General features: G+C 40.3%; 1 long non-coding RNA gene across 1 annotated transcript; it reads right to left on the bottom strand.

Annotated features, from left to right (window-relative positions):
* Window positions 1–34,383: 34,383 nt before the first annotated feature.
* LOC117524879 lies at window positions 34,384–47,996 on the bottom strand. Its single transcript, XR_004564890.1, has 3 exons — window positions 47,777–47,996; window positions 46,861–46,862; window positions 34,384–34,395 (listed from the first exon to the last, which is right to left on the bottom strand). It is a non-coding gene; the product is annotated as an uncharacterized LOC117524879 (long non-coding RNA).
* Window positions 47,997–72,089: the final 24,093 nt, after the last annotated feature.

Genomic DNA, 72,089 nt, shown 5'->3' with positions numbered 1-72,089 from the left:
CACTTGGTGAGAAACCTTAAACTGTCACCGCCAAAGAATACTTTTGATGGATTTTGTAGACTCAACACTCAGGTGACTATTAAGGCTTGTGGGCCTTGGTTGTTTATAGCAGTGTTGGCTCCAGAAGCACAGATTGAGAACTATAGGACTTTGAGAGTGTCGAATATAAAACATCAAAGCTAAAGGTGGACTGCAAAAGGAAAAACAGTCTTGCACAATATGACCCTATAAAGAGCACAGTGTCAACACTGGTCAATTGCGTAGCACAAAACCAAAGGTAGCGATCACAATGGTGTGCATTTCGATCCAGGTGACAAAGAGAAAATACTCAGAAGCATCCCTTTGAACCCAGAACCAATGTTACTCCACTTACATGTACATTGTAAATGGTTTTCCATGTAGTTTCCACCATTTTAATTTACTCCTGAAGGGTTCAGGAAGACTTTTGTGATGATGAAAGACATTTTCACATTTTCACAGCTTGGCCACACTTTGACTCATCATTATCCCATCGACTTAATACATGGCTTCCCCTTTTCCTCATCCTACCGTCCTCATCCATCAGCAACCCCATTTCTTTCTTTCTCTCTCTCTCTCTCCCATTCCTCTTCCCATGTCTGCTTGTAGACCTTACTAAAATTTTACCTCCCACATTTGTCCCCAAAATTTTCCATTTCATATACCTCTCACCACTTTGCCCATGTACCTTCTCTAAAATGTTTTCCTATTCTCCTACCCTCTTGGCTGTCACTCCATTCCATCTCCACCTGGAGGACACTTTTTCTCCCGCCCCTTTGATTTCTGTACCATACTTTCTCTCACTGCTGGCAGTGAATTGTGTTGCCCTCACACAGAAAAATGAAATTCTCAACTAACAATATACAAGAGAAGTGAGTATACCCTTGTGGAATATCAATTCAGTATCAATTGATTCAAACTAACATCACCTCTTAATAAATGCATTATGTATAAATTAAATGGAGTATTCTGAGCAATCAAAAACAAATACCTCCAGAAATACTATATCAAATACAGGCTCTAAGAATGAAATCCATCAAAAGTCAATAGGTCCACATTTCCATAACTAATAAAACTGGACATATCTAGATACATAGGCTATGACATGCTCCAGAAGTAATCCATTTTTATTATGTAATGGAATATAAAGATTAGGGGTGGTGGCCAAGTGGTTAATGTGCTTGGTTTCAGTTCGGAAGGTTCTGGGTTCAAATCCCACCCCTGCCACATTTCTCCATGTAATGTGGAGTTGCGTCAGGAAGGGCATCCAGCGTAAAAAAAACCTGTGCCAAATCAACATGCAGATCCACCTTGGATTTGCTGTGGCGACCCCGAGTACAAACAAGGGAGCAGCCGAAGGGACTTACTTACTAATGGAATATAAAGATTGATTAAGAATCAATTCTATCAACTGGTTCATAGTACTGATTCTGGGGTCCGTGTATGGGAGGATCCATAGCTCTCTCACTCACTCATCTTCAAGTCAATTTATTTCACTTATACAGCACCAAATCACAACCCTGCTGCCTCAAGGCACTTCATACAAGTAAGTTTTAACTTTACCCACCCCTAGAGCATGTACACAGGTGTCAGTGGTAAGGAAAAAAAAACTACCTCTGATATTGAGGAAAAAACTTCAAGCAGAACAGACTCAAAGGGGTGAGCCACTGCTTAGGCCAGTCTCACAATTACAAGGTTTTACAAAGCTGAAGAAACAAAAAACAGGAAATCAAACATAATAATATAAAGAGAAGTCCATGCAGGTGTTAGCACCACAGGCAGCAGTCATCCAGCATTCCTCACACAGTCAGTGGGCCTGTTTCTGTGACAGGGTCACTTTCATATGCAGACTGCAGCATGCAGCACCTGTTTCAGGCCTTGTATCACTCAATCAGTCTAGCCCTCTGCAATCTTATGTGACGTTGTCTGTACCTGGGACAGAGAGAAAAAGAGTAGAATCAATCAGCCAGAAAAAAAATACACCTAAGGTATAATTAATCAGCAGTAAGTTGACAGGAAAACAGAGAAATTACGAAGGTGATCATCTTCAACTGCTTACTCCAAATAAGGGTCACAGGGTGCTGGACCCAACTGCAGCAGTCATAGGGCATGAAGGAGGATACATCAAGGACAGAATGCCAGTCTGTCGCAGAGCCCCATATAGACAGACACACATCTACACCCGCACACACACCTACGGACAAATTAAAGTTTTCAACCCGGAGGGAACCCACACAAACACAGGGAGACCATGCAAACTCCACACAGAAAGACCGCAGTTGGGAACCGATGCCATGACTTTTTTGTTGTGAGACAACGGTGCTAACCACTAGGCCACGGTGCTGGCTGGATCCGTATCTATTACTTTTAAATCAATTGAATACACACAAGGGCCTCTGACGTATGTCCAATTTAAAATAAATAGGAGCCAGCCCCACACAAATGCTCCAACCATCTACTCTCCTTTTAGTCCAAAACAGATAAAGAACCAGCACCTCGCTGGTAGTGGAGTCGAGCACAACCAGCCGCAACACAGCGTTACTGTTGGTAAAAATTAAAGTTTGCCAAAGAGGAAAATAAAAATTCATGGAGCATTGTTACATAAGGCAAATGTGTGTCATTTTATTGGGGAACCAGTTAATTACTGGCCACTCCCAGCTTTACACTTATGAATGTCATGCTCACGTTGACTTCAAGAAAAAGAAAGTTCCTTCAGCTTCACACTTTTTTCACACAGGGTTGCCAGAGCAGATCCAAGATGAATCTGCGTGTTGATTTAGGTATATTGTGTTTTTTTGTTTTGCAGTATGTCACACAACCTAAAAATTGTTACTGATGTGATTATTTGTATTGTTCTGACCTTTTATTTAAAAATATGCCTCAATTAGCCAAATCGCCATTATCTATACACATGCACAGTGACCACGTGAAATCTTACAGATGATTTGAGAAAGAAACCTCAAGCAGACCAGACTCAAAGGGGTGACCCTCTGCTTGGGCCAAGTGATCGACACAATAGACAATACAGGAAATTATACAGGGAATTTTAGGAGTCCATGCTGGTGCACAAGATGGGAGGTCTTCAGAAGAAAAACACCCACTCCCATCTCCGGATGGAGCTGCACTTTAAATAGGGAGAGAAAAAACAGAATCAGGCGGAAGAAAGACAACAAACACGGTATAACTTATCAGCATTTAGCAACAAGAAAAGCAGAAGAAATACTAAGGTGATCGCTGGCCACTAGCCTTAAACTCCCGTCATTCTGAAAATCTGATGAACACTAGTGATGTTAAATTTTGGAACCTTGCAGGCAGTGGGTGTAAATTGTTGTCATTCTTGGACTCAGCACTATTTAATAGTGATTGTGCAAGTAGGTATTTAAGTTATATCAGGTAAGTGTTACACCGCTAATACGTACTGTTTAAAATGACTAAATATACACAGAATTTCAAAGTTTATTTAGATCAATAAGTAATACTGGGGAATAGGATGGTCATATAGAAATTTTGTTTAAAACAGGCTCACTTCATTAAAAGAACTGCACAGCTGTAGACCAAGATTTTTAACAGTACAACCCAAATTCCAATGAAGTTGGGACATTATGTAACATGTAAATAAAAACAGAATACAATGATTTGCAAATCCTCTTCAACCTATATTCAATTGAATACACCACAAAAACAAGATATTTAATGTTAAAACTGATAAAATTTATTGTTTTTGTGCAAATATTTGCTCATTTTGAAATGGATGCCAGCAACACGTTTCAAAAAAGCTGGGACAGTGGTATGTTTACCACTGTGTTACATCTTCTTTCCTTCTAACAGCACTCAGTAAGCTTATCAGTAAGATATGTTCCATTCTTAATACTTACCTTTGTGGTACTGAATGACCATTTGGAGCCTTTCAGTTGCTTGTTCGAATATTGTTGCACAATATTATTATACCTTCATTAGAGATTAGTATTATTTCTACTGCAGTGTCATTCATTCTGGTTTGGTACCATTAACTTTGTATTTTTTCTGTATAAACAGTTACTAGCAGATTAAACTTAACCCTTAACCAGATTAAACTTTTCTTTTTGAAACTGCATTAAAACAAAAAGAAAATGATCAAACTATGCTGCATTGTATTATAATCAGGAGGTGGCTTTTGACAAAGCCTTGCTTTGGTCGGGAAGCAAAAAAAAAAAAAAAAAAAAAAAAAACACGATACATTTTACACATCTAGATTTGAAACAGCTCAAATTTGACCCAAACACAATAGGAGGGTTAAATATGCTGACTGGGACTAACCAGGCAGAAAATAAATGTGTATACATTAAAGGTAAAGTCATGTTACAGATAGGTGAGGTCTATAATGTGCATCACCGTTTCAGTTTGAGAGCATGAATCAGAGACGTCACATATGCAGGTGGGAGGTGTTTTTTGCACTGATGACTCCACCAGGAATAGACCTTTGAATACTCCCACATCCTTTAAATTCTTGCCTTTTGCACACATGCAGAACACCCCTGTCCATTACCTAACATTATAGTTAGGATTGCAGTGTCTTTAGGACAGAATGTGGGGAAATCTGTGAGAATAAACAAACATCTAAATGATGGCAAATGTGCTCTGATAGCACACCCCCACATTCCAAAGTGACAGGCATCTGGAGAAATACATTTTCTTACAAAGGACTTTGTCATATGAAGTCCTACAAATTTCCACACAAAACATGTCTTTAGCATTCAGAAATGTACATTAGGGTGAGGTCACAACTTCTGCCATTTTTTCATGGTAAGTCATCACAGCCTCTCAGCTGACATGGGATATACGAGTATATGAATTATTGAGCATTATTTTGATCTTTTTTACTACAAAATGTTTGAGGATATCCTGAGTGGAAAAAAAAAAAGTTTTTAAACACTCAAGGTCACTGTACATAAAATAATTACACTAATTTCCATGATGTTAATAATTTCCCTATGTCTAAGCATGGGGCAGGAAATTTGACCTTCACATCCAGTCTTTATTGTTGGCTACTCCTAACCAAATTCAAATCACAACTTTCAAACCACATGCCCAATTTACCCTCAAATTTGGATTATTGGTTTTGGGGTTCCTAATGTAACATTAATGCAAACAAATACATAGACTGTACGCCTCCAGTGGCATTGCTAACAGCAGAGACATGACACAAAAACAGCATAAAAAAGTATAAAAAATGTATTTGATCAGTGTTGAATAATTAACAGGATTGTGCATTATTGAAGCATTTGTTAAAAACAGAAGCAGCACAGCTTTGCGTGGCAGACAGTGCTTCAGATTGAGTGAAACTAACATTAAAAATGCCAGTTCCCTAAAGTTTGCCACGTGCATCACAATAATACTTGACAAGATAATTGTATTGTAACACATAAATGAATGGCAGGAGAACACTGCAGAAGAAGTGAGTACACTTTGTGATATTTGCCAATATTATTCTGTTCTTTGCAGCAAACAGTGAAAGTCCAAGAGTTTGTGGTCCCATCCTTGCTTGATGTGGAGACCAACACAGGGTGTTGTGGGAATTACCAGAGGATGATATCCCTGGATATCTGTTTCTTCGAGGCAGTGCACATATAACATTATTGTTCTCAGTTGGCAATAGGTAGGTGTCATGTAACACATGTTGTGTAGGTCTGTGCCACCAAATGTGTTGATGTGCATGCATGGATGCATGAGAACTATCCCTGGTTCTCAAGACCAGGCAACTAAGTGGCTCTACTCTTCTTTTTTTTTTTAAGATATTGAGATATACCTTAGTATACACTTCTAGAGTTCTATCTTAGATTTGGAATGTATAGTAGAAGATATACCTTACTGAATTTTCATGCATACTTGTCCTTGGGATGTCACATTGCAGAAGTATTAAGTACGCTCAACGTCAGCAATATTACTACAGGTCAGATCAGGAGTATGTGCTGTGACTGCACATCACCAAATCCAGCACAGTATTAGAAGCCCAACAATATGACCACAAGTGACCACATTTACAGTATAAACACTGCTATACAACATGGCATGTATTGATTGATGTACAATCCTGCTGTAATGCACAATCATCCTGATGAGGATGAGTGAGATAAAAGGAAATCCAGTGGCCTTTACATGTTGTCCTGAAGTCAAAAGGAAGCCAAAAAGCTGTTTCAGCACCATAGACAGCTACCGTCCACCACTGTGGAAACTCTAAAGGCAGAGACTGCAGGAAAGTGACACCTACCAAATGGAACAGTATAAGGGCACTGTAACCTCTAACCCTATGAATCTAGGATCTGTGTGTCTTTATTTCCACAGTTTTTGTAAGCACCATGCATATAAATTTTAATACAACCACAAATCAGGAAAAAAAATAGGAGGTATTGGGAAAAAAAAGATGAGGGTCTCTTTGAGTATCACTGGAATGACTTTATCAAACAAGTGGCTACTTAGGGATATTAAGGTGGTCTTGAATTTGGGAAAAAAAAGATAAAAATACAGCTGCCTCATCCACATCGGGAAACAAATCCAGCAACCTCAGGTAATTTTCAAATAACACAGTATTTAGAAAATGATAGAAAATACACAAATTTTCCTAAGTAGGCAGGGCTCTTGGTTGAAAAAGGGTCACGTTGCTGAAATATCTGTGCGATTACCCTATTAGATTATATTGTTCCAGTTTAAACATTAAGTTAACCCAATATGAAAGCAATGAGAATAAGATTAAAAAGTGCATTAAAGAGAATGAAATTTGAAACCTAATATTACTCATTACCCCCCCCCACTTCACTTTTAATTTTGTGCAGCCATCACGGAATGAATGAGAATGAATTTGTGCTGCCATGACAGAAATGAGGTACTTTTCATCACAATATCACAAACCGACAGATTAATGTATATTTTGTGCTGTTGAATCATGACTTGCCGTGAGACCACGTTGCAATTACATCCACCAGGGAAATAATAAAATCACTGGCATTCATTTATTTATTTGACTGTCTGTCTTACTGTTAGAAGGATTACATCAAAATTACTGCATGGATTTTGACGAAATCTTAGAGGTGACCTAGATTCTGGATCAAGATTTCACTTATATATGTATGTATGTATATGTCTCTGTGTGTGTATATATATATATATATATATATATATATATATATATATATATATATATATATATATATATATATATATATATATATATATATATATATATACATATAATCATATACCTTATAGGTCTCATTTGCTTAAAATATGACGATTTGGTGACTCTTTATGTCATGCAGAATATATATATATATATATATATATATATCATTATCAGACATGTTCATTTGGCTAGGGTAGGTCAATAAAAGTGTTCATATGTCATAGTGAAGACCAGTATTTTTACTGTCACCAGTTATTTTTGAAATCTATGCATCTTAAGCTTTCTAATAATACCAAATTTATAGGGTTGTGGGGGTGGGGGGTGCATGTGGGACCATGCTGGCCCATGGCCTAGGTATACCTTCTCCACCACTTGAGATGCTCTACCAGGTACCCATTTTCTTATAGTTTCCATTTTTTTTCTTTGATAGACCCTTCTATTGGGATCTGCTTCAAAATCCATCTTTATATATCTCTGTAAATATTATTATTATTATTATCATTATTTATATTTTGCAGAACTCCTCAATTAACAAAATCTTCAGTGTTATCAATCAATCAATCAATCAATCAACTTTTTTCTTATATAGCGCCAAATCAGATTGTTATGCAGATCTATAGCTGTTCTCACCTGTTCTAAGGCACGTGTAAAATGGCAATATGTGCTTTTTTTTCCCCAGAAAGAATATGCACATTATCTCTTGAGAAATTAACCAAAAATTTGAAAAATGCCCAAATTCACAATGTTAAAGAAAGTGTGTGTGTGTAAGGGGGGGCACAACTTCCTGGTTTCAGAGTCTTAATTAGATCCACTGCAAAGGTTGCTGCATTTCTCGGCTCATACCCCAGCCTTCCACTATGGTTAACAAAAACATTTTGTTTGATTGTGAGCAGGGTTACTCAAGAACTACTTAAACAAACAGCACTGAATTATTATGTCCTTCGCAGAAGTATAAAATAAAGTTGACCGGCACACATGCAGGATGGTAACAACAGAAACTGAGTTTAACAGGAAGCATACAACCTTGGGAAAACCTTCACTTTACATGTTGTAGGTAGATTCCTCGGTCAACTCAGCATTTCATTGTGTCTTGAACTGTCCTTTATATCTCATTCAGATTTTAATGGGGGAAGTGATGTGGGGGCGTTGGGTTAGGGAGGGCCACTGCGGAAGCTCTCTGTTCCGAGGATAATTAAATCAAGCTTTAAAATGTAAATATACCATAAAACAATATCAGGCTTCACTAGTTTTAACTGATGCCCTTCCTGAATGCTCGATGGGGCCATTAATCTGGAGTGATGGCTCAGTAAAACCACGTGATCTGTGACAACGAAGATGGGCACCTTCATACTCACAGCTCACATCACTCTCGCGCAGACGGCTGAGACATTGCCAGGTTTGTTTTCAAAATAAAATGATGGCTGAATTTGTCGGTGACAGTCATGTCACAGTTACGCACACACGACCACACACGGCCACCTGTGTGTGTCAGCATTGTCTCCTGTGATCATTTACCTAATTCCAGCACTGCAGAGAGGCTCCAGGCAGACCATGCCAGGACTTATATGTGTTTCGAGTCTCGACCAAAGCCCCCCACCCAGAGCGAATGCCACCTCCACCACTTTCATCTATATCTGTGCTCTGCACAGCTGCACTAAATGTGGATTGACCAGGCTCAATGTTTCACAGATGGTCTGGATGAAAAAGACTGATTTTGTATTGGTAACAATTAACAGTCCAGTTTGCACCACCTCCAAAGAACTGTAAACAAACCAATTTACTTGTGCTCTCGCCTACAGTAGGTTGCTGTATTTTGTAGTTTCATAAAAACTCACATTTTCAAAATTTGTGTTCTTCTGAATTTAAAGGATAAGTTTACTTTTTTTTTAAACCAGCAAACTGCAACCTAGGCTATGTTTTTATATGGTGTGTGTGTGTGTGTGTGTGTGTGTGTGTGTGTGTGTGTGTGGAGGTCATCTTTTCACTCATTCATTCAAATGAATTTTATTGGTGCATTGTTGATTTATAACACCACATTAGCAGACAGAAGCTGAATGGCTCATTAATGTTATTTGCACATTGTCTATGGGGATCCATGAGCTCTTGATTGGGTAGTGTTTATAAAATAGGTAGCTGATTTTTTTCAAAGGATGTAATAAATTATGCAAAAGTTTCTATAATAATTTGGAATTGTGTGAATCCAGAATGTAATTATCAATGATCATTAATCTCTGTTGTTACATAATATCCATCATTTCTCCAAAAATATTAATCCCACCACCATTCCGTTTTAACAACATTCATCCTTAACCCAAAATACATCAGCATACCAAATCACAAATGTCAGCTCTCCCCAGTTTCTCCATGATCGAAGTTACACATGCACGCACACAGAGGCCACTTGACTTTTAATAATAAAGATAATTTACTGCCTCCTGCTGGAAAGGCGTGTGAGTCCAGAATGTGATTATCAATGTCCACTGCTCCCTGTTGTTAGGACTAATATTTTTGAAGAAAAAAATGTCTTGCAAGAACAAATTGCATATATCTGTATTTATGTATATAAATGGTTCTGCAAGTGTGGCATTTACCATTATTATATATGCAGACAGGGAAAAAAAGACATATATCAATCAATCAATCAATCAATTTTTTTATATAGCGCCAAATCACAACAAACAGTTGCCCCAAGGCGCTTTATATATATATATATATATATATATATATATATATATATAAAAAAATCTGGAGAAACTACAGATATTAGTTATTAACTTTCTGTTTTCATGGCATTCATCCTTGATGCAAAATCCATAAGCACACCAAAAGGCAAATGTGTGTTCTCTCCAGTTTCTCCATGACTGAAGCCATAGACGTGCATGCATACACATACAGAGGTCACATGGCTTTTAATATATAGAATGTGTTGGGCAAACAGAGTAAACTGGTTTATGTCCCCACTGAAAATATGACAAAAATCCTTAGAAGTGCCTGGCTGCATGGACAGCTTCAATGTGGAGCCAAGCATGCACATTTCCTCATGAAATGAAAATAAAACAACCAATTACACTGTTAGCCTTACTTAAGCCTTTTAGCCTCTGACCAGCGATGGTTTCCACTGAGCGAATAAAAGTCTATTATACGGATGGGGATCTCACAGGACGAGCTCGTATTTTTGCATCAAACTACTCACACTCTCACACTCATCTTCAACCGATTAGTCCAATTAAGGGTCGCGGGGAGCTGGAGCCGATCCCAGCAGTCACCCATGACAGGACGCCGGTCTGTCACAGGGCCACAAACAGACAAACAAACACAGTCACACCCACACGCACACCTATGGACAATTTAAAAATTTCAATCCAACTAACCCGCAAGTCTTTGGATGTGGGAGGAAACCAGAGCACCCGGAGAAAACCCACGCAAACACAGGGAGAACACACAAACTCCACACAGAAGGGCCACAGGCAGGAACCCATGACCTTCTCGCTGTGAGGCAGCAGTGCTAACCACTAAGCCACTGTGCTGCCTGTATCAAACTACTGATCTTTATTTTTTTTTTCATTATCTGTTCATGTAAATCTAATATCCCTGTCTATTTATTTGTAATTTTTGTTAACACTGTTGTATATTTTACTGTTGTTTTTTACTGATGTACGTCTATTGTGTATAGCGTTTCTGTGGGGTTTACATGGGACGCTTTGAAAAGTCACTTTTGTTAACAGTTTAAACAGAATTAATGTACATCACAAAGAAATATTACAGGATTGAGAAGGCCATTTGCAGTCATGTCTCTGAGAGGCGCTGTAAGTCAAAAGACTGATTAGACAGTATGATTATTACACAGGTATGCCTCTGAAATGTGCAGTTTTGTTTTATTGGGGGTCTGGGGGAGGCAGAAAACCAGTCAGTATGTGGTGTGACTACTATTTGCCTCACACAGTGCAACGCATCTCCGTCGCATAGTTGATCAGTAGCCAGGCACCATCGAATGTGAGAATTTGCACACTCGAGTCAGTCATGATGACAAACTGCAGTCAGGTCGAGACCCTGAAGAGGATGACTAGCATGCAGATGAGCTTCCCTGAGACAGTTTGTGCAGAAATGATTTGGTTCTGATTGCTGCAGCAGCTGTCCGAGTGGCTGGTCTCAGACGATCTTGGTGAACATGCTGGATGTGGTGGTCTTGGGCTTGTGTGGTTACATGTGGTCTGTGGTTGTGAGGCCAGTAGGCTGTACTGTCAAAATCTCTGAAATGCCTTTGAAGACGGCTTACAACAGAGAAATGAACATTCAATTCATGGGCAACAGCTCTGGTGGACATTCCTGCAGTCAGCATGTCAACTGCATGCTTCCTTAAAAGTTGTGACATCTGTGGCATTGTGCTGTGTGATAAAACTGAACATTTTAGAGTGGTCTTTTATTGTGGCCAGCCTAAGACACACCTGTGCAATAATCATTCTGTCTAATCAGCATCTTGATATGTCACATGTGAGGTGGGATGGATTATCTCAGCAAAGGACAAGTGCTCACTAACAGATTTAGACAGATTTGTGAACAATATTTGAGAGAAATAGGCATTTTGTGTTTATTGAAAATGTTTTTGGGATTTTTGAGTTCAGCTCATGAAAAATGGGACACAAAAACAAAAGTGTTTATATATTTTGTACAGTGAGTGTTATTTATGTATGTATGCGTGTGTGTGTGTATATATATATATATATATATATATATATATATAAATTGCATTTCAGGCTTCTCAGGTGATATGTGCTCTGAGAGATGACGTGGCCTAATGTGATCAATACACTATAACAAGGAGTGCACATCGTGCATATCTGAAGCAGTTTTTTTTTTTATCAGGCAAAATTAGTCAAAAAAGAAATTTAACAGTCACTGAAAAGTAAAAAAAAAAAAAAAAAGCTTGCTGCTTTTCAGAGAGATGTGGTGCTCTTAAAATAGCTAAGATGTTGAGGCACAATCAGTCAAATCAAATGTTTTGTTGCTAATAGCCAAAAGGATCACAAGAAACATGCGGAGAAGAAACAACACAAAGTAACTGCAAAAAGACTTGAAGTAAATGTGACACTACCACGAACAATTAGTCTCCAGTGTGACAAAAGTCCAGATCTGCAGCGTATGTAAACTATCCACAAGTATGGTGTTCAGTATGAAGAAACTTGACCAGGAAAGCTGAAACATGACCAGTTAGTTTGGGCCAAAAAATTCTGAAGACCTATTTCTGAAAGGTGATAATTAACAGATGAAAGGAATTGTCTTGATGGACCAGATGGATGGGCCCATGGCAAGTTAACAAATGGACACACAGCACCACTTCAACTCAAACATCAGCAAGGTGGAGGAGTGGTACTGGTACAGTGCATCCGGAAAGTATTCAGTGCTTCACTTTTTCCCACATTGTGTTATGTTACAGCCTTATTTGAGAATGGAGTAAATTCATTTTCAACGCCCATAATGACAAATTGAAAATATTGTTTTGTTTTGCCACTTTATTAAAAATAAAAAGTAAGGAATCACATATACACAAGTATTCACACCCTTTGCTAAATACATTGTTGATGCAACTTTGGCAGCAATTACAGCCTCAAGCCGTCTTGAGTATGTATGTCACAAAATTGTCACACCTATCTTTTGGCCGTTTTGCCCATTTCTCTTTGCAGCACCTCTCAAGCTCCATCAGGTTGTATGGGGAGCGTTGGTACACAGCCTTTTTCAGATCTCTCCAGAGATGTTCAATCAGATTCAGATCTGGGCTCTGGCTGGACCACTCAAGGACATTCACAGAGCTGTCCTGAAGCCACTCCTTTGATATTGGCAGCATGGTGGATTAGTGGTTAGCACTGTTGCCTCACAGCAAGAAGGTCCTGGGTTCATTTCCCACCTGTGTGGAAATGAATTCTCCGTGTAGGCATAAAGTCTGGAGTGGACTTGATGACTGCAGACTGTAGGGAAGGGCAAATGAAGAGGGAGCCAAATGCTTCACCAAGGCCTTTGAAATCCTTCTGGAGGAACACAAATGGGACATTTTACCCTTTGGTAGCTGATAAGGCTGCCATGTTTGAGTTAGGCAGAGAGGCACAGAGTTCCAATCCGGCCTCTCTAACTGTCCAGATCCAATTGTGAATATTCACTGGTCTCCAACATCAATTCCTTTGCAGGGAAGACATTTGCTCTGATGATTTCCAATTTGCATTTAACTTCAAGAGTTAACATAGTCTGAGATTGTATCGCCTTGCCTACCTCATTAATCATGAGACAGGTGTGGGGTTGTGGTTTTGGGAGCAGCTGTCTTGCCAATTTTCTGGTAGGTCAGGGCAGTGCCTAATCCAAGCAGCAAAAGCCTTCCTGCCATAAAAGCAAATAACAAATCCTCAATGTCTTACATGAAGAGTGGTGCCAAGCACGTGACGCGCAACTTCTCTCAGGCATCAAGAACATACTCCACAGGATAGGTTCCATCTGGGCACACACAGTCCCCCAGCCCCGATTTCATTGTTGAAAAGATGGTGTCAATAGCATTGAGAGACCAGCTGATCAATTCCATGGTTATTCCAAATATAGCTTGAAAAATTCTCAGACCGGTGAAGTTGGGACTTTTGAAGGTTTGGGCAGAGATAGAGAAACACAGCTCATTGGTACCTTCAAAGCAGAAGAAATGTTTCTGAAACTTTCCCCAGATTTGTTCCTTGAGACAATCCTGTCTCAGAGCTCTACAGACAATTCCGCTCATGCTTGGTTTGTGCTTTGACATGCACTGTCAATTGTAGGACCTTATATGTAGACAGGTGTGTGCTTCTTCATATTATCTCTATTCAACTGAATTTACCCTAGGTGGACTCCAATTAAGCTGTAGAATCATCTCAAGATTGATCAGTGGAAACAGGATGCACCTGAGCTCAATTTTGAGCTTAATGGCAAAGGCTGTGAATACTTGTGAATTTAGTGTTGGTTTTTTTTAATACATTTGCAAAAAAGTCAAGAGACATTTTTCATTTTATTATTATGGAGTGTTCGAGGCGAATTTTGAAGGAAAATGAATTTAGTCCATTTTGGAATAAGGTTCTAACATAACAAAATGTGGACAAAGTGAAGTGATAATATTTGTCTGATGCATCATATGTACTGCTATTGCTAAGGATGAGCTCACTGGAACTTTTGAGCTGAAGATCAACCTAAATCAAGTCCCAGACATACTGCCAGTTTTTAGAAGATACATCCTTCATGCAGTAGTCCAGGAAAAAGTCAGCATCTTTCAAGAAGATCATGATTTCTGTGGAAGGAAATGTGTGCCATCATGATGCATACAAACACACCACAGCTTGGGTGGCCAGGATATGCCACAAAGATGAAGGAATAATGATGTGGTCCCCTTCCTTGCCTGACCTACACCCTGTTGAGAACTTGTGGGCCCTTTTTTAAAAATGATACACCTCTTTCAACAACATCGGGAAGCTGTGTTTACTGCTGCATAAAAGTTGACCATCAACAGGTCAACCAAATGACAGACTCCACAGATTGAAAGTTCATCGCAATTATTAAAGTGAAGGGTGTCCACACTGGTCACTATTTACAGATATGTCAAATGTGTTTATTTGGTAATTTTGAGTTGTGCATTAGTTATACTTATTCTAATAAGTAAAAATAAGCATGCGAGGTGAGAAAATTTTAGTTTGATAATAATTCTGTACACAAATCATTCCCTTATCATATATACTCAACAAAAATATAAACGCAACACTTTTGGTTTTGCTCCCATTTTGTATGAGATGAACTCAAAGATCTAAAACTTTTTCCACATACACAATATCACCATTTCCCTCAAATATTGTTCACAAACCAGTCTAAATCTGTGATAGTGAGCACTTCTCCTTTGCTGAGATAATCCATCCCACCTCACAGGTGTGCCATATCAAGATGCTGATTAGACACCATGATTAGTGCACAGATGTGCCTTAGACTGCCCACAATAAAAGGCCACTCTGAAAGATGCAATTTTGTTTTACTGGGGGGGATACCAGTCAGTATCTGGTGTGACCACCATTTGCCTCATGCAGTGCAACACATCTCCTTCTCATCATCCATGACGAGAACACCTCTCCAACGTGCCAAACGCCAGCGAATGTGAGCATTTTCCCACTCAAGTCGGTTGCGACGACGAACTGGAGTCAGGTCGAGACCCCGATGAGGACGACAAGCATGCAGATGAGCTTCCCTGAGACAGTTTCTGACAGTTTGTGCAGAAATTCTTTGGTTATGCAAACCGATTGTTTCAGCAGCTGTCCGAGTGGCTGGTCTCAGACAATCTTGGAGGTGAACATGCTGGATGTGGAGGTCCTGGGCTGGTGTGGTTACACGTGGTCTGTGGTTGTGAGGCTGGTTGGATGTACTGCCAAATTCTCTGAAACGCCTTTGGAGACGGATTATGGTAGAGAAATGAACATTCAATACACGAGCAACAGTTCTGGTTGACATTCCTGCTGTCAGCATGCCAAATGCACGCTCCCTCAAATCTTGTGACATCTGTGGCATTGTGCTGTGTGATAAAACTGCACCTTTCAGAGTGGCCTTTTATTGTGGGCAGTCTAAGGCACACCTGTGCACTAATCATGGTGTCTAATCAGCATCTTGATATGGCACACCTGTGAGGTGGGATGGATTATCTCAACAAAGGAGAAGTACTCACTATCAGAGATTTAGACTGGTTTGTGAACAATATTTGAGGGAAATGGTGATATTGTGTATGTGGAAAAAGTTTTAGATCTTTGAGTTCATCTCATACAAAATGGGAGCAAAACCAAAAGTGTTGCATTTATATTTTTGTTGAGTGTATATATTCCCCAGAGAAGGCCAAAACTCAGTTTTGCAGTTTATTAACATATCTCGATTGACTGATAGCAATGTATTTGTTCAACAATAAAATTAATCCTTGGGAACACAACTTGCCTCATAATCCATCCCAGTCCGTGCTTTCGGGATGTTTTCTGCCACCGGGACCTGGAGGTGTTCACCTCAGTGGTACTTGGCTACATCCAACACTGTGTCAACACTGTCACAGTGGACAAGCACATCCGGGTGTTTCCTAACCAGAAACCCTGGATGAACAAGGATGTCAAGGAACTGCTGAGGGACAGAAACAGCGCCTTCAGGGCTGGGGACAGGGGGCGTTGCAGCTATGCTCGTGCTGCCCTGAGGAGGGGCATCAGAAAGGCCAAGGCGGACTACAGTCAGATGATCGAGGAGGACTTCAGCAGCAACAGCAGCCGACAGGTGTGGCAAGGAGTCCAGCACCTTACCAACTTCAAGTCCAGCAACACCACTACAACCTCTGGGAACACCTCACTGGCGAAGGAGCTTAACCACTTCTTCGTCCGCTTCAAGGTTGAACCATCAGCGGGCCCACACTGCAGTCTGCATCCCTCGATGACCAGACCTTCACGGTGCAGACACAGGAAGTGAGGAGAGTCCTGAGGGCAGTGAACCCCCGAAAAGCTGCTGGACCTGACAGTGTGACTGGAAGGGTGCTGAGGGACTGTGCAGACCAACTGGCGGGGATCTTCACCATCATCTTCAACCAGTCCCTCTACCAGTGCTCCATCCCACCCTGTTTGAAGTCCTCCACCATTGTCCCTCTGCCTAAACAGAACAACATCATCAGCCTCAATGACTACCGGCCAGTAGCACTCACCACCATCATTATGAAGTGCTTTGAGAAACTGGTACGGAGTCATATCATCTCACGTCTGCCCCCAACACTCAACCCCCACCAGTTTGCCTACAGAGCCAACCGGTCCACAGAGGATGCCATCGCCAATGCTCTGCACATCACCCTGACCCACGTGGAGCAGCGGGGGAGCTACGCCAGGCTGCTCTTCCTGGACTTTAGCTTGGCCTTTAACACCATCATCCCGAGCAGGCTGGTGAGTAAACTGATGGACTTGGGTCTCCCCGACAGCACCTGTTTTTGGATTATGGACTTCCTGACGGACCGCTCCCAGAGGGTGAGAGTAGGCCACCACCTCTCCTCATCACTGAGGACCAGCACCAGCTCTCCTCAGGGCTGTGTGCTGAGCCCCCTGCTCTACACCCTCTACACCCATGACTGCACACCCACCCACCCGAGCAACACCATCATTAAGTTTGCGGACGACACCACGGTGGTGAGGCTCATCTCAGAAGGAGATGAGACTGCCTACAGGGTGGAGGTGGAGCATCTGTCTGTCTGTTGTACAGATAATAATCTCACCCTGAACACCTCCACGTCAAAGGAGCTTATCGTTGACTTTAGGAAGTGAAAACCAGACATTCAGCCCATCACCATCAATGGGGATAGGGTGGAGATGGTGCAAGACTTCAGGTTCCTGGGCACCTACATCAGCGAGGATCTGACGTGGACTATTAACTCCACAGCGATCCTGAAGAAGGCGCAGCAGAGACTCTACTTCCTGAGGACTCTCAGGAAGAATAATTTGAGACCTGAGCTCTTGCTGTCCTTCTGCTGCTCTGTGGAGTCTGTGCTGAGCTGTGGCATCTCGCTGTGGTTCTCCAGCTGCACTGCAGTAGAGGAAGCAGTTCCAGTGGGTCATTAACACCGCCCAGAGTCTGATTGGCTGCACTCTCCCATCTTTGGAGGAGATTCAGGAGAGCCCGCAGCATCGTCAGGGACTCCTCACACCCCAGTCACCACCTATTTGAACTCTTACCTTCTGGGAGGCGCTTTAGAACAATAAGGAGTAAAACAAACACTGTTAAACAGCTTCTTTCCAAGAGCTGTTGCTGCCCTGAACGCCTCAACCCCACTGTAACAGTCTTTTTATAACTTTATGTTTTTATATGTCTTTTTATAACTTTTATATGCACTATGCATTATTTGTTTTTTTTTGTTTTTTTTGCACTGCTTTTTCTTTTTAGAGCTGTTTTTGAATTTTGTTGAGCCCCTGAGGAACAATGACAAATAAAGAATTCTGATTCTGAATAACTGGGCACCAGTATATTTTAAACAATTTCAGTAATTTGAGAAGAGTGCCATCTGGATTTTTAGGAGTTAAAAATAGACAACAGTCCGACCATGGCTTCTGTACAGTCAGCATGTTTCAGGTTTTAATGTGCACTTCTTCAGTTTGTCTGCTTCAAATAGATGGAAAAAAGTCTCTTCCCTTTTCTGGCCACGCTGCCTCAACAGTGCTTACCACAGCTAAAAATCAAATATATAATTCATAAGTCTGAAGATAGTATCCGTTTTTCTTGTTGAGAAGAGTTTTGTGATGAAATATTTGAAGATTGTTCATACTAGTCAGGTTTTCAGGCTACACACAGTAAAACACTGAGTTAATGGACCTACAGAGACGGGCTACATGACCATCATAATTGAGCCCATATGTTTACATACGGCTTTGGAGCTTAAGTTATCTAAATATTTCAGAGCCCGTCAGCATGACATGAGTTGGGCTAACAATATCCCCCAATCTCATTTCTCTTTTGTACCCCTTCCTCTTCCCCTTTGCCCTACCCCTACGCCTACCCCTTTAAAACAAGGGGTAAGGCGAAGGGGTATACCTCTAGCCCTATGAATTGAGACACCCCTCGGCTTTAGGAGAAAAAAAAACTGCCTGTGTCAAACTGTCGTCTTCACTGTTTGCTAACATGGCAACTGAAATGCAACTTGTTGCAGTAGCCTGTTTGCTCTTATTTTCTTGCCTTTCTGTGTAAATGCAAATAAATAGAAGAAGTCACAGATTTCTTTGATGCATCGCAATCATGTCATGTTAATTAATGTAATGAATTTGTAATTTATAATAATAATAATAATAATTAATAATTAATAATTAATAATACTAATTAATTAGTAATTAATTAGTAATTAATTAATGTTAATAATACTAATAATAATTAATCAATCATAGTAATAATTAATATTGTTTGATTAATCATTGATTGATTAGTAATTAGTTAATTATTAATTAATTAGTAATTAAATTAACACTTGAAATATATCATTCTGTGTGCAATGAATGTATACAAGTTTCACTTTTTGAATTGAATGACTGAAATAAATCAACTTTTTCATGATATTCTATTTATGACCAGCACCTGTATGTTATGGGCTGCATCTAGTTCTGTTAAACTTATATTTCTTTTTTTCAAATTCTCCCATTTTTGCATCCAGCCCTATTTCCTGTGTGTATATATTTTTCAACATTGATGAAACTTTCTGCATCATTTTCTTATTAGGAGTTGAGTGTGCTCAGGGCTCCGTGTTTGTTTACAAAATACACACGCGTTACAGGCCTTGAAATCCAACAGCAGGGATTGCTATTATCCAAAGATTTATGAACTTACAAATTAACGTGTTTATCCTTTATCATGATTTTCTCCATTGTGAGATATAAAAGTGTCTTATTGTAGCGTTTGTGTGTATATGCATTATAATGCCTCAGCGCACGAGCAACATTACGATATTCTTCAGAACGACAATATACACAACATGCATCCAGCAGCATACACGTTGCTGTCATAGACAACTGCCTGTAAAGATTTTTGGCAAATTATAGCTTTCTAAACAGCGTAATTTGTAATGAAAGCCACTTCATTTGTGCGGCTTTTTCAGCTCCATGTTTGTTTTTTTCAGAGACAGCGGTAAGCTCCTCCTACCCCTCCAAACGGAGTGTGCATCCAGATTCACTCCAAATGGAGGGGTTTGTAGCCCTCCACCTTCCCCTCTGCCTCACTCCAAAAAGAGAATTGAGACACCCCTCTGTCTCTCGTGCCAGCACAAAACAGAGGGGAAGGGGTAAGGGGAAGGGCCTAGGGGTAGAATTGAGACTCAGCCAATATGTACTATCAACCTGGGCTTGATTCCCAGGCATGCCATTTTGTCTCTGTCCCAGGTCAAGACTGGCTCTTTCAACAATATGGAAAATTCCAGAACATTGCAGAAATCGATGTAATCGCTTGATGGAAGTGAAATAATTAGGTCAGAATTTGAGCACCTTTAAATGCCAATTTGTAAAATCATTGACTTTTCCATATAAAAGAAACTTGTGGTTCTCAGGTTCCTCGTGAAGAGTCATCTCCAAAACATTCAAACTATCATGAGCAGTGCATTGTTGGAAAATGAATGTGATCAGAAGTTTACATATGCTCATCATGGGCATAAATGTTAAAACTGGGCTTTAAATTATTTCTTTGAGCTGTTCTTATTCTGTGGCAGAATGATTGTACAACATGTCTTTTATAGAAAAGCAACCCAAGGATTTGGTGGACAAATCTGAATTATTTTTGAGTTTTCAGAAGTGAATGAAGGGTCAGAAATATGTTTAAACATTAAAGAAGTACATACACCTACTCAAATCAATAACCCAGTGGTGCTGACACTTAAAAAAATGTATTTTAATATACAAAATCCTTTTAACTTCTATTACTTTGACTTTGGCACTTAGTAGATGGATTGATGAACACACAGTACAACAGCAAGGTCCAGTCGAGACCTAAGAAAGACTTCATGGAATTACACAAGTCAGGAATGTCACTTGGAGACATTTCTAATTAAATGTATGTTTCACTGCAATTTCTTTAGACAATTGTTTGCAAGTTCACATTACTGGGAGAAGTAGCCATTTTGCCAGGTCAGGAAAAAGACTAATTAGCTATCACATACCACCCTCAGCTGGAAGGAAATTGGATCAGATGCTCAGGATCAGCAAGGCATAAGCCTGCCATGAAGGGTGAGTTCCTGTAAACCAGGGCATGGTGAATCATGGGACAGAGTGAATTAGTAGCTGTATTTGCAAAACTAAATATATATTTGCAGCAGTTATGCCATATTTTTATGTATAAAGAAATCCTCCTTATAAATTAGTGTTTTGTTTTTGGATACATTAAGGATAAAACTAAATGGCAAGTGAAGTCAGTTTTTCTCTATCAAATGTCTTTGTATTTATTTCTCACAACAGAGGAAAAGTGGCCCAAAAAATAATTAGTTAGAAGACTACCCCGTCCAACTGATGAGCATGTGTTATGTCTTCTCCAGACTATCAGCTATTTGATAACATGACTCGTGTGTCACATGCACCCGGGACATAGTGAATCAGTCTAGAAAGTGATTTAGTAAGCCCCAGTATTGAAGAAATCTTTATCATGCATTTAATCATTATAGTCTAAGTTGATTCACTGTGTCCCATGAATTAGTGTCCGGGGAAAAGTGAATCAAAAATGTTATAATTGATTTTAAACACCTGTAAATTACACTTGGGGAGATATAAATAAGATAGCTTTATAAACAGTGACTTGATGTATTTAATCCACAATAGAATGACCTAAACCTATGCATAATGTGTTTATGCTGCCACAAAACAACATTTCTGATCCACTGTACTCTGGCTTCCCCTACCTTCCCTGTAGCCAAGCCCGTTTTAAATCAACATGGACTGAGATGCTGCTGTCCAACAAAGAAGACACTCCCCATAATCAGTATCTGACTAAAGTTTGCAGCTTTCCTCTGATGTTTATGGATAGATGAGACCATGATTGAGGTGTTGGATGAGAATGGCCACAGCTATGTTTTGAGATATCAAGGTGATGTATTCACACCCAAGATCACTGTACCAATTGTAAGGGCTCCTTCACACATAACACGATTGATGCCGACTAGCGCACGAAGGAGGAATTAAATGCCATTCATGAAAGATTGGAGCTGCATCTAACACCTTGTACACCTATTGCCTAAGACAGAGAGTGCTCTGTGAGTGCCCATTCGATCCCTCTCTTGTCAGGTGTCAGCCAAATTCCAGGTGTCACACATGAACATCCAATTTTACTCGTGGAGCACTTAGGAAATGTGGTGCCATTCACGCAGTCAGCACGAAAACATGTGGTATGTGTGTGTGTGTGGGGGGGGGGCACTTGCATGAAATGCTGATATGTACATACTCACATGGGGGCCGGCCAGCCACGTCTCAGTGCACAAAGTTGGGCAGGACGCCTCTCTGCTGATTGCCACACACTGACAGCTGGAAATGACGGCTCAGTGCATGTTACATTAAACAGGGACCACAGCCAGGACAGGTATATAAATAATTACTACAGTAACTACATACACAATTATATATATATATATATATATATATATATATATATATATATATATATAAACTAAAAAAGTGAATCACAGAGCAAAGAAAAGGAGACTGAAATTGTGTTCTGTGGGATGATCAAAAAAGGGCCATGTCCATGTGAGCCGCTGCCGTTGGAATCTCTGGACCTAGTCCTCACAACTGGGTAACACATATCGTGTTTTGAAGGACATGACATAACAACTCTACGTTGTGAGTAGTGTGCATGTGCCTGCTGTCCTCACATGGAAATAGATAAAACATTTTTCGCCTTAGCCATAGGTTGCAGCAGCCGCTTGGCATGCATGCTGGCAGGCTACTCCATGTGAAAAGGGCTGCCTGATCATGTTAACACTCAGGTGTTGATCTGAATGTCATGTCACCCACGTGAGCTGTGGTCCACATGATGTGGTGTCTCTCCTCCGACGCGCACCTCGCTGGACACGCATGCAGGGCTGGCTGGACACGTGGGGATGTGCACATGATGAGTGTGCACTGCTGTTTTACTGGAGCAACTGGTGCCTGTACAAAGTAAATGGAATAATGATTAAGAGGACAACTACAGAATTCTTCCAGTAAAACTTCAAAATTTGTCAGACAGCTAGTGGTTTGAGGTATTGCTGAAGAATTATAACAACCCCAATTCCAATGAAGTTGGGAAGTTGTGTAAAATGTAAATAAAAACAGAATACAATGATTTGCAAATCCTCTTCAACCTATATTCAATTGAATACGCACAAAGACAAGATATTTAATGTTTAAACTGATAGACTTTATTGTTTTTGTGCCAATATTTGCTCATTTTCAAATGGATGCCTGCAACAAAAAAGCTGGGATAGGGGCAACAAAAGAGTGGGAAAGTTGATGAATGCTCAAAGAACATCTGTTTGGAACATTCTACAGCTGAAGAGGTTAATTGGAAACAGTTGAATGTCATGATTGGGTATAAAAAGAGCATCCCCAAAAGGCTCAGCCGTTCACAAGCAAAGATGGGGCGAGGATCACCACTTTGTGAACAACTGCATGAAAAAAATAGTCCAACGGTTTAAGAACAATGTTTCTCAATGTTCAATTGCAAGGAATTTAGGAATTCCATCATGTACAGTCCATAATATAATCAGAAGATTCACAGAATCTGGAGAACCTTCAACACGTAAGCGTCAAGGTCGAAACCAACATTGAATGCCGGTGATCTTCAATCCATCAGATGGCACTGCATTAAAAACCAACATCATTGTGCAAAGGAACTTACCACATGGGCTCAGGAACACTTCAGACCAAACCATTGTCAGTTAACACAGTTTGTCGCTACAGCTACAAGTGCAAGTTAAAACTCTACCATGCAAAGCAAAAGCCATCAACAACATCCAGAAATGCTGCTGCCTTCTCTCGGCCCGAGCTCATTTGAAATGGACAGAGGTAAAGTGGAAAAGTGTGCTGTGGTCTGATGAGTCCACAGTTCAAATTGTTTGAAAATGTGCAAATATTTGAACAAAAACAAAAAAAGTCTATCAGTTTGAACATTAAATATGTTGTCTTTGTGGTGTATTCAATTGAATATAGATTGAAGAGAATATGCAAATCATTTTTTTTTACGCAGTGTCTGGCAGAACACGCACGCGGCCGACTTTCAAGATGAAATATTATCAAGCAATATCTCTAGTCAGTGGCTGGAAAGTTAAACTTCAGGGACAACTGGGTCTTCCAAGATGACAATGAGCTAAAATATATCTCCAGTTTTGTTTTTAGGTGAAGCATTCAGAACCCAATCCCACCATATACTATAAACATGTATGAAATCTTCTGGCCAACTTAAAATTGAATATCAGAAAATAAATTTTGGAATATAATTGTCTCATGTAAATACAGGAGATACAATATCCTAGTCATTATAATTATCTTAAAGAGATAATTCTTTGGTAGCATGGATCGTGGAGCTGGGGAAAACTGAGTTTTGATGGCTTTACCCAAGCTGCATGCAAGCCTATGGCCTTGACTGCAAATACTTGTATATAAACACCCCCCTCGTAAGTGTCATTTCTCTCCATTATTATTTCCTTCATAAGTTTAAAAATAAATTTGGACAGTTTCAGTTTTAGGGATTTGGGACCTCTGTAGATCTCCAGTCATTAAACAGTGTTTAGGCTCACCAGGAGACTATGACATACTTAGAAAAGCATTTTTCAAACTAGAGACTTCTGCAAATTTGCTGATGGTGCGGGTGCTCATTCTTCCTCTTCTTTCCCATCTATATTTTTTTGCCTCCCTCTCCCTCCTTCACTGTTCCTCTTCCTTTCATTTGCACCTTATACAACCTGTTAACTACATCGTCTCTTTCTTGCAACCCTGTTTTTACCACTCATTTTCTACTCCCAATTTGTTTAAAGCCCATCATCATCCCTTCATAACTTCATAACTTCCCTGCCTCAATCCTGTTTCTTCTGCCACCTGACAGACATGTACAACAAATACAATAATTGTAATAATCTCCATCATGTTGCTTGTCTGACAGCTATTTTGCCATTTGTCCACTGGTTCCAACTCTTGTAGAAGATTGTGGTTGAATGGGAAAATGTACATTACATTCAAAACACCACATACCAAATTTGCTCACACACAAAAAAAATAAATAAAAAAAATATTCAGTGAAAATCCACGCAGTTGTGAATGGCTGCTACCTTAGGCACTGGAGGTAATGGACTGATGTCCCATCTACCGGCAGCCATAAAATCAGTCTCATCCACTTCCTGATATGGAATCCAGGGTTTATATTCCAGCATCAATGGGTTTCAGGGCCTATGGAGGACTTAGTCATTCTTATTTTCCTGTATATGGACTTACTCATTATAACACCAATTTTATCTGAAGTGACATTTAAAAACTAGATTAATTGAATGTGGCTTTGTTGCTCAGTAAAAGAAAGAACTCTAATGTTTAAACATTTCACACAAAAATGGGACTTCTCTCAGCTCTATAGGATATGGAGCATCCTTACCCAAATTAGCATTTCTCTTAACTAATTATGTGCAGCTAATTAATATGAAGAAAAAAGCAATCAAAATGGATACACCTGTCTAATTATATACAAGTCAAACGATGTGGGGTCAGATCCAAGAAAAGGTGACTGATGAAAGTCTCCAGGCTGGACTCTTTCCCTGACAACCTGTTTAATTGGGTTCAGTCAGAAGTGGTTAATTAATTAGTATACCATGGTTGACTGGCACTGGATTCCATGTGGTCAGAGGTGGAAGCTCATTTCAAGACCTGTTGAAACACATTACAAATACTGAAATGCACAGCGATATTTTACCACATCCATACATGAAGGCGAACAATTGGGGCTTTTGTAAATATTGAGTTTGTTTTTTGCTCAGTATCCACTCCAGAAAATGAGAGTTCGCATTTTCCCACAATTTAACAGAATTTTAGTTAGTGATCTTGAGAAAACACATTTTCCTGAGATAGCAGAATATATATATATATCCTTTTAGCATGTAACACTATGTTATGTAATTTCAACAATCAATATTGAACCATACCAAAATATTTAAAAGCTAACAGGTCAACCCAGGGTTGATAACTGTGGTTTAAAGCTGAGCATTTGCCTGATGATTCAAAACAGATGGCATGTCAACTACTTAAGCTCATTTTAAAAATTATGTTGCTGTTGTGAGCAACTGTAAGTTGGTCAACTTGAAACATGCAATAGCAGTGTTGCCTCACAGCAAGAATGTCCTGGGATCGCTTCCCCCCCCCCGGTCATTTCTTTGTGGAGTCTGCATGTTCTTCCATGTCCGTGTGGGTTCCCTTGCGGTGCCCTGGTTTCATCCTGTTTCTAAACACATTCAGGTTAACTGAAATGGAAACCTTAAATTGACTGCAGGTATGGTAGGGGTGCTGCTATGAATGTGTCTGTCTGGCAATATGTAACCCTACGATAGTGGTGTCCTGCTCAAGGTGAACCCCACCTCTCACCCTATGACTGCTGGGACAGGCTCCAGCTCCCCATGACCTTGACTGGAGTAAGCGGGTATAGAATGCATGAATAACTAAGAATGCTACATTTCCAAAATTGTTGAGTGAATTAATTTAAATAGGTCAGGAATAGAGTTAATAATTAATGCTATTGTCTGTTTAGCTAATCAGGACTCACGGCAGTCCCATAGTGCAACAGATGAGATGACATGTTGCAGCACGTGTATGGTAAGTTTGTTTTGCTCTCAAAAAATGAGTCCTTATGTTGGAGGTAAATGAATGACAAAACCACCAAGACACCCATGACATACTGAAAGTTTTCTGTTTCTGTGACTGCGATTCGAAAGCCTGTACACACTGACCCTTCATTTGTTGCATCACCAGTTAAACAGTTTAATAATGGACAGAAACACGTGAAATTTCAACAAAGGTTTTCCATGAAGCACATGGGGTGAAGCTGGGGCTGCGATTTTAACTGTTTTCGTGCAACAAAATCTTCTCTGTTCCATTCCACCTCTGTGCACTCACTCTGCAGTTGGCAGAATCCAGATGGTGTTGTCATTTAAGTCTCTCTCGCTCTTCTGGCATGGATACATCTGGCACCAATGAGAGAAGGAGCTGAAAAGGATACAAGATATCTTCATGAAAATATGAACACAGATGAGAGCACTTTGCTTATCATTGCTGAATGACAATGCACTTTCATAAGTAATACACACTCACACTCTTCTTCAACCGCTTAGTCCAATCAAGGGTAATGGGGGGCTGGAGCCTATCCCAGCAGTCATAGAGCGCGAGGCGGGGTACACCCAGGACAGGACACCAGTCTGTCGCAGGGCCACAAACAAACACATTCACACCCACTCGCACACCTATGGACAATTTAAAGATTCCAATCCACCTAACCCACATGTCGTTAGTTGTGGGAGGAAACTGGAGCACCCAGAGGTGCTATCAAACCGGTTATCAAACCAGCTATCAAACCAAAAGCACTGTACACTACTGTGCACACGCCATCACAAATCTGAACAGGCTGTTATATTTACAGTAGACCTTACAGTAACAGATATTTGTCCATTCCTTCCCATGAGTGACATAAATAACATGAACTATTGTCTCCATCATATCTGTATATAACACAGGCAGCTGCGCCTCTCCATGGTGCACAGTAAAGCGTCACTGCACTCATCAGGATTGGAGCGGAACAGATCTCACTGCTGAAATATATGATCAGCTTCTAACTCTGTAGGAGATGTGACATGGAACTGTAGCGCCAGGCCATGACAGAATTAATAAACATAAATCTCACCTCCAACAATGACCCAGGAGTGTTTCACAGCAGAGTGTGGACATGGAGACGAAACCGCAGCCTGTGGTCAAAATCCTTTTCCCCAGCTGATGTGTCCTGGAATGAACCACGCAAAAATAAATCCCATGAGATAATCCAACCATTGCAGTGTCCAGAGTTGCTTCTGAAGTGAGCCAAAACACACACACACAAAAAGAAATTAAAGTTCCCTGGAAAGGCGCTGCGTGTGATGCATGGGACTACATGGCACACTGCCAGCAAACTTCCAGCAAAGCTGTTCAATCGCATGTGCGTCCACGTGCATCCCGCATGCACACTTAGTGGCTCATGCAGCATTATGCGTACACACAGACACGCGGCTAAGTGATAATTGCAGCCCCACACATGTGCGCTTAGCGAATGTGTGCCATACACGGCACTGCGTCCCACTCCGGTGCTGTGTTTGCTATCCAGACGTTTGGACATCGGGCAGTCTTCAGCACCTTTTATGGCCATCTGACAGCAGTCTGTGTCATCTACCTGCTGTCTACATGTGTTTTGGATGCCATCGTGCAGGTGTTGTCGAGGTAATCTGAATGCGTTCTGACACTGGTGACCATCCTCTTTTCCTCCCTACTGCGTCAGGTCAGATTATGGCAATATTTGCTGTGTCGGGCATGGTTCCTGCACATTCTTGCTAGGTGTGATGGGAGCTTGACTATTAAGGCCTGCTACAACTCGTTGCATTCATTGAGTAGACACAAAGCTAGTATGCAGTCAAAGGTTGATTTCTTTGATGCTCTGGTTAACAAGAAGTCTTTCAAGTACCTTGCCCGGCACAAAAACCAGTGTAAAACACCAGGAAATCATAGATTTGTTGCAAACATGCTTGAATTCATTGGTCTGAAACTTTACATACTAACTAATATATATATATTTAAATTAAAAAAAGGTAGTCATTCTGACATTAACTTCTGTTTCTTTGCAGATAGTATGACCACAACATATTTTCATGTTTTGTGTAGTCAACTCCATTTAATTTGTTAATATGCATCCATTCCTGTATTTCAGCACAGAAAGGGATGTGGGAAATTTACAGCTAGGAATGAGATAAAATAATAATAATAATAATAATAATAATAATTTCATGAATTAGTTAAAAACAGCAGTATCCATGAAATGTTGAGTCTTTGAAGATCAAAGATCAGCAGAGGTCCTCTAGTTTGTCAACAAAAGTGTGAGAAAATTATTAAAATGCTTAAAAACCATGTTCCTCAAAGAAAGATCAGAAGGGATTTCCACATCTCTCACTAAACAAGGAATCTGGTGGAATTTCTGTGCATAAACGGCAAGGGTGCATGCCTAAGCTGAACATTTGTCCTCTCCAATTGCTCACACAAAACTGCATCATGAGCCATTATTCATCAATAGCTGATATAACCACAGGGGCAAGGTTGTATACGACGGCTAAGACCAAGTTTTACTAAATTATAAATAACTTTTCAATGATATGAAATAGAAACTTACTTTTTTTGCTAAAAAGTTAACTCTGCGGACTTTCGAGCCAGCCATCTGCCATCTTTGTACTCCTCATAGAAGCTGTGTGATGACGTGGACAATGTGAGTGTCCAATCAGAATTAGTTCACCGTCACATGGTTTTCCAAAATCCAATCGTAGGGCAGATTTACCCTACGTGAAAAGCCAAAGATTGTTTTCAGGAGTGATGTGTTACTAGTTGGCCTGTTTGAATAGCCCCCTGGCTGCTCCAATGAGTACATACTATTAGTACATACTCAGTGTGCCCTGCGCCATTACGCACAGCAATCAGTGAAAGCAGGAGCACACAGAGAGCATCTGATGACAAACTCACGTGCTCAAAGAAAAAGTGTGTAACTTTCAGAATTGCTCCACTAGTTTGCATGTGAATGTTACTGGACAACTCTGTTGCTTTCTCTACGTAAAGCACTGTTTATCATATCAATGGACGACAAAACGCATAGACCATTTTGTACATATTGTTCAAAATGTGCATTTGTGTTTGAACCTTTTTGTTTTTCAGTCTTTCACACAAGACCTCAAATTACCTTTATAAAGTGTCAAAACAGTTGTTTATTATAGTTTGCTGTGTGTTTTGAATAAATGTGTGTGGAAAATTATTTTTTGCTTTATTTTTCCCTTGCCTATTTTTGATTGTAAACCTTTATTACACTTATAAAACACAACAAACACATATATATCCTGAAAGCACAGGTTGTCCTGGAAAAAAAACATTTGTCAAGTGGTAAAATATAGACGTACATTCAGAAATGCCACTTAAATCTTGAATGTGCCTAAACAAAGCCTTATGTTACAAAGTCACATAGTAAAACATAAAACAAATACAATAACATATATAAACCCAGATAATATGTTCACCAGAGTTTTAGGCACAATATACAAAGAGTTTAATGCTGTTGTCCATGTGCAGCGGTTAAAGTGCACCCTGATCAGAGCATCTCAATGCATTTCTCCTGTCATGGACCTTTACCCATAATGCACTGCAGCATGTGTCCCAAACATTAAAACTTTTAAAATTAGTCATTACTTTAAAACTAAAACATATAGCTGATATTTTCAATTTATAAAATGCCAGCCGTGTCGTTAATTTAAAGAACTTGTCTGGAAATAGTTTGGTTACAATTTTAACCATAAGTTAAAAATGTATGCCTGTTGATACCATCGAGTCTGTATTGTGTAAAGAGAAATTGTCTTTATTCCTCCTTCTCTTTGGTCACCAGGTCTCTTGTGCTGAGAGAAAGCAAATCTGACACAGAAGCACTGGCTCGTGGTTATGTCAGTAGCTGCTAGTGTACTGAAATCAATACAGAAAGTTATCGGTTTAGGTTTTATCTGTAACTTCCTCTTTAGGGGTTTATCTGTTTAGCTTTATAAAAGATAACTTTTTTTAGTTAGCAGATTAACTGTTATCGAAGCTAACTTTTTGGTTAGCTGTGCCCACCAATGGTTACTTTTCTGAGTTTTCAGTCTTAAAAATAACAATTCATTAGTTTCCTGATTATTCAACTCTAACAAAGTTAAAAATTTCTGATTTCCGATCACGTGATCGGAAATCGGGCCCAATCACGTGGTTTCAGACTTGATTTTACCCTCATTATTTTGATCAATTATTGCAGTTTAATGGGCCTTTCATGCGTCGGAAGTGTCAGAGGAATCAGTCTAAAAAGCATTATTTTCAATGTGATGCGTTGCTTTTTAGAGGCATCAGAAGCGTCGTGTCAAAAATTGAGCTAAAACGACACTTCTGAAGGGAGCGCGCACTGCCACTTGTCGGCAGGCTGACGCGGTCAAAGTTCAACCCAATCTTTTTTCTTTTTTTTTTTTTTGAACAAAAGAAAAAACATAAATTCAATCCAATCCAACTTCCGATGCTCTGAGCTGTGACGTAGTTTTGCGCTGTCCAATAGGAACAATGCGTCAGGCCAAAACACGGAAGACTAGTGGCAGAAACCACTGATCTCTGTAAAACAGATCGGGGCAGAAACCACTGATCTGTACAAAAAAGAAACGTGTCACAGGACTGCTCATTTATAGAGCAGTTTTCTGAAGAAAAATCCTTGGAAATGTTTTTTGTTGTTGTTTGTTACCTCAAAATTTCTGATTACTGTTTTTAAAAAGTTTAGAACACTTGTAATTAAAATAGCTAAATAAATCAATAAATGGTTCTTTAGAAACCTTTCATTTGTAAATTAAAACCACCTGTTATTTCAGATTAGATAATTTATTGTTTAACATAAGAAACCTTGGACATTTATTTTTAGACAAATAAAATAACATGGAAATTTGTACTTTTTTAAGTCTGGCAGATTATTACTTGATTGTTCAAGCTACCTCAAGGAGAAGTGCACTGTTTAAGTGATAAATAATAAAATAAGGTGATTAAAATAAAAATATTATATATTTAGCATTTGTTCATTGTTCATTCAGTTTTTTAAAGTATCGGATCAGGACTTGGTATCGGCAGATACTCAAAATCAGATGACTCGGAATTGGATCAGGGCCAAAAATCCTGATCGGGACATCCCTAGTTAATTGTCAGTAGCATGGCCCAAGCAGAGGGTCACCCCTTTAAGTCTTGTCTGCTTGAGGCTTCTTCCTCAAATCATCAGAGGGAGTTTTTCCTTACCACTGTTGCCTGTGTTCTTACTCTAGGGGTTGGAAAGATTAGACCTTACTTGTGTGAAGCGCCTTGAGGCAACTTTATGATTTGGCACTATATAACTTAAATACTTTGAATTAAATTGATTTCTAGTTACCTTATTATTTACCTTACTTAATAGTTACAATTTGTCAGCAGCTCCTAATAAAGTAACTGCATAAAGCTGCTCATGAAGTAACTATAAAGTAACTTTTCATATATATATATATATATATATATATATATATATATATATATATATATATATATATATATATATATATATATATATATATATATATATATATATATATATATTTGTTTTTTGGAAGAAATGGACATAGCGTGCTCTGCATCAAAGCTGAAAAGGGCTGTCCAGACTGTTATCAGCAACATGTCCGAAAGCCAGGATTTGTCACTGCATTGGGTTGTCAGTGGCCTTGCAAGGGGAATATACACTTTTGTGATGGTTGCATCAATGCAGAAAAGTACATAAAAATTTTAGAGCAACATATGCTGCCTTCAAGATGTCATCTTTTCCAGGGACACCATGTATTTTTCAACAAGACAATGTCAAACCATATTCTGCACACATTACAAAGCCATGGTTGTGTAAGAGGTGCTGGACTTGGATTCATATTGTCTGCAATACAACAGAAGTCAAAGTAAATGTAAGAATATCAAAACTGTGTTGAGAGAAAAAAAAATGGGAGAGGTTAAAGCTGCATTAATCTGTCCTGTTTACTGATAAAACACAACACAATTGTCTGGCCTCACCAACTTCTGAATTAATCATTTTTTGCTATCCTTATATATTATTAGCAGTAGTCTAGTTGGCACATAACAATTCAAATTATTATGCAGAGATGAACATATTTTATAATTGGACAACAGCGCAGTATAGTAGTCATCTGTCCTGTGCTGATCCACCAGTTTCGATGGAATCTAACAATCACTGGTTTATGCAGATCAGGTTGGGATTGTTCTCATGCCTACTGGCCTGAATATTGCTTTGTCCTTCTCTTGCATGAGTTCACAGACCATATGTGAAACCTGAGAATGCACTATTGCAGACAACCCAAGTTATGAAAAGATATGAAGTGGACTTTTGTTTCACATAAATGTAACCAGTTCTATATGGAACAGGGGTTCAAGACTGGGTTCTCATCAAAATCACAGTATTACTTACAATTCCTTAATTTACTGCACTCACTTTTATGTATTTTTGTATTTACATCAAATTATATCTGAGAAACATGAACATAAATCAGTAATCTTTTCACCGCTGGACATAAATATGACACATCAAGTCCAAGATCAGGCTTCACCAGCAGCCACTGCTCTTCTCGCCTGTGTCTGTGCATCACCACCCCCAACCCCCCTAATCTCCATCGCTGCCCTCACATGTTGTCACTGTGTTCAGTGTGTGTTTGTTTGGCATTGTTTTGATCGCCGATGCTTGTGTGTTTGGGCTGCGCTGGCTCGGCAGTGAGCGTGCCCGGTGCAAAGCTGATGGCGTGCCAAGTGCTCCCTGCGGGCCGGCTGCGCCTTCCACTCTGCTCAGCCACCGTGAACACCAAGCCGACAGACTGCTGCAGGGGGAACACTACTTTCCCTTCTCCCCCTCTCTTTTTTTTTTCCTCTTTCTCACTTACAGACAGAGATGCAAAACCCGCATCAATTTTAACTCTCATCTTGCAATGTGCAAGTATTTTGCGTTACTCATCTTACTTTCCTTTAGTGATGTCTCAATTCTGCTTCCCTTTCCCAAAGACCAAATTTTTGCTGCATTTTATCAGTTTAACCTCCTGAGGCCCTGTGTCTGCATACAGGGCCATCATTTTTTCCCATCCCCAAACCCTAATTCCTGTTTAAGTTTGAGTTGTAGGACTTTAAAACATGTTTCAGCACATTTCTCTTTTATTTCAAATGCATCTCTTGCATCACATGTGCATACTTTTTTGTAATGAGCATTGCAACACAGTTGGCAAGCTAGGCACATGACTAGGCACTCAAACTGAAATGGAAACAATATATACAGGAATGACAATTTCATGACATCCCCCTTAAACTTTATGACTGGACATGTATAGCCCAGAAAACTACTAGACCATGGGCAGAAATGCCTCTAACAAGGCACCATGCAATTATCTTGCAGCCAAGCACTTCGTAATTTCAGAGCAGCAACCTACAACCACCACGAACTGCACTTATCTTTCAATCAAGAAGAAGTTGGGGTGAAAAAATGAGACAATAGGAAGTGAAAATTGGTTATGATGAATAAATTAGTCTCGCAAAAAGTTTTAATTTGTCTCACCGTCAGAAAAATCAGTCAATTCAGTTTTAATTTATATTAATGCATAAACTGCATGTTATATCTTTTTGAATTTATTTGTATGATTATTACATCTACAAATCTTTAACCATGGCTAGCATGTTACCAGTGGCTGTGATCCTAAAACTGGTGGTGGCAGAAAACTGTTTTTGTGATCACAGAAAGTATGTCCATTGGCTGCCTTGGGGTCAGGTGATGATCCAATCTTCTTTTTTTTTTTCATTTGGGGGGGAGTTCAGTCCCCGTAGGTCCCTTTTGCCTGAGGCCACAAGCCCCTTGAAACATCCATGTTTGGAGTGCTTTGGGGAAGCAACGCTCATTTCATTTTGTTGTAGAATGTGCTTGAACATTAAGGACTTCACTGTGGGAGCTAAGAGAAGTCGTGTCCCACTGGTTTCATCAGCTGGAAGTCCCTGCCCAGGCATTGAATTGCAATACCTACTGTTCATTAACATTTAGCTCTAATTACCAGGCTCATTAAAGCTTCGAATTAGCAGCAAATTCTTTCTGCATCCTCTCTGTGCTTAATCGTTAAGCAAATGGAGCATCGCCAGTTTGAAGTGATTACTATTGAGATGTAAGTGCCACGGCCCCATGAAATGTAACTCAGTTGTCCTAAAAAAAGACAGACATAGAGGGACTGGATGCAGTCTGCTTCCATTTGGTGGGAAAAGTGTTCTGTGTGCACTCACAGAGGTCAAATCTAGCTGCAAACATCACATGGCCATTATTCTAGTACTGCACACTGTGAGAAGCAGCTTCTGTAGAAGGTCAACATCATTTACATCCAGAGCCCCAAAAAAAGCTGACAGGTGCTTGCCTGTCGTGCTGATGCAAACTTCACATGCATTTCAGTATTTTCCCCTCGCTGCATTCCTCCTCTATCTCCAGCTGTACAAACTAAAAAGCATGAATAAACAGAATTTGTATGCACTCGTTCATACATACATGGATGAAATTTACACCCCATGACCACAACACATTGACCTTCCGGTAATCAAGACATCTAGATTAAAGCTATAGTGTGGAGGATTTATTGTCTTCTAGAGGTGAGGTTGCCAATTACATTATGCCGTCACCACTCTTGACTTTGTTTCCCTTTCACATTTTTGCTTTTTTGGTAATGGAGATTCATTCTTAATTGCCTTCTCTTGTGAGAAGCAATATGTAGGATCCTGCACAGAACCGTAGACAGTGTATACATGAGCAGACACTTCTTCTTCTTCTTCTTGCATATGTGTTGTAAAACTCATCCAACAATGCTAGCCAGGTGTTGAAGCCATATCTCCATATCGTCATCTATGGTTGTAAGGTTATGATGGGTGAGTGGAGGGCGAAGGATCTTACATTCACAGCGTATATGAGCCGCAGTCTGTTCCTCCGCTCAGCACTTGCACAAAGCTGATGGTTTCAGCCCCCATCGATGCATATCTGCACCAAAATGACCCACTCCAGCTATGAGACAATTTAAGGTTACCCACAGGCTATGGGGGAGTCAGAACCTGAGGGTGCTATAGTGTTACGGTCTACCGTTAGCTGGGCAGAGTGATGGTTTTGAGCCCACTCTACGTTCCAGGCCTCTATGATTTCATAGTTGCAGCTATGGAGAGTTGCTGATTGGCGGTAGAAGGGGTGATGCAATTTCAGGCACTGAGGGTGAAGGCTTTGAGGATCTGGGACAAGGCTGTGTAAAGGATGTTCTTCATTTGCCCAAGCCTGCTGGGATATTTTGTATGATGCACATGATGCACTCTGCTCCGAGTGAAAGCAGACACTGATTCCTCTTCTTTCTTCTTCAGTTGTTCAACTGAGCTATGAAATGCAAACATGGAGTAAGTATGTCTCTTTTGGGCTGCAGTATCAACATGGCAGCCTCTTTCGAAGCTTATCAAAACACATCGAGTTGTTGTTACAGTAATAAGTTGCACTCAAAAGAGATGGTTATAAGATCAGCTTTATTTATCCTGAATGAAATTATTTCAGCAGAGTACAGAAAGAGTAAACAATGTCATTTTTTTAAAATAAGTACAACAAATTTACTCTGAATAACTGAATAACACTGAATCAATCTGTTCATTATGTATTCATCCTGCAGAAGGGGGAGTAATTATACACTCTGATTGCCACATTTAGGAAAGACCTATTGTGGCATTCTGTGGTGCACCTCAGTGGTCTCAGTCTATGGCTGAATATGCTCTGACAGGATGTCAGTGTGGCATACAGGGGGTGGGAGGGGTTGTCCAGGATGCTGAGCAGCTTCCTCAGCATCCGACTCCAGCTCAACCCCCATGACAGAGCCAGCTCTCCTGATGAGTTTGTTGAGTCTATTTGTGTCAACTGCCTTCACCCTGCTGCCCAGCACACTACAGGGCTGAAGATGATGCTGGAGACCACCGGGAGATAAAACATCTGCAACATATTTCTGCAGACATTGAAAGATCTGAGCCTCCTGAGGTAGTACAGTCGACTCTGACCTTTCTTGTACACAGCATCTGTGTTTACATTCAGTACAGTTTGTTGTCTATGTGAACACACAGGTACTTGTAGTAGTCCACAATATCCACCTCAGTTCCAATTGTGGTAACTGGGTTTGGATGGGTCTTCCGTCTTTGAGGTCCACCACCAGCTCCTTTGTCTTAAATATGTGGAGCTGCAGGTGGCTGAGTCCACACCACTCCACAAACCTGTGCACCACACTCCTGTACTCAGCCAGGTTATGAATCATATTGTCCGTTTCTGAAAATAAATATTCATACATCATAAACACTGTAGCTTTAACTAATCCATTCACATGGCTTTATGTATCATAGTCTTGAATATTTATTGATGGATTGATTGGTTGGTTCAGGGAGGGTTTTTGACTTGTGGAATGGCAACTGTGCTATGTGTACATACCTCAGTGCATGCATGCATGCATGCATGCAAGTTGGTCTCCCAACACCCTCAAAGTGTCGTGCACAAAGGAAAAAATGAAAGTATACTGCGGTAAAATGCTTTCATGTTGGAGTGTACCTTACACAGCTAAAGCTTGTTAATTCAGACATTCTTGATTTCTCTGATTCAGTGCAGCTACTCTTTTAAGCTGAATCAGGAGCCACGTGCTTCATATTACAAGCAAAGTCTCGGTCGATTTGTCTGTCACAGTGACACTTGCTGTGTACTTGCCAACTTAATTTGTGTAGTGGAATGGAAAGACAGCTGCAAAGTAGTCACCGTTACATGCCAGATTGTACAGTAGAAATATAGTTGTCCCAAATGAGTAATTAGTCCCTATATGTTCCCAGGTTCAAATACTTGTTTTAAATGTGTTTTCATGGAATATAACATGAATTGCAATTAGTTTCAAGCTACACATGAAAAATGTAGCGGCACTGTAAAATGTATTTCATTTATTAAATACACTGCAATTTATGACTTTTTGTCATGGCTGCTACTTCTGATTTCTCTTTCCTTTATTCAGTTTGTTACATTGTTCTAACCATTCATTTTTTTTGTACATATGAAAAATCATATTCTAGATCTTTTTAATTCTCATACTTTCTGATTCTGAAACTAAAAATGTGTCAACTCAACTATGGCTTTGGCCATGTGGGTGCACAGAATAAAACGCTTGCATCATTACATTTTTTTTTTTTTTTTACCTCAATAACCCTGACCTTCACCCAGTGATTAATTTATGGCTATACTTGCCAATCACAATCCAGGAATCCCCTTAATTGTGTAGCACACGTGGTCCAAATAAGGTTGAAATTCAGATTCCTTGACCTTTGTCACAATTAATTTTTTAAAGTCACTTTCAGAGTCGACATTTATTGGCATGCCAAGTTGGACAAAAATCAGCAAAATGACCTGGGAGGAGTAGGCCAACAGAGACGTGTCTGTTAACCTAATGACTGACCTTTACAAATCTGACCTTGCCAGGAAATTCCAGAAAGGAAATTCCATGCACCACCATATGCATGCATTGTTTGGTGCAAATTGGAGTGTGGAGAGAAAAAAAAAAGTAATTTGGACCATTGATCCCAATGACATGATATAGCCTGGCCAATTCCAGAGCCCATCTGCATATGTCTGCCAAGTTTGGTGGAAATCAGTGTTTTTTATTTATTTATTTTTTACTTTGACCTCAATGACCTCCACCTTTGCCAAAACAAACCTTTAAAGGTAATCTGTTTTAAATGAACTTAAATTACTTTACAGAACTTTGGAGAGTGCCAGTGGAATTTGAATGAATGACTATTCTAAACTAAAACATGAGTTCACTTGAGATTTTTTATTCAAAAGAATGTTTTGCCATTTTGTTGACTCAACATAACATTTTCAGTTGCTGGGTCCATGTAAAAAAAAATTGTGTGAAAGGCATAACATTAAAAGAAGAATAAAAGTTGCTGAATAGTGTGCAGATAGAGATGCCACGAGTTTGCATGAAACAGCAGGAGACCTAGTTAATGTGGTGTATCACTATCTGAAAGACTTCCTCCGATTACAAGCCACTCATTTCCAACAAACTCTCCCGTGACTCTTTTATACCTCCGCACTTCATGCCGCATGTCTCTCCAGTCTCACCTCTCTCCATTTCATGGATGTTTTCTTCCTCTATTTGCTTGACAAGACAATGGATAATAACCCTGAAATAGCACGAAGACCGGCAAATGAGAGTAATCATGCTGTCTTGTCCTGGTGGTGTTCAGGTTCACTCATCAAACACTAATTATCACCCTGGAAACCAATGTTCCGCTTTAATTGTTCTGATGAATGAAATATTACAGAGAGGAGTCGGGCTTCAGCCGAGCGGAATAACAGCTTTTAGCCATAAAACACAGCAGTGTAGGAGGAGGATGGTGTGGAGGAGCAGTGAAGGTGACTCTGCAAGTCTGAGAGCGGGCAAAGGAAAGGGTTCAAGTTCTATGTGAAAGCACCTAGAAAAACAACAGTGGAAACGATTGAGGAAAGGGAAAAATGGAAACAAGGAAAGAAAGAGTCTGATCTCCTTGGGTGATTAGGTCTAATTGTTTCAAAAAATCTGCACTGGTCAATCATTAAGGCAGATTATATCCATAGGTTTTGTACATGGCTCTCAAGACGTGTGTGTGTGTGTGTGTGTGTGTGTGTGTGTGTGTGTGTGTGTGTGTGTGTGTGTGTGTGTGTGTGTGTGTGTGTGTGTGTGTGTGTGTGTGTGTGTGTAATATATGCAACCACAATTCCAATGAAGTTGGGACATTGTGTAAAATGTAAATAAAAACAGGATATAATGATTTGCAAATCCACTTCAACCGATATTCAATTGAATACATCACAAAGACAAGATATTTAACCCTCTGGGGTCCGAGGGCATTTTTTGGACAGTTCACTCACCTGGCATAAATGTTTGGTTACTGCTGTTATCAGCTCTCCCTGCATCCCACAATCTGTGTGCTTTCAGAATATATATGCTTTTGTTGTGTTTTATAAGTGTAATAAAGGTTTTCAAACAAAAAGAAGAAAGAAAAAAGAGAAGCGGAAAATAATTTTCCACACGTGTATTCAAAACACACAGCAATTTATAATAAACAACTGTTCTGACACTTTATAAAGGTAATTTGAGGTCTTGTGTGAAAGATTGTACAACAAAAAGGTTCAAACAATAAACACAAATGCAAATTTTGAACAATATATACAAATATATACATATGAGCCTGAAATGTGGAGGTTTTCAGCTTGAAACAGGCTGACGACGGTGCCTGGGACTGCTGCGCGACATCTCGCACCGTGGGAAGTCCTTAAAGCGACAGTATCACCTCAAAATCTCTCATCAGCCGTTAAAATTTTCACCGAAAACCAGCTTAATTTTTCGAACCGTGTCCACTTCAATGTGCCTTACAGGTTTAGAAAAAAATTTGATCAAACAAAGCGCCAGTCTCTCAGCAACTTCTCAGACAAAGGAATTCCGACGAGGGGCTGGATGACTCCTCCCACAAGGAGTGCTCACAGGCGAATGACGTCACCGACAGGTGTGGAAAAACTCACGCATGCGCACGAGGGTTCAAGCATGTCTGACGTAAAAACATATGAATGAAATCCATATAGTTTTTGAAAAAAATAAAAAGGACCTATACTTTATTGACAGCCCTCGTATATACAAGATGGTCTATGCGTTTTTGTTTTTTTTTTTCATTTCAAAGCAATTTCTGTCTGCGATTACACAAAGGTTACAACACAAACTTCTACTTCTACTCTGCTTTGGACTGTTCTGTGCTGCTCCTAAAAGAGCTTTCACATGAGACTGTCATCGGAGGCTCTCCGTCTGCTTTCACTGATCGCTGTGTGTAATGGCGTAGGGCACACTGAGTATGGACTAATAGTATTTACTCATTGGAGCACCCAGGGGGCTATTCAAACAGGCCAACTGGTAACATATCACTCCTGAAAACGATCTTTGGCTTTTCATGTGAGGTAAATCTGCCCTACGATTGGATGTTGTAAAACCATGTGACGGTGAACCAATTCCGATTGGACACTCATATTGCACACATCATCACACAGCTTCTATGAGGTGTACAAAGATGGCCGATGGATGGCTCGAAAGTCCGCGGAGTTAACTTTTCAGCAAAAAAAAAAAGTAAGTTTCTATCTGATATCATTAAAAAGTTCTTCAGCTGTCGTCGTATACAACGGCGTCGGCCCCAGAGGGTGTTCAAACTGATAAACTTTATTGTTTTTGTGCAAATATTTGCTCATTTTGAAATGGATGCCTGCAACAAGTTTCAAAAAAGCTGGGACAATGGTATGTTTAAAACTGTGTTACATCACCTTTCCTTCTAACAACACTCAATAAGCATCTGGGAACTGAGGACACTAATTGTTGAAGCTTTGCAGGTGAAAGTCTTTCCCATTCTTGCTTGATGTACGACTTCAGTTGTTCAACAGTCTGGGGTCTCCATTGTCGTATTTTGCGCTTTGATGGTGCCATCACAGATGTGTAAGTTGCCCATGCCATGGGCACTAACACACCCCCATACCATCACAGATACTGGCTTTTGAACTTTGCGCTGGTAACAGTCTGGATGGTCTTTTCCCCCTTTTGTCTGGAGGACACAACGTCCATGATTTCCAAAAACAATTTGAAATGTGGACTCATCAGACCACAGCACACTTTTCCACATTGCATCTGTCCATTTCAAATGAGCTCGGGCCCAGAGAAGGCGGTGGCATTTCTGGATATTGTTGATGTATGGCTTTCGCTTTGCATGATACAGTTTTAACTTGCACTTGTTGATGTAGCAATGAACTGTGTTAACTGACAATGGTTTTCTGAAGTGTTCCTCTGCCCACAGAGTAAGATCCTTTACACAATGATGTTGATTTTTAATGCAGTGCTGTCTGAGGGTTCAAAGGTCACGGGCATTCAATGTTGGTTTCGACCTTGCCGCTTACGTGTTGAAGGTTCTCCAGATTCTCTGAATCTTTTGATTATATTATGGACTGTAGATGATGGAATTCCTAAATTCCTTGCAATTGAATGTTGAGAAACATTGTTCTTAAACTGTTGGACTACTTTTTCACACAGTTGTTCACAAAGTGGTGATCCTCACCCCATCTTTGCTTATGAATGGCTGAGCCTTTTGGGGATGCTCCTTTTATACCCGATCATGACACTCACCTGTTTCCAATTAGGTGTTCCTTGAGCATTCATCAACTTTCCCAGTGTTTTGTGGCCCCATCCCAACTTTTTTGAAAGGTGTTGCAGGCATCCATTTCAAAATGAGCAAATATTTGCAAAAAAAACATCTGTCAGTTTGAACATTATAATGATTTGCAAATCCTCTTCAACCTATATTCAATTGAATACATCACAAAGACAAGACATTTATTCTGTTTTAATTTACATTTTACACAATGTCCCAACTTCATTGAAATTGGGGTTGTGTATATATATATATATATATATATATATCACCCTCTCTTTGGAGGGCGGTATGTGCATCCCTCAATCTTGGGTACTCTACCAGAGGCACTGGAGTTTGAGGGTTTGGCACAGTATCTTAGCTGTTCATATGACTGCACTCTTCTGGACAGAGGCCTCTGATGTTGTGACTGGAATCTGCTGGAGCCAAATTTCCAATTTATAGCTCCTAGTGCTCCTGCTCCCACTGGGACCACTTTGGACTTTACCTTCCACATCTCCTCCAGTCGCTCCTTCAACCCTTGGTACTTCTCTATTTTCTTGTGCTCCTTCTTTCTGATGTTGTTGTCAGCTGGAATTGCTACACTGATCACAACTGCAGTCTTTTTTCCTTTGTCAACCTCCACTATGTCTGGTTGTTTGGCCAGCAGCTGCTTGTCTGTCTGGAATTTGAAGTCCCATAGGATCTTATCCCTGTTGCTCACAACCACTTTTGGTGGTGTCTCCCATCAGGACTTGGGGAGTTCTAATCCGTATGCGGCACATATGTTCCTGTACATGATTCCCAACACTTGGATGTGCATCTCAGTGTATACTGTTCCAGCTTGCATCCTGCTAACATGTGTTGGGCTGACTCTTGGGCACATTTGCACAGCCTGCAACTTGGGTCCTGTTGTCTGTACTTCCTGTCAATGATACATCCCATGGTGGGCTTGGTCTTCCATGATATCTCCTCCTCAAGTTCCTTACCACCTTTGGTCTTGAGCTGAGCCATTACTGTAGTAGCTGATCTTGGGGGCCATCTTTCTGATGTATTTGTTGACGCTCCTTATCTCATCCTGGATTTTGGCTCTGACACTCACTAATCTTCATCCTCCCTCCTTGCTTTGCTCATAGAGCCTCAGGGTATTGGACTTTGGGTGGAAACCTCCATGCATTGTGAGGAGTTTTCACATCTTGACATCAGTGTCATCTGTCTCCTCCTGTGGTCAGCTTATTATCCTAACTGGGTATCTGATGACTGGCAGGGTGTATGTATTGATGGCTCAGATCTTATTCCTACCATTGAGCTGGCTTTTCAGCACCTTTCTCACCTTCCTGAGGTATTTGGCTGTGGCTGACCTTCTTGCATGTTCATTATGATTCCCATTGGCTTGTGGAATTCCCAGGTACTTGTAGCTGACCTTTATGTCCACTATCCTGTCTTCTTGCAACACCACCCCCTCAGTCTGGATCTCCTTACCTCTCTCTGCCACACTAATCCAATCCAACTGGCATCCCACTATCATCCCTGTATATCCTGGTGAGGTCGATCAGTGAGTTCGTCTCACTCACTCTTGGCATACAGCTTGATGTCATCCATGTACAGGAGATGGCTGATGATTACTCCACTCCTGAATCAATATCCGCATCCACTCTGTGATGAGTTGGCTGAGGGGGTTTAGGCCTATGCAGAACAGCAGTGAGGGCAGTGCATCACTTTTGTATATTCCACTCTTGAGGGTGACTTCTGCAACTGCTTTGGAGTTCACCTCCAGTGATGTCTTTCACAGTCTCACTGAGTTCCTGATGAAGGTTATCAGTGCCCTGTTGGCAGTGTAGTGCCAAGCACTCCAGTATCAATGTCTGAGGCACTGAGTTATTGGCCTTCTTGTAGGCAATGCAGACTGTTGTCAGAAACTCAGAAAAGGCGGGACACAGTTGAAGGACTCAGACTCAAAAGTGGAAGTTCAAAAGGATTTACTTGGTTACCAGGCAGGGTTCAGCAAATAAATCAGCATATCCAAAACATGAGATGCCAGATGAGATGAAAAAAAAAAACAAAAAACAAGTGAACAGTCTGTACACAGCAAGATATGAATGAGAACACAAGAATACTGTGGAATAAGCCTGGAAATGCTGGCATAAAGCACAGATGGTCTGGCAAAGACAGGAGGGAAACGTGACGCTAAAATTCAGGTGGTGATCAGAGGCAATGTGAAACTGGTGAGGAGGAAAGAGCAGGAACCGGGTGTGGCAAGCAGAGGACAACAGGTAAGACACACCCAACACCCCAGACAAAGGACAAGAGAATGAGACGAATATGAAACCAACCACCAAAAACAAACAAATCCTTGATAAACAAAACCCACCAGCCCAACCATGACAGCTGGTCACTTTGCCTGGTCTTTGAGTCCTGGGGTATTGCTTTGTTATCTAGTAGCTGCTTCTGCTGTGTGTGTGTGTGTGTGTGTGTGTGTGTGTGTATATACACACACACACATACATACAATAAAACCCACATATAATGCATTCTGGTGGACCAGCCAATTTTTTCTGTTAAAATTGAAATTTGTCATATGTATAAAACATATGTATAAAATGGACAAAATCTGCTATATGCATCTAATGGATTAGTTAGTCAGGAGCTGCCGAACGATCTACCGGGAATCCCCAGCACCAATTAAGATTATGTATTTCCTTGCTTAAACACCTGACCTTGATTAGGGGTCTGCCTCATGTAATGGCAAATGTTCATCTAAAAAAATAAATAAATGAATAAATAAATAAATGCCTACCTTAAATAAACACTGGGCATTATGTGCATTAAAAGGAATACATTTCATCAAGTCACTCTTTTTTTTTTCCTAAAATCCTAATGGCTAATTTATGCTTCTACATCTCCAGACCCATGCAATGACATGTACATGACCCTTTTAAAGATCTCTGATGCGTTGGTGGGTGTCTTAATGCAATTTACCACAGGAACAGTGGCTTTTTCTGGAACAATTTGTCACTCAGTGAGCTTAACTTCTTTATACAATCGTCAACCTCCAATCCAAGGGTACATACAATTTCCTTCCATGAATTGCAGGTCATTTGAGTATCTTTGTAGTTTTTAGATGCCATGTTGTAAAGTTGGTCATATTTGCAGACTTTTCTGCTAAAGGCTCCTCCATTTGATCCATAATCAAAATGTAATCAGCATGCTCACTGCAAAAAACCTTTTAAAGTATGATGAGAGAGGAAAGAGTGAACCGCAAGATTGACAAATCACAGCCCTTGCAGTCTCCGTCGTTTGGACGGGCCTACAGAGAGTGTTCACAGCAACACACAGCGCTCTGAACTAAAGTGGTTGTCTTTGGTTCACTACACCCAGGGATATGTGTGAAACTTAACACTATATAAGAATGCAGGCGGAATTTTGTAACTCACCTTGAATAAAGGCCTGCCTGTTGTTTTGTTTTTTTTTTGTTAAAAAAAAATGCCCTGACTTTCAATCAAGGAAATACAGTAACCACTTTCCTCAAATCGGTATGTGTCAGTGCTGAACTTCATTTTGAACATGTGTTGTGACTGGGCATGCCCAGACTGTTCTGTCTGGTACATGTGATGGATTTTTAATGGAAATGTGTTGCGATGGATGGGATGTATTGTCTAATGTGAGCGAAAATCCATTATGTAAAATCTGGTATATGAGGTCTGTTAGAAAACTATCCGACCTTTTTATTAAAAAAAAAAAAAAACAAAACACTATATGGATTTGAATCATGTGCGCTTGCATCAGCCAAGCTTGAACCTTCGTGCGCATGCATGAGTTTTTTTCACGCCTGTCGGTTGCGTCATTCGCCTGTGAGCACGCTTTGAGTAAGCAGTGGTCCACACCCCTCGTCGGATTTTTATTGTGAGGAAAATGTCTGAACGATTTGTACGAAGCATTAGAGGCAGCTATGATTTTACATGTATTGCATACGATTCCTGCTTCATGCGCAATTCGACCACATTTGTATGATGTGTGAAGCGGCCCTTAACCTCAACAAAAGGTCAGCACCTATCAAATTTAATAGTTTTAGAAGTGGTATAAGGTTTTTCAAAGTTGTATAATATTTATGGGCATGATCATCCTGAATCCCACCAAATACTAATTTGTAATTCATTTTTTGTTGTAAGGACATTTCTTTTACAGGTCACACTGTTGCAGAAGGAGTGCAAGTCTGTCAAATCACACTTACCTATAGAGCCCTTTCTCTTGACTCCTTCAGGGAACCGCACAAAGGTACCTGTTTGAATTTGTACACAGCCATTTTTTTTTTAATATTGGTGGATGATACAAGCCAGGGGCATTAATAATGGAGCAAACAGGGGATATCCACAGGGGATTGTAGCATTATTGATATCAGTTGGCCGGGGTTTGTGGTTGTTCCTCATTCCAGAACAGCAGGGATGGAGACAATACAACAGAGGGAGACAGTGAACAAAAAGTCACAGGATTGTGGCATAACACTGACATAGTATACCAATCCCTGTCTCCAATCATAATCAAAGGTTGGGTAAAGCTGGCTTGCAAAAATATTTGAAGCAAAACGTCCTCGCGTCAAGCAACCCAGTCCAGTCGAAGATTCAAGCTTCTCTACTATGGAAACCAACTGGACAACTGAGAGCCTACACAGAAAAACTGTGAAAGTAGATTTACTGAAAATGAAATTGTGATAGCACAAATTAGACCAAAAAGCTTGTAAATATAAACAGATGAAAGCAACTAACCATGAAAAATGCCAATCTGAATATGAATAATTATCATCATCGTAACATAAATATCATATCACCCATGACTTTAAAGCTGTACGGCCTTTCAAATTTCACAAAACTGACAAAATGTATTATTTATTATTATTACAGAATTTAGTTTCTACTGAAATCCAAGCATTTTAATGGAGGCTTATTTTTTTCAGCATGTTGCAAAATTAACAGCTCATTTTAATGAAGACAGCATATATACACACGGGGGAAATTCCATAATATTTTATTTTCATTTTTAATGCCATCTACAGGAGGAAGCACATACATGCATGCATTACCTTTGACCTTGCATGATGCATCCACACAGGACGTACACTCCAACATCTGTAAGATGTCTGGTAAATAACTTCAGAGATGTTATCTGGCTTCAAAAACAGCAATTTTAGATTCAGTGGATTTTATTTCTTTCCAACTTTAAAACATATATGTATCTAATAATTTTCTATACCCACTTACTCAAATTTAGGGCGTGCTGGAGCCTATCCCAGCAGTCATAGGGTGTGAGGCAGGCTACACCCTGGACAGGAACCCAGTCTCTCACAGGGCTACATATAGAGAGAGACACACATTCAGACCTGCACACACACCTATGGAAAATTTAGAGTCATAGATAAATTAACTTTTCATGATGCCATCAGGAACTGGCGTGAAATTGGGTAATATAGCAAAAACCTGCAGTTTATACTTCAGCATGACATGTACTCCAGTGCAACGTAGATATGGTTTCCTCCTTATCTTTCTCTTCCTTATTGTACCTTATGTGGAAACATACGGACAGACTGAAGCTAAACAAACAAACTACACAAAGATACCCTAAATGAAAGTGTGAAAATGTATGCCTTTGCTGGTAGAGTGTTCTTTGTGAAGGTAACCAGTACCATGTGCAAAATAGACTTTAATAATGTTTGCCTGAGATTCCCAGGTTGTAAATAGGCTAAATGGGTTTTTGTTTCAAAGTAAGGTGACTACACAGCACTTATATTCCAGCCTCTGTATGCCATGGCCAACACAAAATCCACATTAAACTTCCCGGAGTGACAGCTATGGGCAGGTAGGAGTCAAAGGATTTCACAAGAGGAAAAAAAATGTTCCAATTAAAATGAAAGTATGCCACATTATTAACATGCAGGGCTGTGAAATGAAAATTGTGAAATCTGAGGAAAAATTTGCAGGGGTCCCCCAGGAGCCGGGGTCTAGGGCCCGTGGGGTCCCAGAAACCAAATTAGTTTTGTGTCTACATTTTCAGCATTTCGTGGAAGGAAAAAATCTCAAAAGAAGTGCATTTTTAAATGATCCTAAATTCAACATTTCATTTAAACTGTCAGTGATAATGTTGAAATAACAGAATGACATGGAAGTAGGACATGGAATGATTTTCCTTTTTAACTGTAACCCAAATTATGCATTAACTCAGAACATTTAAACTACATGAAATTCATGAAGACTGAAAAGACTGTTAAAGCATTTCAAAAACCACAGCTAAAGCTTGTAGAATATTTTTTTAAATCATGGTAAAATATCAATAACATACCTTATACTCAAAAAGTCACATTGTTGTGTAAATTCATGTAAATCCATTCAAAGCCACAGTGTCTTTTTGCAATGAAAGAAAGTCTAGATGAATAATAAAATAAAGAGTCACATCATCTTGTCTGAAATCCTGTTTGAACAGCACAATGTTTATTTTCCAGGGAGAGAAAAAAAAAAATTACAGTGTTTCCTGATGGCACAGTACGCTTTTCCTGTTTCTTTATCTTTCAGATGTTTTCATGAAGCCAGCGACAATTCCACGGATTCTTGTCCTTATCAAACCTTTTCAAACAGTCTTTCTTGCCATCTTCCCTCTGTCTGATGTTGCTCCGTGACACAGACATTCTGCAAAACTCTTCTTTTAAAAACTTGAGAGACTTAAAAGTTTGCGACGTCCACATGCTACTTTTAGCTTAAGTAACTTACAGGAGCTATGAACACACAGATTTGTATCTGTAACACTCAGATGAGTGTCCGCAGACTTATAAAACTTTCACAATGTCGTAAAAAGGGAAATGCTTTCCGATAGCCATTTTAAAAACTGACAATCAAAATTACAGAGTACAATACTAACACCCCCCACGCCTCCCCCATGATGAAATCAGAAGAATTTCTTCTATCCGCGGAGTTTTCACAGCCCTGTATATGGCTACGATGCTACAAATGCTCTGACTGGCTCATTACCAGTCCGATATTTTTCCATATCGGACCGGTTACTATGACAATCGGTCTGCAGTATATTTTGTTACAAACCAAATCAAGACTTTACCTCTGTGTAACTCCCCTCACAAAACAAGTTTGTCCACAGTAAATTGTGGGACATATGTAACCATACATACTACTCTTTAACATCCATTATTTCTATGCTTTTAAATACAAAATGGATTCTGCTATGCAGACATATAGAGTACCTGAAATGAATGCATTTTGATCCACATTATCTTTATTTATTAAATACATTTTCACACTTAGATGCCTTGCATCTAATTCATGTAATCAGTTTGCCGTAATTCTGATCTCAAGATTTATTAAAACAGCTGACAATTAATTCACTTTTAAAATCTCCATGAAATGACACATTGTTTTATTTTTTTTTTATCATTAGTAGGACTGCATTAATAATTCCCATGACTGAACAGAGTGGGAACAGAGTTCAGTCACATTCATTTACCTCAGACACTACACTGTAAATACTTGTGCACTTTTCTGTCCTTATTGTCGAAACATCTTGTCCTGTCATCACAGAGGGAAGGTGAGAAATGAAATTTTGATTCCTTGTATGTCTAGTACATGTGAAGAATTGACAATAAAGCCAAGTTTGACTTTGACATAATGGAAACAGTCTATACGCTATTACAGATACATGCAATGTGTGCACGTGCTGCCTCATCTCAACTCAGCACATGTTAGAATTTCTCATGTAGAACATGTGCTGAAATGTGACACAGTAAGAAAAAAATGAAAATAAGACTGCAAAACCATGTGGGGATGGTGTATGAGAGGCCAGCAATAAATCATTCCAAAATTGCATATTCAAACTATTAAGCTAACAAGGCGGTCTGCCGCCTGGGTTAACTTCAAATGATGGAAGCAGAGCTTGTAGGAGGAGCACAGCGAGTGAGGCGCATGCTAAATGGTGAAAGATCAGAGAGTGAGAGCGTTTCTTCCAAAATAAAACATTTCCTGACTAATATCTTCTATCATTGGGGCGCCATATGGACGTCCAAATACTGTGTTTCAGTTGCTGCACAACAAACGTGAAAGGTAAAAGAGCAAACCTCAAGTTCATCACCCCTCTGGGTAGATGTCACACACAAAGCTGAGCGTCATAATTAATACATGCATCACCACAAATCTGTTGTTTTTCCCCACCCCTAAGGCTGGTACTCAAACTAATATTGCTGGGATGATGTGACTTTTTTATTGTCTGAACTAGGAATACTGCATTCAGTTTTTCCATCTGAATTTCTTTTTTCACTGGATGGAGATAGTTCTGGAAATTTGGAATGCAAATGCAGAGACACAATTAAAAGTGAGTGAAAGCGGATGGTTTATTTCCAATGTTCCAGCCAGCTGTATCATTCGAAGGGGCTGTAACTGCTATTGTAATTTTAAAACCACACTATTGTTCAAATCCCACCCCTGCCACATTTCTCCATGTAATGTGGAGTTGCGTCAGGAAGCGCATCCGGTGTAAAAGCTGTGCCAATTCAACATGCAGATCCACCTTGGATTTGCTGTGGCGACCCCGAGTGCAAACAAGGGAGCAGCCGAAGGGACTTACTTTTTTTACTGTTGTCAGTGAAGTAAAGTCAAAACACTTGATCACATGAGCACCCACTCTATACCACCTCCAAATCACTGCTATTACAGCCACTTTTCATTGTAGAAGTAAAGAGATGAATGCAAAAATATTTCAAAGTTAATGAATATATTTTGGAATTCCTCAATCATTAAGAAGTCAAACTGCTGTGGTATTATGGAATAACTGTCTCAAGATTAGGCAGTTTTCAGAACAAGGTGCTTTGCACAAAAAAGAAAACTGAAGAAAACCATCAAAACAACCATAACAATGCTGAATGAGTTGTAGAATGCAGCTATGGACATGCCTTGGTGAATACACACTTTGTTGGTCCTTAGTTCTCCCTTGCCACATAGGCAGCCAGGATTAAACTCCTGGGCAAAGCAGGCACTTACTTTATATGTCCATTGCACATGTTTATGGCATGTTTTTCAAAGGACTTTAAGTACTTATGTTTTTTGATACAAAGAGCTACTCAACAAAATTTAATTATGTGTATGCATAATGACAAAGATTTCTTGAGCTTTTGAATATTGCTTCACCTATCATAACGAAAACATGCAGAACCCCAAATTATAGAAAAGTGGAGTGGAATATACTGATTCCACTCCAGATCCAGATTCGCCCCATCCTGTCTATGGCTGATGCTGAGACTCTGATTCACGCATTTGTCTCTTCTAGATTGGATTATTGTAATGCTTTATTTTCTGGTCTGCCGCAGTCTAGCATTCAAGGACTTCAGTTGGTGCAGAATGCTGCTGCCAGAATTTTGACACAAAGTAGAAGGTTTGACCACATTACTCCCATTCTGGCATCCCTTCATTGGCTACCGGTTTCTGCCAGATTGGATTTTAAAGTTTTATTGTTGGTTTATAAAATTGTTCATGGACTGGCGCCTCCCTACTTGGCAGACTTGGTTAAGCCCTACGTACCTGCGAGGCCTTTGCGTTCGCAGGGCGCAGGGCTTCTGTGCGTTCCGAGGATGAACAAAAAGTCTGTGGGGTATAGAGCCTTTTCCTACCGTGGTCCGGCTCTTTGGAATTATCTACCTGCTGTTATTCGGCAGTCTGACACGGTGGAGATTTTTAAATCAAGACTGAAGACCCACTTTTTAAGACTGTCTTATCATTAATTTTTTTAATCTGTTTGTGTTTGCTTTGTAATTTCTTTTTATTCTACTGTGTTTTATCTTTTAACTGTGCTTTTCTTGCTTTTAATTTTGAATTTAGATTAATTTGTGTTGTTGTGAATTATGTGAAGCGCCAAGGTGTGACTTTGACGTGATTTGGTGCTATATAAATTAATAAATTATTATTATAAAATTATTATTTTAAATCCAACATAATAAATCAGAGGGAGTTTTCCCTTACCACTGTCACCTGTGTGCTTGCTCTTGGGGTTGGTAAGGTTAGATTTTATTTGTGTGAAGCACCTTGAGGCAACTCTGTTGTGATTTGGTGCTATATAAATGAAGTAAAATAAACTGAAGCCATTTAATATTTTGTGTGATTAGCTTCATTAAATTTGTTAATATACATCCATTTCTGAATTTCAAGTCTGCAAACCATTAAAGGGGGAAAAAACCCTGAGATAGGCCAAATTAGGGCTAATAATGGGGTACATAAATAAATGGTAATGATTTTAGCATATGCTTGTACCAATGATTTGGTACAAAAGGCTGAGTTTTGAGGAGCAAAGATAGGCAGTGGATCTGCAGTTTGTAAAAAAAAAAAAATGCATGATAGAATTATTGAAATTTTAAGAACAATATTACTCAATGAAAGATTTGGAGGGATTTGCATTTTTTTTCCTCTGCAGTGCATAATACCATTATGTGATTAGCCACTCCCACAGATGGTATTGCATCAATAACAGATATAACCAGATGGGCAAAAATTCACTTTTTAACTGTAATGTAATACTTGTCAAGGATTTTCCATTCAGAAATGACCCTTTTAAACTAAATGAAGCCACATGGCAACATTGTCCAGAAGCAGCATTAATATCTCTGGACTCAGATGCATTTGGATTGAATCATCACATATTGGGAATGTTTGTGGTTAAATGCCTATCCCGGCTTTCAGTGCTTACCAGCCCAGTGAGTATCAGAGAAATTGTGGAGAGCTGGGCATGTCCCAGCTTGTCCCCTGGCACTCCGAAACAGAGGTGTTCCCTTGTCTCGCTCGATCAGTGAATCGGTCCTGACGCGCGAAGCCTCCGCACGGCTTTCCATGACAAAATCTCTTGTTAAAAGTGAAATCTGCCGGAAAATGGCTGATGTCCAGCTCTTGTGATAACCAGAGAAATTGCACACGACGGTCCCGGCTCCACACAGCCATCCGTTTAGAAATTATGTGGTGTTTTCTGCCTCTCGATGGCGGCTCGGAGTGCGGCGCGCCGTGCGCCATTGTGGGGCGTCCTTAAAGCTGTAGTAACAGTACTTATTCTCTGTGAAGCCTGTAAAATTTGCACCGAAAGCCAGATAAATTTTTCAAATGGTTTCCATCTGCTTGTCTCTAACAGTTTCTGAAAAAATTCTGATGGAAAAAAAGCCCAAATCATTCCGCCATTTCCTGACAATGAAAATCCGATGAGGGGGCTGGACCACTCCTCCCACAAGGCGTGCTCACAGGTGAATGACGCAACCGACAGGCGTGGAAAAACTCACGCATGCGCACGAAGGTTCAAGCTTGGCTGACGTAAAAACATATGAATCAAATCCATATAGTTTTTGAAAAAAATAAAAAGGTCCGTTATTTTACTCACAGTCATCGTACACTTCTACGATGGCAACCTTAATGCCGAAAGGTACATTGACATTTTAGAGCAACATGCGCTGCCTTTGAACATCACATCTTTTCCAGGGTTGTCCATGTATTAAAAAAAAAAAAGCAAATCTTATTTTGCACACATTACAAAGCCATGGCTGTGGAGGGGGAGGATATGGGTAGTGGACTGGTCTGCCTACAGTCCTGACATGTCCCCAATAGAATATGAGTGAGGAATTTTGAACCAAAAAAAAAAAAAAAAGCTATAACAGCTCTGATCTGTTACACACCTAAAAATGTTTTGACAGAAAAATATAACCAAATAGCAACCCCAATGTACGGAGCCCCCCTAGGGACATGGTGGTTAATTTTTTGTTTTTTTTTAGCCCAGATTATTACGTTCCCTCACAATATTGTTCAGTTCCCTCGCAATAACTTTTGAGTCCATATTTCCAGCCTGTCGACACACAGGTTTGTTGAATCGTTTGGATGGATTGCACATCATGGATAACCAGAACTTGATTAAGTTTTACTTTAACCTGGGGCTCACATACAATAATATACTGGAGGCTTTGTCTGTGAGACACAATGTCATTATGTGGAAAGACTCTGAAGCATATTTTAAAGAAAAATGGTCTGTTTCGGCCAGGGAATGGTAAAAAAAAGACAAGAAAATATAAACGTTCATAAGGCACACTAACAGGTGTTGCTACTTACTATCACTGTTGTATAAATAAAATGTATTTCATACGGAGTCTTGCAGCTGTGCAAGTTGTAGCAACTTACTCCCTCATCTCACAGGATCCCATTCTCTCGTGAATCCTGTTGCTGTGTGTGAGTGAGTGTGCGCGCACGCACGCATGCACACGCGCACGCATGCACACGCGCGCACACGCGCATATGCATTCAGCCCCCCCCGATTCCACTCACTGTGTGCTCTGAAAGGCATGAGCTTTTTATGATATTAGCTTATTGCGAGGGAACGCAAAAGGTATTGCAAGGGAAAGCATTAATATTGCGAGGGAACACAATAATATTGTGAGGGAATGCAATAATGCATGTATGCAATAATCTGGGCAAAAAAATAAATAAAAAAATTAACCACCATGTCCCTAGGTGGGCTCCATACCAATGTCAAAACATGTTTTAAATGTTGTGAGAAAGAATGTTGACATTACAAAGCGGTAAATGCTGCAGTGTCCCTGTTTGTGGAGGGAAATTATTAAGTATTCACCCCTTTAGACATATTTCAGTGCTACCCAAAAAAGCCACTTCATCTGAAAACTTGATGAATTCTCCTCTTCATTCTCAATAAATAACAAAACTTCAACATCATGATAGGGTTATAAAACCAGACTACAAAGACTACACGAAACAAGACAGCAAACAGTAAAAATAACCAAACACAGGAGAGGGTAAAAGAATCCAAATGACATGAGGGCTCACAGACACGTGAACAGGGACAACACTAGGAACCATCACCAGGGGAGTCAGAGGACAAACAGACAGACAGGCAGGCAACCGACACCAGGATGAGGACAGACAGGCTAAAAAACAGCAAGACTTCATTTGTTTCAACATCAAATAGTTCAATGTACTTATTGTATGAGATCTGCTCTATCGTAGTGTTAAATCACATTGTTCAACTCTATCTTACATTTCCATGTGTAAACATGTGTTATTAGAGTTGATTTAACACTAAAGTGTTAAATCAACTCTAATATGTGTTTAGTGTGTGTTATGTGTTTAGTTAATTCTATTTGTACTGACAGGAAATGTAGTCCTGGCAGAATATATTTTATAGTGCAAAACCTTGTGTGAAACATTACTTTTTAAAAGTAGGAAACAGGAACTCAAACAAAGCAGAAAGCAAGAACAAAATGCAATCATTTTCATGCCACAAAGGGTGTAACACTAGAAATGGAGAATACCCATGGATGTACTGTAGAAATTAGAAGTCTGGTTTGTGTGAAAGGTAACAAGTCCTAGCTCCATATCTGCAGTCCATCTGACTCAGTCAGTCCTATCAGCAGGGTGTTATCTTTGTGCCATCTTAAACCTCAGCACTGTATTTGCTACTTGGGCCTTATTTTTATCTGTCCTCCCAGAAAAAAATATCTATGGCCGCTGGGTCTTCTCCAACCCTAGATCAACCTGTCCTTGGTTCTCCTCAGCCAGCCTCACTGGCCCGGTTTACCCAAAATGCACTCTCTTTGTCATTTATAAATGTTAAGAGATACAGAGTCATACTAACAGAAGCCTTTGCACCTTTTGAGGGAGAAAATGGGGCACTGCTTCTCAAAAAAAAAAAAAAAAAAAACATTAAATGAATAACTCAAAGGGTATTTCATAAGGTGTAGACAGTATTTCTAATATGGCTCAAAATACCTGATGATATTAACAATAATAATTAATTAATTTTCTGTCACTTACTGCCTCTGACTCTGCCTGGAGGCTCCTGAGGTGTTGCTAAGCGATATGGGAAATATAATCCCTCCAGCCTGTCCTCCATCCTCACCAGATGCCCAAACCACCTCAACTAGCTCCTTTTGATGCAAAGAAGCAGTGGCTCTACTCTGAGTCTCTGTCGCATATTCATATTTCTCAACCTGTCTCAGAGTGTAAGCCAGATTCCTGATGGAGGGATGTCATTTCTGCCACTTGTATCCATGACCTTGTTCTTTCGGTCATTACCCAAAGCTCATGGTGATAGCTGAGGACTGGAACATAAATTGCCTGATAAATCGAGACTTTTGTGTTTTGGCTCAGTCCTGTCTTCACCACAATGGCCTGGTACAGCATCCATTAAACTTCAGATGCAGTCCCGAGCCATCTATCAATCTCACGCTCCATCATACCCCCGTAAGTGCACAAAACCAAGATATAATTAAATTCCTCCACTGAGGACAAAAACAATCACAATAATAATAATAATAATAATAATAATGGACGGCACGGAGGCTTAGTGGTTACCACTGTTGCTTCACAGCAACAAGGTCATGGGTTCAATTCCTGTGGCCATTCTGTGTGGAGTCTGCATGTTCTCCCCGTGTTTGCATGGGTTTCCCCCAGGTACTCCAGTTTCCTCCCACATTCAAAGACACCCAGGTTAGGTGGATTGGAATCTTTAAATTGTCCATAGGTATGCATGTGGGTGTGTCTGTGTTTGTCTGTTTGTGGCCCTGCGACAGACTGGCATCCTGTCCTGGGTGTACCCCACCTCACGCCCTATGACTGCTGGGATAGGCTCCAGCTCCCCGCAACCCTTAATTGGACTCAGCGGTAGAAGATGAATGAATGAATGAATAATAATAATAATAATAATAATACTATGTCCTGGGTGTCATAACTACTAATTCATCTCAATTACAAAAATAAGATTCCTATTACATTGTTAATTGTTTGCAGCTAGCTAGACCAGCCACTTATGTCACGGTGCGCTCTACCCTGATTGGCTGTCACCCCCGCTCCTTAAAAAAGGAACAGAATGAAACAGAATGGCTTTCTGTCCTCTTAAAATAGGTCAATGTTAGCCACCTTTGAACTTGTCCAAGGTCTGTGTCTCAGGAATGTTTCCTGTGAATTTGAAGACTCTGGCAGTAATAGAACTGGACTTACGCTGAGCACAGACAGACGGATGGACAGACAGGCAAAGCATTCATGATGGCTAAATTTGTTGGCCTCGAGTAAAAAATTATTATGTGTAAACAATAGGTAGATGTAAATAGTTAACAGTTTACTCATGATAATTTCTTTCACAACAAACAAATGTCTCCATGTGCAACAGGTGCACCACAGTTCTGCACAAAGTATGTTTAAGTGTGACGCCTCATCATTATTGTCGACATGAAGCACACAGACATACATATCGGAGCAGCTGTGCATACAGGACACACAGGGTCTGAAAACACCTGTGCTGGCCATTAAAACAAACAAACAAACAAGAAACAATCTCCAATTTCAGAAAATTAAGCATTGTTCCATCCACAGTATTCATGCAACATACCGTGCAACCGGAAAGTATTCACAGCACTTCACTTTTTCCACATTTTGTGATGTTACAGCCTTATTCCAAAAATAAGTAAATCCATTTTTCCCTCAAAATTCTGCTCACAGCACCCCATAATTACAACATGAAAAATGTTTTGAAGTTTTTGTAAATATAAAAAAAAACAAAAAACAAAGAAATCACATGTACACAAGAGTTCAGTCTTTGTCTCACCAGACCACAGAATTTAGTTTCACATGGTCTAAGAGTCCTTCAGGTGCCTTTTGGCAAACAGGCTGCTATGTGCCTTTTATGAAGGAGTGGCTTCTCCCTGGACACTCTACCATACAGGCCTGAGTGGTGGATTGGTGCAGAGATGGTTGTCCTTCTGGAAGGTTCTCCTCTCTCCAGAGAAGAATGCTGGAACTCTGACAGAGTGAGCATCGGGTTCTTAGTCACCTCCCTGACTAAGGCCCTTCTCCCTTCAGATCGCTCAGTTTACACATTCAGCCAGCTATAGGAAGAGTCCTAATGGATCCAAACTTATTCTATTTATTTATTGGCCACTGTGCTCATTGGACCTTCCCCAAATTTGTGCCTCAAGACAATCCAGTATTCGAGGTCTACAGACAATTCCTTTGACTTCATGCTTGGTTTGTGCTCTGACATGCACTGTCAACTGTGGGACCTTATATGTAGACAGGCGTGTGCTTTTCAAAATCATGTCCAATCAACTGAATTTATCCCAGGTGGACTTTAAGCTATAGAAACATCTCAAGGATGATCACTGGAAAAAGGATGCAGCTGAGCTCAATTTTGAGCTTCATGGCAAAGGCTGTGAATACTTAGGTACAGGTGATTTCTTCACTTTTTTATTTTTAATAAATTTGCAAAAAAAAAAAAAAAACATTTTTCACATTGTCATTATGGGGTATTGTGTGTAGAATTTTTAGGGAAAAAAATTTAATCCAATTTTGAATAAGGCTGTAACATAACAAAATGTGGAAAAAGTGAAGCAGAGTGAATACTCTCTGGATGCACCATAATTATGTTGCATTCTTTCATTGTGAATGTAACAATAATTAAAAGTCTGAAACAGAGACTTTTATTTTAATTGCCAGTGTGTGAATATGCTCAGTTAGGTGGCAAAGTTTGTGTGTAATGATGCACATGGTACATGCTTGCAAGAGGCTGACTGAATTTAATTTTATGCGTGCAGCCATTCACACACACAAAATCTTCATTTATATACTGCTGTCAAAATCACGTAATCATCCACTATTAAATGCAAAACTTGTTTTAGTAAATCACCTGGAAACCTGTCTCCACCCCAACACACAAAGTTTGGATTGTCCACACAATTTAGCATCCATGATCTGGAATGTTAGTAAATGGGACCCTCAGTGATCAAATGACAATTGAACAAAAGTCCATCTTTAGTTGATAATAGATGAAGTCAAGGAAAGAATCAGCAATCAGTACAAACAGACATAAGGCGGCACAACAAGAAGGCACAAGTTTTTGATATGACACAAGAACGGTGGTAAATTTGAGTAATTAAGCAGTACCCAATAGCTGACCAAAAATATGTGCATCTATAGTGTATGGGATGGAATAAACCAATTCATGGATATGCAGGCAGTCTTTTTCCATGACAAACTGACATTTCCACCAGTTTTTCTCAAATTTGGTTTCTATTTGTAAAATCCTGTTAAAAAAAATCAATAAACAAATAAGTAAAAATAATGGCATATTCCATTTTGAGGAGTGGAAATGTCAGCTTTGGTGGTTTTACAGCAGGGCTTCAGTTATTCTTGTTTCAAACAATGTAACCTGTCTGTGGTTATGCAGTGTAAGTTGTAGCCTAAGTATGAATGAGCCTAAGATGTTTTTGATTGATTGCACCATCAAGCGACATTGTGCAGAGGAGCATGGTCTCTATTCTTGTGATTTGATGGTTTTTAATACTTTGTGCATTTCAGAAAATGAGAGTTTCGACTCTGTTGAAAAGAAGTGCGAACAACTCGTTTTGAATTTAAATGAAGTGACTCAACTTTCAGTCTTATGGGCCTTTCACACTGAATCCGTCAGATGCGTCAAATGCGTCAAAAATCGGTCTAAAAAGCATTATTTTCAATGAGACGCATTGCGTTTTAGATGCGTCAGATGCGTCACGTCAAAAGCCGAACTAAACCGACACATCTGACGGGAGCACGCACTGCCGCTTGTCAGCAGGCTGACAGAGTCAAAGTTCAATCCAATCCAACTTCTGACTTGCTGAGCTGTGACGTACCTTTGTGTTGTCCAATAGGAACGATGCATCGGGCCAAAACACGGAAGACAGGTGGCAGAAACCACTGATCTCTACAAAATGGACGGTGCAGAAACCACTGATCTGTGCAAATGGACAGTACAGAAACCACTCATCTGTGCAAAACATACGTGTCACAGGGCTCCTCATTTATGGAGCAGTTTTCTGAAGAAAAATCCTTCAAAATGTTTTTGTTGTTGTTACCTCATTATTTCTGATTACTGTTAAAAAAAAAGTTTAGAACACTAATTAAAATAGCTATATAAATCTATAAATGGTTCTTTAGAAACCTTTCCTCTGTAAATTAAAACCACCTGTTATTTCAGATTATTTCATTTCTTGTTTAACATAAGGAACCTCGGACATTTATTTTTAGACAAAATAACATGGAAATTTGTAAACTTTTTTTAAAGTCTGGTAGATTATTTATATCTCATTTTAACCAGAAAACAGACACTGTAAATAAATACTAATGTTTATTATAAATGCAACAGGAAATAATTTAACAATGACTGCAGTGTGAGTGTAAAGTAGGATTTCTGTGACATTTTCCTCATGATGATTTTTTTTTTTTTTATATAGTCATTTAAACTTGTAATTTCGCCAAAATATGTAATTGCCTTTAATGTTGCTATCAGGACAGAGTCATTTCTAAAATATGAATTTGAGCACAATAAGTGGAGAGCTTCTATCTGTGCAAATGTCTTTTGACTTTGATTTTGTGGACATTTTTAATGATCCGTTCATTTATTATTAAAATATAAAATGAAACAGCTTTTTAAAAAATAATAAAATAGTTGTTGTTCAAAGACCCTTTTATTTAGAAGCAGGTGATGTTATGCTGGATTCTTGGGACCAGATGAAGGTCTCTTCTGCAGCTTTGAACTCTGGTGGTGTTGGTGAAAAGCAGAGATGTTTTCTTTTGACTGGACTTCATGGTGTTCAGCTCATCAATGGAAGTTTGGTTGTCTGCACAGCAAATGTTCCTGATTGGGACAAATAAAAATATTTCTTTAAATATAAAGAAACACTAAACAGTTTTTATATTAAAAAAGGGGAAAAAACGATGGAATAAATGCCCGAAAAAATAAGTTATTTAAAGTTGAGCTTTTGTGGTGTCTGAAAAAAAGCTGTAGCTTTATTTGGTAAAAATAAAAAGACTGAACCATTTAGAAACTAAAGTGTTCATGCAGATCAACTGTGCTAAAAGGCTACGCTAATGTTAGCCGGTCATTAAACCTTCACAGCAGTTCAGTAAACGTCACGTTTTATTTTTACATTATTCTCACCTTGATAAAGCTGCAGAACTAAACTCTATTGGGCAAACTGGGACTTCGCATATATCCAAAAACTGGGAGATTTCGGACTGAGTGGGTTTGCTCCATCACCCCGGCTGCCTGCCTCGGTCTGCCCAGTGATGATGCCTGAAGGCCGGCTTCTCCGTGCGGGTCGGCCCGCTTTCGCGGTTCGATCGATAGTCCACCAAGTCGTCAGTCCTCCCTCGGTCGGTGTCACTCTGAAAAGTAGTTGAAAAAAAGCTTCTGCCAGTAGGGTGATGGGAGAATGGTTCTACTGCTGTTTTTTAAAGCTTTTTTTTTTTTTGTGGTTCAGGCGACCCAAATTCAAGATGGCATTCGCTGAACTTTTTCAGATTGTGGAAACAGCCAGAGTGTGACGTGGCAATCTCTGCCCCAACCTTTTTTTTTTTTTTGCCGCTTCCAAAGCGACGCGTCTGACGTCATGCGTCGGATCCGACATGTTGACGGATTGGCCTGACGTATTCAGTGTGAAAGGCCCATTATTATCACACGTCTAATTATGCCTGTGCACAGCAGTAGTACACGTGATGATGTTATTTTGTTACGGTGTGTGTGTGTGTGTGTGGGGGGGGGGGGGGGGGGGGTGCTGTCTTGAAAACCTATGGTATACAACATAGGGCACAAGTCTGATTGGTGATTTCTTGACATGAAATCTATGCACAAAGTAGAGCACAGTGCACAAAGGTATTGGACTTAAGGACAAAACAGAACCACATATGATCTTAATGAATCATAAAGCACCTCTAAATCTGAGGCCATCGTTCTCAGCAGGGAATGGGAATGCGGACTTGCCCCAAGTGAAAGAGTTCAAGTACCACGGGGTGTTGTTCACAAGTGAGAGGAGAATGGAGTGAGAGATTGACCAGTGAATCTTTGCTGCAGGAGATGTATTGCATTCAACCAAACCTGAGGTGGGAGTAAGTCACTGTCAAGTCATTCTCAAGTCATCAATCTACAAGTCCCAAGTCAAGTCTCAACTCAGCTGTCAAACACTTGGTGGTCATTATGACTTGAGACTTGACTTTGGATTTGCTGATTCATGACTTGAGAGTGACTTGATGGTGACTTACCCCCATCTCTCCGCACTACCATACTGTTGTGATGAAAAATTTAGCTGAGCCAAAAAGTGAAACCCTTGATCGACTGGTCAATCTTCATTCCTACTCTGATCTATGGTCATAAGGGTTCGGTCATTGGGTTAGGTCAAGCCCATTTTGGTGCATACAAGTGGCCAAAATGGGCTTAATTAGGAGAGTGGATGGTGTCTCCCTTAGACATAGGGTGAGAAGCTCGGCCATCCATGGGGAGCTCAGAGTAGACCCGCTGCTGTTTCTTGTTGAAAAGAGCCAGCTGAGGTGGTTCAGGCATCTGCTAAAGATGCCCCCTGGGCACCTCCCTAGGGAGGTGTTCCAGGCATGTCTATCTGGGAGGAGACCCCGGGGAAGACCCATGACTAAGTGGAGAGATTATATCTCCACACTGGCTATGCTCCACACTCGGGATCCCTCAGTCAGAGGTGGTCAATGTGGCCCTGGAAAGGGAAGTCTAGGTGCATTGCTGGAGCTGCTGCCCCCATGTCCCAATCCAGGATAAGCAGTTGAAGATGTGTGTGTGAATCATAAAGAAATGGTTTGTAAACATACATAAGTGTGAAATATGTAAGATGCAGGTGTTACACTCTCTGAGTACCCACTCCATCTTCAGAGATGGTGTGGTTATTCTTGGGTGCGATAAGGATGGAGAGGATTAGGAATGGGAATATTAGAGAGATGGTGTAGGCTGAGAGGGTTTGGGCATGTTCAAACAAGGAATGTGGGGTACATTAGGAAGGATGCTGAGGATGGACCTGTCACTCATAAGGAGAAGATGAAGGCCAAAAAAGAAGATTATGGACATATCAAGGGAGGACCTGCAAGTGGTTGGCATGATCGAAGAACATGAGAGGATCTGGTGTGGTGACCCCTAACTGGAACAGCAAAAGCAACAATAAAAGAAACATTCCATTGCTGCACACACGATATACTGTGAGGCAAATAAGTATATTTGATCCACTGTCAATTTTACAAGTTTTCACACCGACAAAGAATGGAGAGGTCTGTAATTTGTATTGTTGGTGCATTTCATCTGTGAGAGACAATCTAAAAAAAGAAATCCAGAAAATCACATTGTATGATTTTTAAGTAATTAATGTGTATTTCATTGCATGAAATAAGTATTTGTTCACCTACCAACCACCAAGAATTCTGGCTCTCACAGACCTGCTAGTTTTTTTTTTTCTTTAAGAAGCCCTACTATTCTGCACTCTTTACCTGTATTAATTGCACCTGTTTGAACTTGTTACCTGTATAAAAGACACCTGTCCACACAATCAATAACACTCCAACCTGTCCACCGTGGCCAAGAACAAAGAGCTGTCTAAGGACACCAGAGATAAAACTGTAGACCTGCACAAGGCTGGGATGGGGTACAGGAGAACAGGCAAGCAGCTTGGTGAGAACACAACAACTGATGGCGGAATTATTAGTAAATGGAAGAAACACAAGATGACTCTGAGAAAGCTCAGAACTACACAGGAGGACTTGGTCAATGACCTGAAGAGAGCTGGGACCACACTCACAAAGATTACATCAATAACACACAACGGCGTCATGGTTTAAAATCCTGCAGGGCAGCAAGGTCCCCCTGCTCACACGAGCACATGTCCAGGCCCGTTTGAAGTTCACCAGTGACCATCTGGATGATCCAGAGGAGGCATGGAAGAAGGTCATGTAGTCAAATGAGACCAAAATAGAGCTTTTTGGTGTCAACTCCACTCACTGTGTTTGGAAGATGAGAAAAATCCCAAGAACACCATACCAGCCATGAAGCATGGGGTGGAAACATCATAGTTTGGGGTGTTTTTTTCTGCAATGGGGACAGGGCGACTGCACTGTATTGAAGGGAGGATTGATGGGGTCACGTACGTGAGATTTTAGCAAACACCCTCCTTCCCTCAGTCAGAGCATTGAAGATGGGTCGTGGCTGGGTCTTCCAGCATGACAGTGACCCCAAACACACAGCCAGAGCAACTAAGGAGGGGCTCCGTAAGAAGCATTTCAAAGTCCTGGAGTGGCCTAGCCAGTCTCCAGACCTGAACTCAATAGAAAATCTTTGGAGGGAGCTGAAACTCCAAACCTGAAAGATCTGGAGAAGATCTGTATGGAGGAGTGGACCAAAATCCCTGCTGCAGTGTGCAAACTTGGTCAAGAACTACAGGAAACGTCTGACCTCTGGAACTGCAAAAAAAGGTTTCTGTGCCAAATATTAAGGTCTGTTTTTCTCTTGGATCAAATATTTATTGCATGCAATAAAATGCAAATTAATTATTCAAAAATCATACAATGTGATTTTCTGTTTTGTTTTTGTTGTTTTTTTTTTTATTCTGTCTCTCACAGTTGAAGTGAACCTACGATAAAAATTACAGACCTATCCATTCTTTGGAGGTGGGAAGACCTGCACAATTGCCAGTGGATCAAATACTTATTTGCCACACTGTATAGGCCGACATGCACAGCCATTGAATTTGACAGCAAAATGAAAGAACATCAGGACTGCTGATGACCACATATTTCTGTGTGCTTCAACAAAACAGCCCGCCTCTCACTCAGAATGTAAAAAAAGCATGTTCACGTGTGAGTAAATCTCTTGTGACTCATACTAATTGACAGGACTGAGTTGTTTCACTGCACCGAGCCGTTACTGATGTTCAGGTAGCTTTGGCGAGCACAGCGGCAGCAGTAGGTTTACCATTGCAGTAATGATTGGAGTGGTGGCAGTGACAGCAGCACTAATGAGTGATGACAACCACACCCCCATGGCTGTTTGTTCTAATGGGCCAAACATCAGGCAAAGTAACCATTATTGTTTCTGTCTCACAAATAACACACACACAAGCTTTTAAGAAAGCAACTGGATGCAAGTTGGCATGCTGGCATCATCATAGCTGCAAACAGCTACCTCCAAACAAGATTATGAATCATTAATAAAATATACACTGCCTTCTCCAGAGTATAAATTGGTTGATTTAAGAAAAAAGAAAAAAAAAAAAAAAAAAAAAAAAAATATATATATATATATATATATATATATATATAGAATTTTTTGTTCACTCAAAAAATGACTCATTGGATGAACTCCATTCAATTATGTGCAGGATTTCCATCTAATAAATATTAGCACTGACTCAAAGCACATCCATGGAAGATAATTAAATTTTCGTAGGGACTACATATATTTATTAGATGGGAATCCAATCCAGTGAGTCAGTTTTTTGAGTGTTTGGGTGGTCCTACAATGTATATTCCAGTGCAGCTAACAGTGTATATCAAAAAAGGATGCTTTCATTATTTATAATAATAATATAACATATGACTTTCCCTGAAATCAAAGCAATAACCAAAATAAGCTTCAATAATAAATGAATAAATCCCAAAAATAAAAAGTACACTACAACAAAGCACAGAAATTCCAATTTAAGAGCTGATAATAAAAAAAGAAAAAGAAGGTAAGAAGGTGTGACATATGTTTTGTAATCCTCTTCAAGAGGCATTTTTTTCTTGTTTTTTTTTTTTTTTCATTTATATAGTGCCAAATCCCAACAAAGTTGCCTCAAGGCGCGTCACACAAGTAAGGTCTAACCTTATCAACCCCTAGAGCAAGCACACAGGTGACAGTGGTAAGGAAAAACTCTCTCTGATGATTTGAGGAAGAAACTTCAAGCAGACCAGACTCAAAGGGGTGACCCTCTGCTTGTACCATGCTACTGACACACTTGAGAATACAGGAAATTATACAGGAGATTTTGAGAGTCCATGCTGGTGCACAAGATGGGAGGCTTGCAGAAGAAAAACACCTACTCTCATCTCTGGATGGAGATGCACCTTAAACAGAGAGAAAAACAGAATCAGGTGGCAGAAAGACAACAAATACAGTATAATTTGTCAGCATTAAGCAACAAGAAAAACTGAAGAAATAATAACGTGATCGCCGGCCACTAGCCCTAAGCTTTAACAAAAGACCCAGACTTTAGATGATGTTGAGGCCATGGCCTGCTCCATTCCTAATAAAATGAATTTAAAAGAGTAGAAAGCATAGTACGCCAGTATGCTCGCCATACGAAAGGGAAAATAAGTCCTTAAGTCTGGACTTGAAAGTCTCTACAGAATCTGACTGTTTTACTGATGCAGGGAGACCATTCTACAGAACAGGGGCACGATAAGCGAAATCTCTGTGACCCGCAGACTTTTTATTCACACAAAGTAGTGCTGCACCCTGAGAACACAGAGCCCGGGCCGGTATGTAGGGTTGTATGTCAACTAAGTAGGGAGGGGCTAGTCCATGAATAATTTTATAGGTTAGTAACAGAACTTTAAAATCTGATCTCACTGGGACAGGAAGCCAGTGAAGAGACACCAAAATGGGTGTAATGTGGTCAAACTTTCTGCTTCCTGTCAAAAGTCCGGCAGCAGCATTTTGAACCAATTGCAGACCCCTAATACTGGATTCCATTAAACCAGAAAATAGAACATTGTAGTAGTCCAATCTAGAAGAGACAAACTCAGGAATCAGGGTCTCAGCATCAGCCATAGACAGGATGGGACGACTCTTCACTATATTTCGCAGGTGGAAGAAAGCCGTCCTTTTAATATCGCTAATGTAGAGGTCAAAGGACAATGTAGTATCAAAAAATTACACAAAGGTTCCTCACTTTGTCAGTGTAATGTATGACAAATGAGCCTAGGCTAAGCGTTAGCTGGTCAAATTGATGCAAATGTCTCACTGGACCAAAAACCATCATTTCAGTCTTATCGTTTATCGTCTTAGTTTAAAAGTAGGAATTTGCTAGACATCCAGCTTTTCACTGATGCAAGGTAATCTTCTGAGGATCTTATGTGGATGAGATTTCCAGCATTTATCAGTATGTTTAACTGAGTATCATCAGCATAGCAATAAAAGGTAATCCTAAAACGCCATATGTGCCCAATGGGTTCTATATAAAGGGAGAAAAGCAGGAGCCCTAAGGCAGACCCCTGTCAACATATATCAGCCTATAGTTTTTCAATATACAATAAGGTCAAGATTAGATTTCTTAAGTAATGTTTTAATCACTGCAAATTTGAAACATTTAGGAACAGATCCAGAGGTTAATGAGAGATTAATAATTTCCAGCACAGTCCGCCCAAGAGAGGGCCACAGGTCCTTAAACAGGTTTGTTGGTATTGAATCAAATAAGCAGGTTGTGCTTTTTGTAGACTTTTTTTCTTTTTTTCTTTTTTTGATAAGTGTGATTAATACTCTAGTGCATCCTCTACTCTGGAAAATATGCTCCATTAAATATGTAATTATCAAGAGAGGGCTGATTGAGCATGAAGAAACTTGCAAAATCACAATCATGTTGGTCCATTTATTATTACCTTTTGCAAATAACACTGTGCTACTGGAGAGCCTCACACTGTGGCAGCTGGAACTTATGTATATTGTTCAAGGACACCTCAAGCATAAAATATGATCTGTGCCCAGATTTTATTCATGTGACTGGGGGCTTAAATTTACAACCTTAAAATAATGTGTACGCACACACATATATACATTTGCAATGCATCCGGAAAGTATTCACAGCACTTCACTTGCTGAGCATTTTGTTGTGTTACAGCTTTCTCTAAAATGGAGTATTTTTTTTTTCCCTCAAGATTCTTCTCATAATACCCATAATGTCAACAAGAAAAGTTTTTGTGGGCAAATTTTATAAAATATAAAATTAAGAAGTGACATGTACCTTAGTATTCACACCCTTGCCTCAATACGTTGTTGATGCACCTTTGGCAGCAATGACAGCCTCAAGTATTTTTGAATATGATGCCACAAGCTTGGTGCACCCATCTTTCAGCAGTTTGGCCCATTCCTCTTGCAGCACCTCTCAAGCTCCATCATGTTGAATGGGGAGTGCAGTAGCATAGCCATTTTCAGATCTCTCCAGGGATAGAGGCTCTGGCTGAGACACTCAGACTTTCAGAGAGTTTCTGAAGGCATCTTTTGATATTTTGACATTGTGCTTATGATTATTGTCCTGCTGAAAGATGAACCGCTACCCCAGTCTGAGGTCAAGGGTGCTCTAGTGTAGGTTTTCATCCAAGATGTCTCTGTACATTGCAAGATTCATCTTTCCCTCAATCCTGACTAGTCTCCCAGTTCCTACCACTCTAAATCATCCCCACAGCATGATGCTGTCACCACTGTGCTTCACTGTAGGGATGGTGCCTAGTTTCCTCCAAACATGATGCGAAACATTCACACCAAACAGTTAATTTGTCTCATCAGACAAGAGCATTTTGTTTCTCATGATCTGAGAGATCTTCAGGTGTGTTTTGGCAAAATCCATGCGGGCTGAAATGTGTCTTTTGCTGAGGAGCAGCTTCTGTCTGGTCACTCTACCATACCAGTCTGATTGGTAGATTGCTGCAGAGATGGTTCTCCTTCTGGAAGCTTCTCCTCTCTCCACAAAGGAATGCTAGAGCTCTGAGAGAGTGACCATTGGTTACTTGGTCACCTCTGTGACTAAGGCCCTTCTTCCCCCTTCACTCAGTTTAGATGGGTGTCCAGCTCTAGGAAGAGTCCCGGTGGATCTGAACTTCTTCCATTTGATGGAGGTCACTGCACTCAGTGGGACCGCCAAACATCAGAAATGTTTCGGTACCCTTCCTCAGATGTTTCCCTCAAGACAATCCTGTTTCACAGGTCTACAGACTATTCCTTTGACTTCATGCTTGGCATGCTTGGTTTGTGCTCTGGACCTCATAGAGGTGGTCTGTGAGAGGAGGATGTTAGCTAAGCTGACATCAATTATGCACAACCCCTCTCACCCCCTACGTGAGACTCTGGGAGGTTTAAGTAGCTCTTTCAATCATAGACTGCTGCACCCTCAGTGCACAACAGAACGGCTCTGCAGGTGATTGATTCCAACTGCAGTTAGACTGTATAACATTTCTAAATATTTGTAACACTATAGCCACCTGCTGTTTTTGCCCTATAAACCACGTCTGTTGCCACTGTTTTGTGTGCTTTAGCATATGCACAGCTGTTCAGTAATTTTATCTATGCATACGTATACTCACTTATACTCTATTTCTATGTAATCTGTTTCACACCAGCATTTTTGCATTTCCCAGCAAACATGGCAGTATACTTTATCCACTTTATATACTTTTGTCACCTTTCTTTAATGTCAGTGTTTTTTTCTTATTTTTTCTTTAATGCTGTTCAACTTTTTTGCTGCAACAAGTCATTTTCCGCATTGTGGGATCAATAAAGTTTATCTTATCTTATTTTACACACACTGTCATCTGTGGGACCTTCCAGTAAATGTGTGTCTGCAGTGCTTGATGTTTCTGGATTGCAGCTTTACTCCTGTTTGTGCTGCAAATATTGCAAAGAATTTTACCACTGTTTAATGCTTTTAAAACACTAAAGGTTTCTGGGCTTCACATGAAAATACTATTTGCATATTCTCCAAATTTGGTTAAACTTCACCCTATAAAATATCCTCTGTGTCTCTTTTCTGTGTAAGCCTGACCATACAGTTTACGTAGAACAATACCACCACCCGAGCAATGCACACTGTGACCAGCTCTGTGCATTCTTCTCAGAGTAAAACAAGAGGTCCAAAAGCACAAAACAACCGCATTCATGTGCCTGAACATTATATTGTGACAACTTATCTGGCTGTAATTTAGAAATAATGAATTATATTGGCCACAAATCCTGTTCCCTTCTAATTAGTGGCTCTGGGAGCAGGTTTGTCATTTATGAGACGTTTGAGAACAGAGTAATTACATTGTATAAATCAATTAGTGCTCACCAATTGTGTAAATGTGTTTTCCAAAGCAGATTAAATTGTGCTCATGATAAAGGCAGAACCTGTCCAGCACACTGAAGTGGGAAATTAAGAGGAGGGAAAAGGGAGACAGGAAAGGGAGGAGGAAGGAAGGTAAAGGAGAAATCGAGGAAGCAGGGAGGACAGGGGAATCAAAAAGGGGCTGCAGGGGCAAAGTCAAGCTGAGAGGACAATTTGCACTTCCAATTCTTTTCCACATGCAGGCAAAAAGACAAATGCGCTCAGAAGGGCAGAAGAGGAAAACAAATCCTGGAAAATCAGTCCAAGTCTGGATGTGAACAACATGGCTTTCTAAATTCCAATAATGATCTCAAGAAAATAAGATTCAGCATCCAAAATTTTGAGTGCTGAGTAAAGTAGCACTTTACATAAGATTAAATGTATTGATCATAACACTCCAATTAAGAATTCTACCAAATCTATCAAAATAAACACATTGTTGTGTCGGCCGCCAGAAGAGGAGGTACTGCTGGCCCACCACCAGAGGGCGCCCTGCCTGAAGTGCGGGCTTCAGGCACGAGAGGGCGCTGCCGCCACGGACATAGCCGGGGGTGACAGCTGTCACTCATTATCTCATGACAGCTGTCACCCATCTACGCTTCATCATACTACTCCATAAAACCCGGACGTCATCTCCACCTCATTGCCGAGATATCATCTACCTGTGAAGGTAATTCTCTGCTAAACTGAAAACACTGACTAATAGTCTGAACTTCTTTGCAGTTGTTTTCCTGTAAGTGTTTCCTTATCTGTGGGATTGGCGTTTGGTGTGATCAGCGACGGCTTCGCTTCACACTCCAACCAGAAAATTGGTTAACAGGAGCTGGACGAGTGTGTGATTAGAGGTGGAGGTGACTTTCTACCTTCTGACTGTTTTTGTTACTGGGTGTGCACACACCCACATCTCACTGTTTGTGCTCCTCACCAGCAGTACCAGATCCGACAGTCGGGGACGGTGATCACCTGGGAATTCGGGACTTGGCGGCTCCAGTATTCACCAGGTTCGGTGGCGGCGGAAATCGTGTGGTTCCGGCTCTTCTCAGGACAGACGTCTTCTATCCTCGAGCCTGCCCACATGTCACCTTTGTGTATTGACTGCTATCATATTCTGAGATTGTCTGTATAGTCATTGTGCACATTCACAACATTAAAATGTTACCTTTTGACTCATCTATTGACCGTTCATTTGCGCCCCCTGTTGTGGGTCCATGTCACTATACTTTCCCCAACAGAGGCTAAGGAGGAACCGCAGGATTTGGCTGAGCTTATCGATTTGGTTATACGGTTGGACAACCGGTTAGAAGAACGCCGACGGGAGCGAGGCGAAGGGCGTGGTCAGGCACAAGCCGTCCCTCTTCCTCCCGGGTCCGAAAGGGAGCCGTCTTCCCCACGCTCCACAGCCATAGCGCTCCATGTGGCTACAGCTCCCCCTGCTGACGGTGCTAGGGACACGAGCAGGGCCGCATTCAGACAGAAGAGGCTGGTCCATGGGGAGTGCTTTGTCTGCAGAGAGACTGCCCCAAACGGTCAAAACACAAACAACCGCCCTTAGAGACTGGGCTGAGGGGGGGGTCAAAACATTCACGTGGGTCATACACATCTGTCTACATGACTCCCAGTTAAAATCCTGAGCGGGGATTTAACCCTTCAAGCCCCAGCACTGGTGGACACGGGGTCAGAAGGGAATCTGCTGGATAGCAGATGGGCAAGGGAGGTAGGGCTCCCTCTGGTGGCGCTTTCTTCGCCAGTGAAGGTGCGAGCACTAGATGGCTAGATAACTTTTATCACACACAAGACACTACCTGTAACCCTGGTAGTGTCTGGGAATCACCGGGAGGAGATTGAGTTTTTTGTAACTCCTTCTACCTCCCACTGTTGTATGGCTGGGGGGGCCTGGCTGCCTTTTTGTTTCTGTCTTTTGGTTTTCCTTCCAGGTGGCTTGCATTTGGGACTGAGTGGCTGTGTAGCTGAGGTTATCAGGACCTCACCCTGATCACCTGCAGCTCGTCAGGACTCACAGCTGTGGTGCATCTATATGGATTGGAACATGGTGGCATTTAAGACTGGAGTATACAGTGTGTATTTGCCAGAGACACGACCTTGTGACCAGACGGGTGAGATCGTCGTCTCGGGAGCCATCTCATCATCAGTGGATGCAGAGAACGTCCAGGGTTTGATGCACGGTCTGTAAAAGAGGAGGGGGTGAGGTCTCACGCTCGTCAGCACACTTCCTGAGACTCGGTTTGTTGCAGCCACCTGGGGGGTGTCGGCGGGGTCCTTGGGTCCGAACAGCTTCTGGCTCCGGACCGTTAGCGCTGCTGGGAGCGCACCGTATCACCACCATGCCAGACCGCACACTCTTTTGTTGTTTTGTATCACTGTTATGTATTAAACTCTGTTATCC

The sequence above is a fragment of the Thalassophryne amazonica genome, chromosome 14, assembly GCF_902500255.1.
Source record: "Thalassophryne amazonica chromosome 14, fThaAma1.1, whole genome shotgun sequence".
In the NCBI taxonomy this organism is placed as follows: Eukaryota; Metazoa; Chordata; class Actinopteri; order Batrachoidiformes; family Batrachoididae; genus Thalassophryne; species Thalassophryne amazonica.
Note: the sequence above shows the minus strand (reverse complement) of the source record. Positions and strands in the feature narration are given on the sequence as shown.